General features: G+C 47.1%; 1 protein-coding gene across 2 annotated transcripts; it reads right to left on the bottom strand.

Moving 5' to 3' along the window:
• Nucleotides 1-15,342: 15,342 nt before the first annotated feature.
• Nucleotides 15,343-55,810, bottom strand: SLC22A15 (solute carrier family 22 member 15). 2 transcript variants are annotated; one of them, XM_009898752.2, is made up of 12 exons: nucleotides 55,639-55,810; nucleotides 45,236-45,448; nucleotides 38,838-38,970; nucleotides 37,077-37,241; nucleotides 35,640-35,769; nucleotides 34,398-34,613; nucleotides 33,109-33,249; nucleotides 32,240-32,325; nucleotides 28,904-29,024; nucleotides 26,718-26,790; nucleotides 22,255-22,443; nucleotides 15,343-15,806 (listed from the first exon to the last, which is right to left on the bottom strand). In XM_009898752.2, the coding sequence occupies exons 1-12, from the start codon at nucleotides 55,723-55,725 to the stop codon at nucleotides 15,720-15,722; spliced, it is 1,641 nt and encodes a 546-aa protein (XP_009897054.2). In that variant the 5' UTR covers nucleotides 55,726-55,810; the 3' UTR covers nucleotides 15,343-15,719. The 2 variants fall into 2 exon arrangements, with proteins under 2 accessions (XP_009897054.2, XP_054019168.1); XM_054163193.1 differs by lacking the exons at nucleotides 15,343-15,806; nucleotides 26,718-26,790 and having other exon boundaries at nucleotides 22,262-22,443.
• Between the last annotated feature and the right edge of the window lie 6,078 nt (nucleotides 55,811-61,888).

Raw genomic sequence — 61,888 nt, 5'->3', positions numbered from 1 at the left:
ACAAAGATGTCATCTGAGTGAACTTTTACTCCATCCACTGCTCTCTAACAAGCCAAGCAGGCAAAAAGACCAAATGGCCATGACTGCATTTCAAAATGTTAGAGGAGATAATGGATAATGGGTTTGTTCAGCCAGGTGGTTGTAGCCAGGAAGGGGTTGGTCTCTTCTCTCTAGCAACCAGCCCCAGACAAGGGGACACACTCTCAAGCTGTGCCAGGGGAAGTTTAGGCTGGAGGTGAGGAGAAAGTTCTTCACTGGGAGAGTTGTTCATCATTGGAATGTGCTGCCCAGGGAGGTGGTGGAGTCACCATCCCTGGAGGTGTTCAAGAGGGGATTGGATGTGGCACTTGGTGCCATGGTCTAGTCATGAGGTCTGTGGTGACAGGTTGGACTTGATGATCTTTGAGGTCTCTTCCAACCTTGGTGATGCTGTGGGAAGTCAGCCTTCCCCTTCAACAAGTCCCCATGACACTCCCCATTGTAGTTTTGCCAAGGTACCACATGGATTACACAAAGTGCAGAGAAAGGAACAAAGTCGCCCGCTTTGAGCTGCAGAACAGATTGCAGGACTGTCATATCTTAGCTACCTCTCAGCAGCAGAAGTGTGGAAGGGAAAATCAGATTAAAAGGCAGGTTGCAACTTCTGTGGTGTGTATTACCTCATGCAATCGTCACTGGCCCACTTCTCAAGCCTGTCAAGATCCTTCTGGACAGCGTTCCTTCCCTGAAGTGAGTCCACCACACCACGCAGCTTGGTGTCATCATCAAACTTGCTGAGGGTGTGCTCACCTCCTCCCTCCCCAAGGTGGAGGCATCTTTGTAATCTTTACTAGGAAAGGAAATGGCAAGAATAAATCACTCAGGAGCCACTTTTCCAACTCTGACATTGTATTACCTGCTGTTCCCAAGCCTGATCGATAAGCCGAGGTTCCCCACTGCTCCCCATTCACTGAAGGTGCTCTTAAGGAAGTCATAGATGAGGATTAGAGACCTTTATTCACCAAGACGGAGAGAATTTGACCACAAGTATTTGTCTTGTCTCTGGGTAACCAACAAGATGCAAGACAGAATCATAGAATCAATAAGGTTGGAAAAGGCCTCAGAGATCATCAAGTCCAACCTGTCACCCAACACCTCCTGACTACTAAACCATGGCACCAAGTGCCACGTCCAATCCCCTCTTGAACACCTCCAGGGATGGTGACTCCACCACCTCCCTGGGCAGCACATTCCAATGGCTAACAACTCTCTCTGTAAGGAACTTTCTCCTCACCTCAAGCCTAAGTTGACAATGATGGAAAAGGCAAAGCTGAGTCTTCAGTTTAACTTCTGTTTAACATCTTTATTGATGATCTTGATGAAGACACAGTGTGCCATCAGTGAGTTCACAGATGATACCAAGTTAGGTGGGAGTATTGATCTGCATGAGGGTAGGGAGGCTCTACAGTGGGACTTGGATAGATTGGATTGATGGGCCAGTGTTAATGGGACAAGCTTCAACAAGGCCAAATGCCAGGTCCTGCACTTGGGTCACAACAACCCCAAGCAATGCTACAGGCCTGGGGCAGTGTGGATGGAAAGTTGTCTAGCAGAAAGGGACTAGGGGTTCTAATTGACAAGCAGCTGAACATGAGCAAGCAGGGTGCCCAGGTGGCCAAGAAAGCCAGTGGTATCCTGGCTTGTATCAGAAGTGCTGTGTCCAGCAGAAGCAGGGAGGTGATTTGTCCTCCTTGTACTCAGCTCTGGTGAGGCCACACCTTGACTATTGTGTCCAGTTTTGGGGCACCTCAATACAAGAGAGATGTGGAGGTGCTGGAGCCAGGGCAGAGGAGGGCAATGAAGCCTCTTCTCCAGACTAAGCAACCCCAGCTCCCTCAGCCTCTCCTCACAGGGCTGTGCTCCAAACCCCTCCCCAGCTTTGTTGCCCTTCTCTGGACACCTTCCAGCAACTCAACATCTTTCCTAAACTAAGGGGCCCAGAACTGGACACAGGACTCAAGGTGTGCCCTGACCAGCGCTGAGCACAGGGGCACAGTGACCTCCCTGCTCCTGCTGGCCACACTGTTCCTGATGCAGGCCAGGATGCCATTGGCCTTCTTGGCTACCTGGGCACACTGCTGGCTCATGTTCAGCCTACTATCAACCAGTACCATAAGCTTGCCAGGGAGGTGACTGAATCCCAAGAGATGTTTAAAAGAGGCAGTGAGGTGGTGCTGAGGGATGTGGTTTAGCACCTGCCTTGGTAAAGTTAGATAATGGTTGGAATCTATGTTCTTAAGGGTCTTTCCCAACTGAAATGATTCTGTAATTGCACAAACCAGTCTATTCCAGTAGAAGTCAGGTAACTTTAGTTAGATTGGAGCCTGGTGCACCTTGGAAGAACTGAGTAGCTGCTTGGCAGCTGGCAGGCAACTTCCATCTCAGCACCAGCACTGGCTGCTATTGGCAAGGGACAAGCACATTTCTCCAAAGGCACATCCCACTTTCAGGGGATGGCACTTCAGTGCCACACCTCCCATCTGATGGCTTCCAGGAGGTGTCTTCCCCTTTGTCAGTGTGAAAAGCTACTGACAGCAGAAGCACCACAACAAAGCAAAGGTTAAAACTACACTGATTAAAAAAAAAGGAAGTGTGTCAGTCACATGTAATTTGTGGATTCTTCCTCCATTCTTGGCTTCTGACCCTGATTTGCACCTTGGCCCAACAAGGTGTACAACACAATGGCTTGGTAGTCAAACAGGCTCCAGCTACAGCAAGACACAACCAGTTCTCAGACAAAGCACACACAGGCAAAGCTGTATTTAAGAGCAGCCCAAGTTAAAGGTGCACTGACATAAACCAGCCCTTGGGTATGGCAGATGATACTGCTGCACCTGGTGGCTGCTCACAGAAACACTTCAAGGGAGACCTTCTTGCTGCCTACAACTACCTGAAGGGAGGTTGTAGCCAGGTGGGGGTTGGTCTCTCCTCCCAGGCAATCAGCACAGAACAAGAGGACACAGTCTCAAGCTATGCCAGGGGAAGTTTAGGCTGGAGGTGAGGAGAAAGTTCTTCACAGAGAGAGCTGTTAGCCATTGGAATGTGCTGCCCAGGGAGGTGGTGGAGTCACCGTCCCTGGAGGTGTTTAGGAAGAGACTGGATGGGGCACTTGGTGCCATGGTTTAGTTGATTAGATGGTGTTGGGTGCTAGGTTGGACTCAATGATCTCAAAGGTCTTTCCCACGCTGGTTAATTCTATTCTATCCTGTTGTCCACCAGGAGTCTCAGGTCTGTTTCCCCAGAGCTGCTCTTCAGCAGGTCATTCCCCAACCTGTACTGATACATGGGGTTATTCCTCCTTAGGTGCAGTACTCTACACTTACCCTTGTTGAATTTCATAAGGTCACTCACTGCCCAGCTCTCCAGCCTGTCTAGATCCTGCTGGTTGGTGGCACAACAAAAGATGACCTTTGTCTGGCAACTTGAGCTCAGGAGATGAATATTACAAGTGACTGTGGATACTTCATATATTCCAATTACTCCTTCTAGAATGACTGCTGATGAAAACACTTGGGAATTCAAGAGGCTTCATGAAAACACCTTGTTGAAAGCTTCAGGAGATTCTAGAAAGCAAGTGATATATTAATCAGAAAAGACACTTAGGATGGCTGCATTCTCCTTCTCCAGGAAACAATACAAGAACAAAGGATGACCTTTGCAGTGCTCTGTACCCAGGAGGTGTGAATAGGGAGTCTGGCTGGGCTGTTGTTCTTACCTCCATGCTGAGGAAGAATAAAATCCAACACAAGATCAGAGACTCCTAAGTTAGTGGTTGGAAGGGACATCCAGAGATTGAGTCTGACCACCGTGCCAAAGCAGGATCACCTAAGGCAGCCACACAAGAACACCTCCAGTCGCCATCCCTGGAGGTGCTCAAGGTGGGACTGGATGCCACACCTAAAGCCATGGTTTAGTTAGTCATGAGGTGTTGGCTGACAGGTTGGACTTGATGATCTTTGAGGTCTTTTCCATCCTTATTGATTCTATGTGCAGGTTGGCTTTGAAAGTCTCCAGAGGAGGAGACCCTACAACCTCCCCAGGCAGCCTGTTCCAGTGCTCCACCACCCTCAGTTGAGTGCTCCACCTCTCCTCATGTTGAGGTGGAACTTCCTGTGTTCTGCTAATACTGTCTATCATGTGGACCAGCTACCTTCATTAGTAGGTACACTTCAAAAGTCCACAGTCATTCCTTCCCCCCTCCTCCCCACCCTCATTCAGACAATATTTTCATAGAATCAATTAGGTTGGAAAAGACCTCAGAGATCATCAAGTCCAACCTGTCACCCAGCACCTCATGACTACTAAACCATGGCACCAAGTGCCACATCCAATCCCCTCTTGAACACCTCCAGGGATGGTGACTCCACCACCTCCCTGGGCAGCACATCCCAATGGCCAATTACTCTCTCTGGGAAGAACTTTCTCCTCACCTCCAGCCTAAACTTCCCCTGGTGCAGCTTGAGACTGTGTCCTCTTGTTCTGGGGCTGGTTGCCTGGGAGAAGAGACCAACCCCCTCCTGGCTACAACCTCCCTTCAGCTAGTTGGAGACAGCAATAAGGTCTCCCCTGAGCTTCCTCCAGGCCAAACAACCCCAGCTCCCTCAGCCTCTCCTCACAGGGCTGTGCTCAAGGCCTCTCCCCAGCCTCGTTGCACTTCTCTGGACACATTCAAGTATCTCAATGCCCTTCTTAAACTGAGGGGCCCAGAACTGGACACAGGACTCAAGCTGTGGCCTAACCAGTGCTGAGTACAGGGCACAATGACCTCCCTGCTCCTGCTGGCCACACTGTTCCTGATGCAGGCCAGGATGCCATTGGCCTTCTTGGCCACCTGGGCACACTGCTGGCTCGTGTTCAGCCTACTCTCAACCAGTACCCCCAGGTCCCTTTCTGCCTGGCTGCTCTCCAGCCACTCTGACCCCAGCCTGGACAGGGCACAGGCAGGACAGACAACCTATTTCTTGCCTCATTTCCAGGTGATGAAGACAAACATTCGAATTCTGCCATTCCCTGCCAGGCTGTTTCTGCAGAAGCCTCGAGGACAGGGACTATGTTCTTGTGTATTTGCACAGCACTTTAAAGGGGGGGTGGGGGGTGGGATGGCAAGTGCCAGCTCATGCTGGTGGGAACTCCCTCAGCACAAGTGTTACCAACACCACCGCAGACATTTCGCTGTGCTAAACCCCTCGGAGCGTTTCCAGTCTTTCAACATCAATCAGCACAAGCGAAGCCGGTAGTAAATTGATTCTCACATTCCACTGGTGCTGCTTTTTGTTAGAAATGATTTGTGAGAGGGAGAGGCTGGAATATATTGATTAGTCCTGACAGTCCCAGTTTCCCAGGCGCTTTTGTAGCCCTGCCATTCCAAAATGACCTGCTTTCCACCTTGTCAAATTGGCTTCTGCGGAGCCCCCCCCCCGTCAGAAATTCTCTGTTCTATTCTGAGAGCTTCAGCCCCCTCCAGATAACCCAACAAAAGGGTCAGGCAAGTTAACAAACAGAAAAACAAAAGACCAGATATCAGGCCAATAAAACAGGTTTGCAGTGTTGCAAAAGAGCTCGTTTTTATTGTTGTCAGGGGAAGAACAAGGCACAAAACAAGGTACAAAGACGTTGTAGGAAGTGTAGGAGTCAGAGGCAGTATCAGAGCTGTTACAAATCACCTAAGGGTTGGCTTACTCACACAGGTAAGATCTTACAGAACTCTTAAAACACACAAAAAACCATATTTCAAATGATCAAGAGTATTTCAGAATGTGAAGACCACCAACATAAACTAAGTTCACCCAGGCTTACCACCACCCCCCTCTCTCAGATGTCACTGGAACACAGGCAGCACTACAGAATTACTTGAAAAATCCATTCCCATCTTATACATTAAAGAATCTTTTGTATCATAGTATCAGTCAAGGTTAGAAGGGACCACAAGGATCATCTAGTTCCAACCCCCCTTGCCATGGGCAGGGACACCCCACACTAGATCAGGCTGGCCAGAGCCACATCCAGCCTGGGCTTAAACACCTCCAGGGACGGGGTCCCAACCACCTCCCTGAACAACCCATTCCAGGGCTTCACCACTCTCATGGGGAAGAACTTCCTCCTCACCTCCTGCCTGAATCTCCCCATCTCCAGCTTCATTCCATTCCCCCTAGTCCCATCACTACCTGAGAAGTCCCTCCCCAGTCTTCTTGTAGCCCCCTTCAGATACTGGAAGGCCACAATTAGGTCACCTGGGAGCCTTCTCTTCTCCAGACTGAACAGCCCCAACTCCCTCAGTCTGTCCTCATAGGAGAGGTGCTCCAGCCCTCTGATCATCCTCGTGGCCCTTCTCTGGACACCTTCCAGCACCTCCAGATCCCTCTTGTCACAGGGGCTCCAGAACTGGAGGCAGTACTCCAGGTGGGGTCTCACCAGAGCTGAGTAGAGGGGGAGAATCACCTCCCTTGCCCTGCTGGCCACACTTCTCTTGCTGCAGCCCAGGAGCTGATTGGCTTTCTGGGCTGCAAGTGCACACTGAGAGCTCCTGTTGAGCTTCTCCTCCACCAGCACCCCCAAGTCTCTCTCCTCAGGGCTGCTTTCCAGCCAGTCCCTGCCCAGCCTGGATTTGTGCCTGGGGTTGCCTCAACCCAGATGCAGGACCCTGCCCTTGGTCTTGTTGAAGCTCATGAGGTTGGCTTGTGCCCACCTCTCCAACCTGTCCAGGTCCCTCTGGATGGCATCCCTTCCCTCCAGCTGTCTGCTGCACCACACAGCTTGGTGTCATCAGCAAACTTGCTGAGGCTGCACTCAATGCCACTGTCCATGGCACCCACAAAGATGTTGAACAAGCCTGGTCCCAGGACTGATCCCTGAGGGACTCAGGGATTCTCCAGTGAAGTAGAAGCACATACAGGTAAGGCAGCAAGCAGGAGGAGATACAGGAGGAAAACAGAACAGCTTAAGTGCAATTATTCAGAATAGGTCAACATTTGTTATGGGCCCCTCCCCCCCACCTATGGCAAAGAACATCTTAAAAAGATGGATCCAACAGCTGTTCACAGAACATATGAATATACCACCATAAAAGGTCTACTGCAGAAAAGCTTATGCTGCCTTCAGCTCTGACTTCTCAGATCAAGTGTTCTAAAAGCAGGCTCTTCAGCAAGCACAGCTCCCAAGTTCACAGCAGCACAGGAATACAGCTCCAGAAGAGAAAAGTACTGCAATGTATCAGTCCTCATTTTAACATAGGAAGGCTCAGGACACTCAGGATTCAAGTAATCCAAAGGAAACATTGAAAAAATGCACACACAAATTGCTTTGTTTGAAACAGTGAATCTGTTCTCTCCTCCTTCCCCCTTTCCCACTTGCCTTACTCGACCCTCCTCTGCCAAGGGCTTCTGTTTGTTGCTTCAAATGAAACTGGCACAAGGAAACAATACAAAAGTCTACAGGACACAGAGGCTACACAAAGAGTTGCTTTTTGTGATGAAGGCTTGAGCAGAATTAAAGTAGTTTACCCCTTTGGCTGCTCCTGTGGTCAAGTGGAGATCTAAGTTCTGTCTCCTGAAATCAGCAGGGATGCAAATGTAACCAGACACAGAACTCAGCTGTAAATGTCTGATTATATCCTTAGGAGTTTCATTTACTTGACCCAAGACAACAGTACCACAGAGAAGGAACATGGGACCAACCACCACTAACAACAGCTGTCAGCATGGACTGTAAGGGCTTGATCTGCAAGCAAATCCTGCACAGCTTAACTGGCAGGGTTTTGGTAGTGGGGGGTGCTGTAGGGTGTCTTCTGTGGGAAGAGGCCAGAGACAGCTCTGTGCTGGCCCCAGGCACTTCAGCAACAGGCAGCACAGAAATCACAGAATAGCTGAGGTGGGAATGAACCTCTGGAGGTCATCTGCTCCAATCCCCTGGCTCATAGAATGTTAGAAGTTGGAAGGAACCTCCAGAGATCGAGTCCAACCCCCCTGCCAAAGCAGGATCACCTAGGGTAGTCCACACAGCAATGCATCCAGGTGGGTTTTAAAAGTCTCCAGAGGAGGAGACTCCACCACCTCTCTGGGCAGCCTGCTCCAGGGCTCTGTCACCCTCACTGTAAAGAGGTTTCTCCTGATGTCAAGGTGAAACTGTCTATGTTCAAGTTTATAGCCACTGAAAAGAGATTGGCCCCCTCCACTTTTGTTTGGGTTTGAGCAGGGCCACCTGCTTAGGCTGCCTAAGAGTACATCCAGATAACTCTTCAGTATTTCCACACATGGAGACTCCACAATCCCTACAAGAAACCTGTGCCAGTGCTTGATCACCCTCACAGTAAAAAAAGTGCTTCCTGTTCAGGTGTATTTCACTGTCCACTGCCTCTAGAGCATAGTGTGGGCACTGACCTGCTGCACTCCAACACTACCTGAACTCTCTGGTACCTCTGCAAAAGCATGGTGAAGAAAAGGCAGTAAATGCCAAGAAAAAGAGATTACAGTGCTATAGACTGGGGGTGGGGGGTGGTAAGACCATGCCAGCACAAGAGGAGCTGAGAGACAGCTGAATAGGAGGATGCCAAAGGAAATTCATAGCCCCAGAGTAGACTCAGGAGGAGCTGCAACTCTAAAAGGTGCTGTGGCTGGTGAAGAAACCCACATACGAGCAGCTGAGTAAGAAACAAGGAGAGTGAAACAACAGCAAAACACAACAGAGTGATCCCAATCTCCTGTGCTGCCTTGCTGAAGGGACCAAGCATAACATACAGGCAAGGAAGTGGAGACCACTGTGGGATGGAGAATGGCATGGAGGAGACAAAGGGAAGAAAGAAGCTCTGTTTTCCCTAAGTGTTTTGTTTAGTTCCTTTTCCTACCAAACCCAGTAACTAAAAGCTCTTTAACTGGCAATAAATGAAATGGATTAAAACCTCCCCAACTCAAAACTGGGGAAGTCACCTCCTCAACCCCTCAAGGGCTCCTGGCTCTTCTAAAAGCAAACAGTACATCCAAGAGAACCCATGGTCTGAGTGTGCAATTATTCTCCTCCTTCAAAAGCTTCAGTTCACTAACCTTCAAAGGCTTATAAGAAAAGCTTTATAAAGAAGTGGTCTTTAAGTCCTGGATTCCTCTGTCAACAAAAGGAAACATTGTTCAGTTTCTTAAGAAAAAATAACAATTCAATTTAATACAGAAGTGATAAAAATCTCAACATAAAGAGGCAGCTTGAAAAAAATAATCCAAGTGTTAGACTTGGAGTAGTGCAATAAACATATCCATATGAAGACCATACTTCAAATTCCTAGATGACCCAGCCAAATGTCAACAAGAACTAAATAAAATTTAGAATAGAATAGAATTAGCCAGGTTGGAAAAGACCTCAGAGATCATCAAGTCCAACCTAGCACCCAACACCATCTAATCAACTAAACCATGGCACCAAGTGCCTCAGCCAGTCTCTTCCTAAACACCTCCAGGGATGGTGACTCCACCACCTCCCTGGGCAGCACATTCCAATGGCCAATCTCTCTTTCTGGGAAGAACTCCTTCCTAACATCCAGCCTAAACCTCCCCTGGCACAGCTTGAGCCTGTGTCCTCTTGTTCTGGTGCTGGTTGCCTGGGAGAAGAGACCAACCCCCACCTGGCTACAACCTCCCTTCAGGTAGTTGTAGAGAGCAAGAAGGTCTCTCCTGAGCCTCTTCTCCAGGCTAAGCAACCCCAGCTCCCTCAGCCTCTCCTCACAGGGCTGTGCTCCAAACCCCTCCCCAGCTTTGTTGCCCTTCTCTGGACACCTTCCAGCAACTCAACATCTTTCCTAAACTGAGGGGCCCAGAATTGGACACAGGACTCAAGGTGTGGCCTAACCAGTGCTGAGTACAGGGCAGAATGACCTCCCTGCTCCTGCTGGCCACACTATTCCTGATGCAGGCCAGGATGCCATTGGCCTTCTTGGCCACACTGCTGGCTCAAGTTATCTTTAAGTAAATAGAACTACCAATATTGGCAAAGTTTTTCTTACTGCAATACTTTCTGCCTGCCTCCTGATACAGTAGGTATAAAGAAGCATCACAGAGCTGTTGGTGGGAAGCAGTAACGTGTGCTGAAGACCTGTTTCTGCTACAAACCTTTTGCAAGTGAGGGTAGGAAAATACTTATTTAAACATACTCCATTCTGTGAGGCTGCTGTATGGAAGAGGACCCAGACACTCCAAGTCCCATTTCATTCTCCATGCCTGCATGGAGAAAGATTATTTCTTCTCAGGAGTCCTTTTAAACCATTCTTCTGGGGGCAGCCAGCTCTTGCTGCACAGGCTTTTAGCCACCTGCCTATTTCCCACCAAACAAGCAGCTCTGAGAGCACTGACTTGCAGTGAGCTTTAGCTGCAATGGGGATTTAAACTCTAGACATTGTTATTTAGCAATGCCTCAGACTCTGCATTTCAGAGATACATGCCAGATGCCATGAAGCTGCAAGGCAAGCTGTTGGTAGCAGTGCCAATTTGTAAGGCTGATGAATGAACTGAAATTCCAACAAGGGAGTTTTTAGCCAGGTTTGATCAGTCAGAGTAAGCTTTGGTATCTGCAACTCAGAAGCAAACAAGCCCTTCATAGTATCAGTCAGGGTTGGAAGGGACCACAAGGATCATCTAGTTCCAACCGCCCTGCCATGGGCAGGGACACCCCACACTACATCAGGCTGGTCAGAGCCTCATCCAGCCTGCTCTTAAACACCTCCAGGGGATGGCACCCCAACCACCTCCCTGGACAACCCATTCCAGGGCTTCACCACTCTCATGGGGAAGAACTTCCTCCTCATGTCCAGCCTGAATCTCCCCACCTCCAGCTTCATTCCATTCCCCCTAGTCCTATATCCTGAGAAGTCCCTCCCCAGCCTTCTTGTAGCCCCCTTCAGATACTGGAAGGCCACAATTAGGTCACCTCAGAGCCCTCTCTTCTCCAGACTGAACAGCCCTCCACAATGGCTCCACAGTGTTCTTTCTGTGTGTTCTACAAAACCTGCCCTTCATATTAAACCCCTCCTTTAATTTCTTCAGTTTCTCATGGACAAAGGCTACTTAAGTGAACTGAGCAGTGAAAGACAAGCAAAGGTAACTCTTTCTGCTCCCTAAAGCTCTGGAGATGCTTGTAAATACCAGTTTTAGCAGGTTGCATGGAAGAACTCCAAATGAATGCAGCTAGAACTAGTTTTGGACTACTGCTTTCCAGCAAAAACTGTCTTTGGCACTTACATAACCCAATTTTATGATGGTACTTTACACACACTCCCATATCACACTGACTGAAGACATTAAAAGACTACACTGTCACAAAGAGCAGGCACTTCAAATTAAGACAGAAAAAAAATTGCTCCCCACTGGGCAGCCCAGGAGCTTTCCATTTCCCCCCCCATGGAATGACAGAAACAGCAAGTAGCACCAAAACCAACAGGAGAAATGTCAGCAGACTCAGACTGTCATGGTCAACATTAGACTCAGCTCTGTTAAGACTTAAATGACAGCAGTACCTGGAAAATCTGAAGGTTACAACAGACATGCACAAGGCATGGAAAAAAAGTCTACAAATGCCCAGGGAGGTGGTGGAGTCACCATCCCTGGAGGTGTTCAAGAGGGGATTGGACGTGGCACTTGGTGCCATGGTTTAGCCATGAGGTCTGTGGTGACAGGTTGGGCTGGATGATCTTTGAGGTCTCTTCCAACCTTGGTGATTCTGTGAAATCTGCTCACCCTTCAGTTGTACTTTTAGATCCATCACAGAGGTTTTCTTAGGTAGGTGTCTTTCTTCCACTAAGTACTTCTTGTATCACAATACAAGCAATGAGACTCAACATACAGCTATAACCTAAGTTAGCTATAACCTAAGTTAGCTATAACCTAAGTCTCTTGTTTGGTAAACAGCTGAATATAGACATTTTTGACACAGGCATGAAGTGTGTCAGGCCAGACTCACTTCTACCATCAAATGACAGCACTGCTGTTGGGCTTTTCTGACATCTTTACTGCAAGGCTCACAACTTGCATACACAGATGTCTAGAATGAGCTGTGACAAAGTATGATCAGAGAAGCCTGTCACCCAAGACCTCATGACTACGAAACCATGGCACCAAGTGCCATGTCCAGTCCCCTCTTGAACCCCTCCAGGGATGGGGACTCCACCACCTCCCTGGGCAGCACATTCCAATGGCTAACAACTCTCTCTGGGAAGAACTTTCTCCTCACCTCCAGCCTAAACTTCCCCTGGCACAGCTTGAGACTGTGTGCTCTTGTTCTGGTGCTGTTGCCTGGGAGAAGAGACCAACTCCCTCCTGGCTACAACCTCCCTTCAAGTAGTTGTAGAGAGCAGTAAGGTCTCCCCTGAGCTTCCTCTTCTCCAGGCTAAGCAACCCCAGCTCCCTCAGCCTCTCCTCACAGGGCTGTGCTCCAAACCCCTCCCCAGCTTTGTTGCCCTTCTCTGGACACCTTCCAGTAACTCAACATCTTTCCTAAACTGAGGGGCCCAGAACTGGACACAGGACTCAAGGTGTGACCTAACCACTGCTGGATACCAGGGCAGAATGACCTCCTTGCTCCTGCTGGCCACACTGTTCCAGATACACTGGCTTGTAAGTAAGCAAGTTTTATTTATTTACAAGCCCTCAGCAACAAAAAGTCATTTTTCAGCTGTCCCTAAACACAAAATGAGACTGTCATCCAAAAAAATAAATTACTTGAACAAATAGAGTCAACCTTTCCAAGTACTTCCAAGTGCCTTTTTTGGGAGCAATTTTCTTGCATACAAAGAGCCTAATAAAGCAGAAAGCCTGTCCACCTGGGTTTAAAGGTGTCCTGCCATATCTACAACTGTTCAACAGTTTGGGAAAAAAACAAAGCCAAGACTGCAGGCTGGAATTCTTCCAGTCAAGATCACAACACAGGCAAAACCACAGCCCTGGCACACGGTCCACAGGGACTGAAGTTCCCAACTTCGCTCTCAGCCAGTGTCTGGATCACGTCCAGGCCAAGTGGGAGCACTGCTTGGGTAAACCCACAAAGTCTGAGCTGCCCTCAGCACCAAGCAGGGCAGCTGTACTTTGCTCAGTGTTAGAGTTCCCAGTGAACAAAGTTGAAGCAGCTAAGCTGCAAAATTAAGAGGCTCTCTAATTTCACTTCCATTCAGTGTAAGAGAATAGACTGGACTAAACCAGGTTGGAAGAGACCTTTGAGATCATCATGTCCAACACCACCTAATCAACTAAACCATGCAACCAAGCACCCTATCAAGTCTCCTCCTAAATACCTCCAGTGATGGTGACTCCACCACCTCCCTGGGCAGCACATCCCCATAGCAAATCTCTCTGTGTAGAATCTCTTCCTAACCTCCAGCCTAAACCTCCCCTGGCACAGCTTGAGACTGTGTCCTCTTGTTCTGGTGCTGGTTGCCTGGGAGAAGAAGCCAAACCCCTCCTGGCTACAACCTCCCTTCAGGTAGTTGTAGAGAGCAAGAAGGTCTCCCCTGAGCTTCCTCTTCTCCAGGCTAAGCAACCCCAGCTCCCTCAGCCTCTCCTCATAGGGCTTGTGTTCCAAGCCCCTCACCAACTTTGTTGCCCTTCTCTGAACACCTTCCAGCAACTCAACATCCTTCCTAACCTGAGAGGCCCAGAACTGGACACAGGACTCGAGGTGTGGCCTAACCAGTGCAGTGTACAAGGTCAGATGACCTCCCTGCTCCTGCTTTCTAATTTAACCAGAAAATATTTTGTAGTCAGCATTTTGATTTCTTGAAATGCCTTTTTTAACTCCCAGTCTAATATCCACATTGGCCACTGGAATGTGCTGCCCAGGGAGGTGGTGGAGTCACCATCCCTGGATGTGTTCAAGAGAGAGTTGGATGTGGCACTTGAAGCCATGGTTTAGTCAGTCATGAGGTGTTGGGTGACAGGTTGGACTTGATGATCTCTGAGGTCTTTTCCAACCTAATTGATTCCATGTCTCTACTGAATGAAAAACTTTACTGTTGCTTACAGATGGAGTATTAAGCTACTTTTACAAAGCTCACTTACCAGTCAACTCCAGCCTTGCTTGGTTAAGCAAGTATGAGTGTTTAAGCTAGTGGTCTGGTCCAGAAAGCACTGAGAAAGTTACAGACATCACTCAGTAAAAAACATATCAGCAGTACTATGGTGATCCTCCTTAGTGGCGAGAGGGCTGTCTTTTCCAGCCTTATTGATCCTGTGACTCTAAAAAATGGCTAGCAAGCCTGACAGTGTTGTGTGGCACCTTGCTCTGAACTCCAAGTATAAAGCCTAGCAAAAGTTTCATGGAAATCAATCTTAATACAGAAAGCCACAGCTCAGAGGATGGAGGTGAGAGTGTAATGAAGAAAACTGAATCCTTGCCAGGCCTCATATCTTTGGAGCTGGAACATTTCATATGTTCATGTTTCTTATTGCAAGATTCCATACCCTTCTAATGAAGCACTTACACAAAGTTCAGTGTAAACAGGAGACTGAAATTGTCTTCCTTAAGGTCAAGTAACTAAGTGCTTGAGCAAGCAGCTGTTTAAGAAGCATCAAGTAACTAAAACCAAAGAGGTTTGGCACCACCCTCTTTTTCCCCCTCCTTTAATAAATAAGAACATTATCTACACACAGGATTCAAAAATAAATACTAGCAGCTTCCTGGCAATAATCCTCAAAATGTAACAGCAACTCCTGGTTCCTCTTGCCCCTTGAGAGTTCAGTCTCTTCCAGAAGTAAGACAGGTCCACAAAAAATGAGCCATATTTTCTAACACATACCTCAGACACACAGTACGTGGTAAATACCTCCTTTATGTCCCACCCCTGAAATGATATCCCTTCACAGAATTCTTTCCTTCATAGAGGAGCTGCTGATCTTTGACATTTATGGCCAAGTGAAGACAAGGAAAAAGCAGGCAAAGCTATGAACAGCAGTGCTGAGATGTGGGGAGCACGGGGCAAAGACAGCCCAAGAAAACACTTGGGTGGTGGCTCAAAAGTAGTAAGAAAAAGAAGTCACTAATTTCTTTTACATCTGCAGGCTTCATGGTTGCTCTTATCTGCAGTTTTTTTTCTCTTGGCCTTCCATTACCATTATGTTAGTCCCCAGCTCATGACTAACCAGCTGCACCCTGTAACACTCTACCAGGTGTCTGTGTGCAGAGGCAGAAGCCTTCTGTTCGCAGTGGCCCCTACCCTATTCAATATGCAGAAGGCATTTTAGCATACAACGGAGCAGCACACAGCAGCACATCCTGTGACCACTTCCAGTCTACAGAAAACAAGCAGTGGAGTTTTTTTCCAACCCCCCCCCCCCTCAAGTTTATCAATTTATACTGAATCAAAATTGAGCACCTGGAAAACAAGATACAAACACGTGCATTGATGAGCTGTCCACGTCTGCCTAAGTCTAAGTGATGTCCTAGGATTCAGAACCACATCATTCCACCCTTGCTGCCTCACCTGCTTCCATGCATGGTCACTCTGCACCACAAGAATTTGAACAGTTGTCTTGTATGGAGAGCATCAGTGGTGTAATCAGTCCAAACAGTATTCAAACCCCTCTCCCCTAGTCAGGAAAACCACAGGCACTTGCCCAACTACATTCCCTGACATGTGAAGTCCACAGTGCTCATCTTACAGCTGGACTGGCTGGACAAGTAATAAAAGGCATAGAATAGGCCAGTTTTTCTTCTTTTCATTACTTGATCATATGAGTCTCTTCATCAGCATCATAAAACTCTTCATCTTCACTTCCACTCCCTGCAGAACTGTCTTTGTCTCCAGCCTGGAAACAAAAGTCAAACTGGTCAGTGCAGAAGCCACTAGAGCAATCCCAAAATACATCAGCATGAACATCTCATACAAAGGTGGGGTGGGGGTGGGAAAGAGAGACAGGCTGAGTGACTGTATTAAAACTCTGAGAGAGACATTAATCACAGATTCATGGATTGCTCAGGTTGGAAGGGACCCTCAAAGGTCATCTTGTCCAACCTGCCCTGCAGTAAGCAGGGACACCTCCAATTAGATCAGGCTGCCCAGGGCCACACCGAGCCTGATTTTAAAGGTCTCCAGGGATGGGGCCTCAACTTCATCCCTAGGTAACCTGTTCCAGGATTTTGCCAGTCTCATTGTGAAGAGCTTCTTCCTTATGTCCAACCTAAATCTACCCTGCTCCAGTTTCCAACCATTGCCCCTCATCCTATCACTACAAGCCCTCCAGAATAGCCCTTCCCCAGCCTTCCTGCAGGTCCCCTTCAGATACTGGGATGTAGTTGTAAGGTCTCCCCAGAGTTTGATACATCAATCAGGCACAAAGAGTCTGACTTGATGTGGGGATTTCTGTGGTTCTTTTGAGGAGTGATTTGCACGTGTGTCTCCTTGGTTCATCTATGTCTCTTTAAAATGGATGGGCTTTCTCTGCTTCATCAATACAGTATATGTGCAGGAGGGAGACTGGCTAGAATGGTTCTGAAGGGATAACCTACACAGACTTCTTAAGTCTGAGGTCCCTGCTCTGTGTTGAGGTACTAGAAACAGAAACTTAGAACACACAGATTAGGCAAGAACTTTTCCATCCCCAATTATTGCTTTAATTGAACTTGTGTAGGAAAATGCCCATGCTGCACATTAAGAAGTGTCCCCTACACTATTAACTGAAGGTCTCATGGAAAAGGGAAAAAGCATTAGCACTTCATGCATTCTGAAGGAAAATTCCAGCCACAGTCCTTTCAAGAACAGAATAGGTTGGAAAAGACCTTTAAGATCATCATCCAAGAGTCTCAATGTCCTTCTTAAATAGAGGGGCCCAGAGCTGGACACAGGACTCAAGGTATGGCCTAACCAGTGCTGAGTACAGGGCACAATGAGTTCCCTGCCCCTGCTGGCCACACTATTCCTGATGCAGGCCAGGATGCCATTGGTCTTCTTGGCCACCTGGGCACACTGCTGGCTCATGTTCAGCCTACTATCAACCAGTACCCCCAGGTCCCTTTCTGCCTGGCTGCTCTCCAGCCACGCCAACCCCAGCCTGTAGCACTGCATGGGTTTGCTGTGGCCAATGTGCAGTACCCAGCACTTGGACTTGTTGAATGCCATCATGTTGGACTCTGCCCATTTGTCCAGGTCCCTCTGCAGAGCCCTTCTACCCCCTAACAGATCAACTCCTGCCCCCAGCTTGGTGTCATCTACAAATGAACTGATGATTGACTCAATGCCCTCATCCAGATCATCAGTGAAGATATTAAAGAGGATGGGACCCAGCACTGTTCCCTGGGGCACACCACTAGTGCCTGGCTGCTAGCTGGATGTGGCACCATTCACCACCACTCTCTGGGCTCAGCCCTCCAGCCAGTTCCTAACCCAGCTCAGAGTGCTGCTGTCCAAGCCAGGGGCTGACAGCTTGGCCAGCAGTTTGCTGTGGGGAACAGTGTGAAAGGCCTTGCTGAAGTCCATGTAGAGCACATTCACAGCCTGCCCCACATCCACCAGGCTGTCACCTGATCATAGAAGGAGATCAGGTTGGTCAGGCAGAAAGTAGTACTTCTATCACATACCCAAACTAAACTCAGCTGTTACAGCAAACTGATTTTTGTCTGGCCAGTGCAGCATTTTTCCACAGAAGTGATACAAATGATATCAGTTACAAAAAGATTCCCTTGCTAGTATAAACTCCACCTAGTTAAAAGATTCAGAATTCCCCCCCCCTCCCCCAGTATGCATGAAGGCACCCTAAGACTTCTGCCTGCCTAGTCATATGCAATGAAGGGTGAGAGAGAGGGTGAAGAGGAGAAACGAAAATCATGATCCTGACTGGCAGTACCATGCAAGAAAAATCTGTAGCTTTAGATCTGTCTCTTCAGAGCAGTTTTGCTACAGCAGTGTGCGTTAACTGCAAAGGAATTGCAAGCAGTTTGAGCACCCAGACCTGTCAGAAGCTATAAAGGGAATCATGTGAAGCCTTTTTTTTTCCCCCTAGATTTCTGAAGTTATTTGAGGGAAGTCAGGCTAGCATTGGATGCTGTCCAACTTGAATATCATGTTCTTGTATGTTAACAGGGACAAAACCTCCATTCTGGGCAACCAGAACACATGCTATCTCCAAAGAGGTACAAAAGGACAATGGATTTCACAGGTGGAATTCAGGCTATGCCACATAAATTTTATGTCTCCCTTGCAGAAGCTTCGTAAGACCTCCCCATGGCCTTGTCAAATAGGGGAAATGTTTATCAGCTTCCTGTTTTATCAGTGCTTTCTTTGTGAGCTATAGAAGAAACCCACAACTTGTCACAGACATTTGGGATACAACCTCACTGAAGTTACATGATTACCTCAGGCTTGAACAAACAACTGTGTCCAGTTCTGGGCCCCTCAGGTTAAGAAGGACATTGAGACACTTGAACGTGTCCAGAGAAGGGCAATGAGGCTGGGGAGAGGCCTTGAGCACAGCCCTGTGAGGAGAGGCTGAGGGAGCTGGGGTTGCTTAGCCTGGAGAAGAGGAGGCTCAGGGGTGACCTCATTGCTCTCTACAACTACCCGAAGGGAGGTTGTAGCCAGGTGGGGGTTGGTCTCTTCTCCCAGGCAGCCAGCACCAGAACAAGAGGACACAGTCTCAAGCTGCACCAGGGGAGGTTTAGGCTGGAGGTGAGGTGAAAGTTCATCCCAGAAAGAGTAATTGGCCATTGGAATGTGCTGCCCAGGGAGGTGGTGGAGTCACCATCCCTGGAGGTGTTCAAGAGGGGATTGGATGTGGCACTTGAGCCATGGTTTAGTTAGTCCTGAGGTGTTGGGTGATAGGTTGGACTTGATGATCTCTGAGGTCTTTTCCAATCTTATTGATTCTATGATTTATTTTAATCCATCTGGGACAAAGTGTTCCTGAAGAAGGTTCTCTAATTCATCTTTTAATTACTTTTAACTCTTTTTCTTTTTGTGGATCCATTTCAGGTGAGGACTTTAAGGAAACCTGCAGAAATGCAAGGTGTTCAAGAGGGGATTGGACATGGCACTTGGTGCCATGGTTTAGTAGTCGTGGGTGACAGGTTGGACTTGATGATCTCTGAGGTCTTTTCCAATCTTATCAATTCTATGATTCTGTGTTTTAAAACCTGGGTAGACTGCTTGAAGCAAATGAACCAAGTTATGAAGATACTCTGGCCACGGCAACCCCATGCAGAGCTACAGGCTGGGGTCAGAGTGGCTGGAGAGCTGCCAAACAGAGAGGGACCTGGGGGTGATGATTGACAGCTGCCTAAACATGAGCCAGCAGTGTGCCCAGGTGGCCAAGAGGGCCAATGGCATCCTGGCCTGTATTAGGAATAGTGTGGCCAGCAGGAGCAGGGAGGTCATTGTGCCCCTGTACTCTGCATTGGTTAGGCCACACCTTGAGTCCTGTGTCCAGTTCTGGGCCCCTCAGTTTAAGAAGGCCATTGAGACACTTGAACGTGTCCAGAGAAGGGCAACAAGGCTGGGGAGAGGCCTTGAGCACAGCCCTGTGAGGAGAGGCTGAGGGAGCTGGGGTTGCTTAGCCTGGAGAAGAGAAGGATCAGGGGTAACCTCATTGCTCTCTACAAACAACTACCTGAAAGGTGGTTGTAGACAGGAAGGGGTTGGTCTCTTGTCCCAGGCAACCAGCACCAGAACAAGGGGACACAGTCTCAAGCTGTGCCAGGGGAGGTTTAGACTCGAGGTGAGGAAAAAGTTCTCACTGAGCGAGTCGTTCGTCATTGGGATGTGCTGCCCAGGGAGGTGGTGGAGTCACCGTCCCTGGAGGTGTTCAAGGGGAGACTGGACGTGGCACTTGGTGCCATGGTCTAGTTGTGGGGTCTGTTGGGACAGGTTGGACTTGATGATCCTTGGGGTCTCTTCCAACCTTAGTTATACTGTGATACTGATGGACAGATAATACTCATCACCCCAATGGGCAACATCGGTCTTACCTGGGTTAGACAGGAAAATGAGAATGTGGCTTTCCCCCCTTCAAGCTGTACCACCTGCACTGTTTGCTAGAATTGGCTTTTGTCAGTAAGCCATCTGCACAGTTAGAATGCAATAATGTTGTAATTATCAAAATAACAGCTGGCATAAACTTGAAGTATATGATGGAAGTGTGCAACAGAAGGTACGTGGTGCCGTAACGTGTTACCCAGCACGGTTAAAAACGTTTGTAAAGCCTGCATGTAACACAGCTAAAGCACAGAGCTGTGGCAGGGCTGCCTCTTTCAAGCTTTCTTCAAGGGTGCTTTTGTCACCTGTGCTGCCTTGTCAAGAATTCTTACAGCTAAAATGGGTAGACAAGGAAATATGCTCAGGCCTTTGAAAGAAAGCAACTGTTCTCACCGCAGCCATGAACATTACCCTGCCTCCTGACTGCTGCACACCTCAGTTTGACTACCTGTGAATCTCAGGCTGCTGGACCAAAACTTAGCCAAATTAAAGAGGAGGCTCAGGGGAGACCTTCTTGCTGTCTACAACTCCCTGAAGGGAGGTTGTAGCCAGGTGGGGGATGGTCTCTTCTCCCAGGCAACCAGCACCAGAACAAGAGGACACAGTCTCAAGCAGTGCCAGGGGAGGTTTAGGCTGGATGTTAGGAGGAAGTTCTTCCCAGAAAGAGAGATTGCTCATTGGAATGTGCTGCCCAGGGAGGTGGTGGAGTCACCATCACTGGAGGTGTTTAGGAAGAGACTGGATGGGGTGCTTGGTGCCATGGTTTAGTTGAACAGCTATTGTTGGGTGATAGGTTGGACTGGATGATCAGAACAAGAGGACACAGTCTCAAGCTGTGCCAGGGGAAGTTTAGGCTCAAGGTGAGGAGAAAGTTCTTCCCAGAGAGAGCTGTTAGTCATTGGAATGTGCTGCCCAGGGAGGTGGTGGAGTCACCATCCCTGGAGGTGTTCAAGAGGGGACTGGACGTGGCGCTCGGTGCCATGGTTTAGTAGTCATGAGGTCTTGGGTGATAGATTGGACTTGATGATCTTTGAGGTCTTTTCCAACCTTATTGATCCTATGATTGTATTCTATGAAAGTAAAAACAGGATCCCATCTCATCTCAGCCCAATGGGACAACTAGCACTTTGTTATGAGCAGCCCTCCAAGTCTTCTGATCATTTACTCAATTTTTATTAGTCCATCAATAACTTCAAGTGTGGGGCTTCAAATGTAACACCAAACGTCACACACTCTCCTCCAGCTCATTTGCTTCTCTCTAATCCCTCCCTGCTCACAGAGGAGCAGACAAAAAACCCCCACCCACAGTTTGGAAGAGACCTCAAGAGGTGTTCACTAGGTTGGCAAAATGAAGTGAAAACTGGCTGTTTAGTCTTGAGAAGACTGAGAGGGGATCTAATCAATGTGTATAAATATCTGAGGGGTGGGTATCAGGTGGAGGGGACCAAGCTGTTTTCAGTGGTGCACAGTAATGAGACAAGGAACAATGGGTTCAAACTTTAACATAGAAGGTTTCACCTCAACGTGAGGAGAAACTTCTTTACAGTGAGGGTGATGGAGCACTGGAGCAGGCTGCCCAGGGAGGTTGTGGAGTCTCCTTCTCTGGAGACTTTCAACACCCACCTGGATGCATTCCTGTGTAGATTACCCTAAGTGATCCTGCTTTGGCAGGGGGGGTGGGCCCAATGATCTCTTGAGGTCCCTTCCAACCTCTAAGATACTGTGAAAAACCTCCTGCCACTGCATTTATGGCTATGCCTGGGAATTTTGTGGTTCCAATGTTTCCAACAAATCTCATTTCACAGAATCAGGGGGACAGATCCCAGAGGTTGGTCTAGCTTTAACCCATTTAAAGACTGAGATAGACTTGACATTGCAGGACAGACAGTGCAGGAGCACAGTGCCTTTGAGAACAGCCCTTCACAAAGAGCCTTCTGTTTTCTTTCGCATCTAAGGCTTCTCAGACTCTGCTTTGCATCAAGCATGCTGTGGCAATCTGTCTCACAGATGACAGAGGCACAGACACCATCAAGTCCTCAATCCCAAAGGAAAAAACTGCAAGCTTTTGGCCTTGAAGGGATGAATTAACCTAGCTCTATTTCAGCCTGCATTTTGAGACAACGTTTCAGACATGATGGTAAGGTTACTAAATTATCTTCTGTATCTCCTTAGGGCCTACCCTCCACAAGCCAAGAATCACTATCCTGATCTGCTTAGAGTGGCATATTTAAGCTGACAGCTGAAATAAACACAACAGAAGAGTACTAGTGAAAAAAAGAAAAAGAATATACCTGTGAGCCATCTAGGGCTTGCAGTGACATGGCTTCATCACCCAGCCTCCAGTAAGAGCATACCTGCAGGTCTGAAATGGTTTCTAGCAAAGGGCTGTTTAAGGTCTCTGGTAACAACAAACTTAAGAGGCCAGACAGAAGACCTGTTGCTCCAAACACAATGTAAGGCAGAGACCACTGTACAGCTTTCTAGAGGAAAAAAACAAAGAACAGAGAGAGTTAGGTTAAACTGGTTTCCTCTAGCTCATACTGCAGATTAAAACACTTAAACCTTCCCAACCATTCTCACCTGGCAAGGGTTTGTGTTCATATTCAGCATAAAAGTTACCAATCCTGCTGTTTGGAGGAGTTTTTTGGTAGCCAACATGGTCAATTGTGTCTCATCAATACTGTTCTACCCACACAAATTTTAGTATGGACTTTAAAAGAATGTATTACTGCTGAATTTATACTCTGTTCTTGTCCATGGCATCTGTACTTGTTGGTAAACAGCACTCTGTAGTAAGGAAGAGATCAGAGAATCCCAGACATTGTGGTTGGAAGGGATCTCTTAGGGCCATCTAGGCCAACCACCTACTCTAAGCATGACTACAGCCAGCATTAGACCAGGTCAAGAATAGCTTTGTGTAACCAAGCACTGAAAAAACACCTAAGGATGTAGATTCTTCCTCTAACTTGACTGTCCCAGAGCTGCATTAAAGCCTCCCAGATCTTTCAGAATCTTTAGTTAACCCCCATCCCACTTGCAGCCGTTGAGCCCCTGCTGAAATGTTCCATGCTGCAGGGAAGATCAAAGGTGCAATATTCACACAAGCTGTCATCCCAAGCTGGGTGTTGTAGGCTCCTGACCATCTTGGTTACCCTCTAATAGACTCTTCCCATATTTTTCAACATCCCTTTGGAACTGGGAGGGAACTTCATCTGCAGGCCACATACTGAATTGAGACTGATGTAGCTCAGTGCGACCTTTGCCTGTTTGTGACAAGAGAGCATCGCTAGGGCCCTTTTGATTTGTCATCCATTGTTGTACCCAGGGATTTTCCAGCAAGGTTGCTCCTCAGCCAGTTGGTTCCCAGCCTGACCACACCAGAATTTATATTTTCCCTGATAGCCTTCTTCAGATTTTTATTGGCTCAAAAGGTTTCACTGGACTCAAGAGCTACGACTTCCTATGGCAGTCACTCCTTATTTGGCATCCTCTAAAAGCAAGAGGATGCATTCTGTCTTATCTTCCACTTGTCACCAGCCACCAAATACCAAGCCTGTCACTATCTTGGTGGTACATGCAGCATTCAAGCCTAATATTCCTTTCACCCAGAACTCAGCTTCCAAACACAAATGCTGAGGGACAGTGTCAAAAGCCATATAAAACCCTTCCTTGCCTTCCTCCCTTTCTTCATCCATGTTGCCTTCTGTGATGAAATGACCAATAATCACACTGGCTGAGAATGAATTGTCCTTAGCAAAGCCAAGTTCAGTGACCTTGATTACCCTCTTGGCCTCCACAGACTCTAAGAGGTAATGCCCCTGACTTTCCCAGAGACTGAGTTCACAGTATCACAGAGGTTGGAAGAGACCTAAAGATCATCAAGTCCAACCTGTCACCACAGACCTCATGACTAGACCATGGCACCAAGTGCCACATCTAATCCCCTCTTGAACACCTCCAGGGATGGTGACTCCACCACCTCCCTGGGCAGCACATTCCAATGGCTAACAGCTCTCTCTGGGAAGAACTTCCTCCACACCTCCAGCCTAAACTGCCCCTGGCGCAGCTTGAGACTGTGTCCTCTTCTTCTGGTGCTGGTTGCTAGAGAGAAGAGATCAACCCTTTCCTGGCTACAACTACCCTACAGGTAGTTGTAGAGAGCAATGAGGTGTCCTCTGAGCCTCCTCCTCTCCAGGCTAAACAACCCCAGCTCCCTCAGCCTCTCCTCACAGGGCTGTGCTCAAGGCCTCTCCCCAGCCTCATTGCCCTTCTCTGGACACATTCAAGAGTCTCAATGTCCTTCTTAAACTGAGGGGCCCAGAACTGGACACAGGACTCAAGGTGTGGCCTAACCAATGCAGACTACAGGGGCATGACGACTTCCCTGCTCAGGCTGGCCACACAAGAGGCTGAGTTTGAGATACTCAGCCTCTAACTGGATCCCTGGATCCATTTTCTGATCTTAAAGATGCACACAGCATGAACTTTTTTCTTTTTTCACCCCCACTGTTATCAGCAACCTTTCTTTACAGCAATGGTTTACCACAGATGATGGACACTTGCCTCACTATCACAGCCAGGTCTTTCACCACCTCTTAGGGACTCTCACCCCATGGAATGGAAAGCTTTCAACCTGAACCTGTTGTTCCTCCACTGTTTGCTGGCCCTCCGCTTCCTCAAGTGTGCTGATATGCACAGAGTCTTGGGGTCAGGCTTTGCCTACGAAGACTAAAGCAAAAGTAACACAAATTTCATCTCATTTCATCTCATTCACCAACAGGATGTCCATCCCAATCAACAACAGGCTAAACATTTCCCTCTAAATTTCTTTATCTGGTGGAATTCCTATTTATGCTACTTGCCCTGTACTCCTCCTTTGATACTGTCTCCTCTTCTCACAAGCCACACTACACTGGGGAAAGGTGTGTGCAAAAATGAGCAGAGAAGTAGGCTCATTAAAAGGAAAAAAAGGCATGAGTTTGGCTGTTTGCTTCAAAACATCACTTTGCACAGCAAAGAGCAATTCTAAATTGAGAAAAATAAAAGGCTGTGACCAAATACAAGAGCAACATTTCATCCCTTATCTCAGCAATGAACTTCTTCCATCCACCTCTTTTTTGTAAGATCCCCAGGCAAAAAGAACACTGAAAATGCACTGAAATGGGCAAGGCAATTTCAAACCACAAAATCCCTTAATTTGTTCCTCAACCCAGCATCACTTGTTACTTAAAGAGAGCTATTTTCACTTCCATGGGACTCCTTCAAACTTGATTATCCAAGATTTGTCTCCTGCAGTGGCAAATCTCTGCTAGACAGACTGCAGTGGATGTCCCAGCTGTTAGCTAAAAGCTGCCTGTTAAATCTACCTGGGAGACCTGCACCAGTCTTGGCTTTGCTTGCTGCACCCTAGAGATGCTCAAGCTCTCACTACCCAGTGTTTCATTCTGCAGAGTGAAAGGCTGGCTGTGCTTATCTGCCCTTCTGCTAGCCTTCTGCCTGAGATAACAAGATGGCAAGTGGCAGAGAGGGGAGGTTATTCCAGATGAAATCTGTCACATTAAAGACATTGTCACTTGAACTCAGCAAGCAGTTTGTGTGGAAAAACTGGCACGCTCCTTTACCTGCATACACAGAAGACTATGAGCACAGAAGAAAAATCACTATCAGCCTCACATTTTGTTCTTCAGAATTTTTCTCTGCTCTGACATACTGCTGTGAAGTGTGTGCTTAAAAACCTTGCCAGTATATCAGGCCTCTGTGCCCAGGCAGCCAAGAGGGCCAATGGCATCCTGGCCTGCATCAGGAACAGTGTGGCCAGCAGGAGCAGGGAAGTCATTCTGCCCCTGTACACTGCACTGGTTAGGCCACACCTTGAGTCCTGTGTCCAGTTCTGGGCCCCTCAGTTTAGGAAAGATGTTGAGCTGCTGGAAGGTGTCCAGAGAAGGGCAACAAAGCTGGGGAGGGGTTTGGAATACAAGCCCTAGGAGGAGAGGCTGAGGGAGCTGGGGTTGCTTAGCCTGGAGAAGAGGAGGCTCAGGGGAGACCTTCTTGCTGTCTACAACTCCCTGAAGGGAGGTTGTAGCCAGGTGGGGGTTGGTCTCTTCTCCCAGGCAACCAGCACCAGAACAAGAGGACACAGTCTCAAGCTGCACCAGGGGAGTTTAGGCTGGATGTTAGGAAGAAGTTCTTCCCAGAATGAGAGATTGGCCATTGGAATGTGCTGCCCAGGGAGGTGGTGGAGTCACCATCACTGGAGGTGTTTAGGAAGAGAGTGGATGGGGTGCTTGGTGCCATGGTTTAGTTGATTAGATAGTGTTGGATGATAGGTTGGACTCGACCTGAAAGGTCTTTTCCAACTTGGTTAATTCTATTGGTGGCTGTCTGGAAGAGACCAACCTGGCTACAACCTCCCTTCAGGTAGTTGTAGATGGCAAAAATGTTTACTTAGGGTTTGAAATGCAGTATTCCCCATCTTGGTATTCTGAAATCAGTATATTGCTGAAGTCCACTAGCTAGATCTTAAAGTTCTCACGGGGCTAAGACATTTTCTGAACTAAATAACCTTGAGGGTTTGTCTCATCACACCGACTGTATCACAAGGCTTTTTGCTTACCCAATACTGCTAAAGACATGCAACCTACACATCTCAGTTAGTACACATCATTTATCCAAAATATTCCCACCTCCCTAAGCCTCTGATACGTCAGAGTCACACAAACAAAAATATACATAACAGTGAGAAGTTCAGACAAACCAACGAGGGGACGAAAGGAGCAATGATTCCACCAACACGGGAAAACATGGAGCAGGCACCCATTCCAACATTTCTACAAAGAAAACAAAAGCCATTCATCAGTGACATTTGCATAGGAGAAATTATGACTTCTGAGAAGTGCCATAGAAGGAGGAAAAACAGCCTCAGCCGTGACTCTAACAAAGAAAAGTGTAACTGAATGCATCCCGAGATAGAGATTAGAACATGCTCTGTGCTTAAGAGGAGCTAAAGTCCCCTGCATGTTCAGCACATATATAGAGGGGAGAGGCAAAAAGAATAGTGTGACTTTGCTTAATGCATCTTGTTACTGCCCTAAACTTTAGCTAAATTCCTTTATCCAAATGTTCTTTTACCAGCAGACTTTTCCCATCCATGAAAAACACCACAGTACAGTTCCACTGGTGGATGACCATCAATAACAACACCTGGTTAAAATACCCATGAAAAATTGCATCAGTATGAGAGATGCTTTTGTCTGCTCTGTCAGCACAAACACAGGGTACTTCTGCCAGCAGTACTTGGGTACTTCAGCCAGCAGTGTGCACAGGTGGCCAAGAAGGCCAGTGGCATCCTGGCCTGTATCAGGAACAGTGTGGCCAGAAGGAGCAGGGAGGTCATTCTGCCCCTGTACTCAGCACTGGTTAGGCCACACCTTGAGTCCTGTGTCCAGTTCTGGGCCCCTCAGTTTAGAAAAGATGTGGAGTTGCTGGAAGGTGTCCAGAGAAGGGCAACAAAGCTGGGGAGGGGTTTGGAGCACAGCCCTGTGAGGAGAGGCTGAGGGAGCTGGGGTTGCTTAGCCTGGAGAAGAGGAGGCTCAGGGGAGACCTTATTGCTCTCTGCAACTCCCTGAAGAGAGGTTGTAGCCAGGTGGGGGTTGGTCTCTTCTCCCAGGCAACCAGCACCAGAACAAGAGGACACAGTCTTAAGTTGTGCCAGGGGAAGTTTAGGCTCAAGGAGAAAGTTCTCCATAGAGAGTAATTGGCCATTGGAATGTGCTACCCAGGGAGGTGGTGCAGTCACCATCCCTGGAAGTGTTCAAAAAGGGACTGGACATGGCACTTGGTGCCATGGTTTTGTTAGTCCTGAGGTGTTGGGTGGTAGGTTGGACTTGATAATCTGGAGTCTTTTCCAACCTTATTGATTCTATGTCTCTACTGAGTGAAACACTTTTCTGTTGCTTACAGATGGAGCATTAAGTTACTTTGACAAAGCTCACTGACCCATCAACTTCAGTCTTGCTGGTTAAGCAAGTATGAATGTTTAAGAGAGTTGTCTGGACCATAAAGCACTGAAGAAGTTACAGACATCACTCAGTAAAAAAATACCAGCAGTACTATTGTGATCCTCATTAGTGGAGAGAGGGCTGTGGCCACAACAAGCAGCTATTTGACTTCTTACATAGATAATATGGTTAGTCTAAAGTGACCACTGCAAATTTCAGGGAAGAAGTAGTGAAAAGGGGACAACAGAACAAATTTAGCATATAAAGCTAGAAACAATCACTGTATGCAACTGAAAATCTCAATCAAGAAGGTACAGTTAATAGAAAAAAAAAGTTATAGAGAAATAAAAAGTGATCAGGTGTGGTGGTTTAAGCCTTAACTGGGAGTTATGAGCTCAGATGGGGGCAAGGCTGAGAATCCCTCCCCTGCTGCCCCCTCCTCCCTCCCAACAGAGAGGAAAGAGAAAGGGAAGGAGCAAATCCACCAAGAACTAATTTGGAGTTAGCTTAGAAGTAGAGAGGTAAAGGGTTTTCTTTAAACTGTGTAACACAATAACAGGTAAGGTTCACAAGGGCAAAGAACAAGGATGAATGAGAGTCAAAAAAAACCCCAGAATACAAACCCAGCCTCTCTGAAGAGGTGCAGAGGCAGCAGGGATAAGGATCAGGCCTGACCATGTGGCAGAAAAAGCAGGAAGGCAGCTGCACTAGCTTTCATCCAGCAAAGGCAGGAGCCAAGAAGCAGCTAATGACTGCAGTGTCCTCCCTTTTATACCCTAGCTGGGCAGGGAGGGGGAGTGGAACAGACTCAGTTTCCCAGAGGGAAAACGCCCTGCAGGGAGGGCAAAGCACTTGCAAGCCCTCCCCGCCTGCTTCCAGGATGGGCATTAACCCATCACATCAGAACCAGGAAAATGAAGAGCTTAACATTAACTTGTGTTACCTGATGACTGTGGGGTACAGCTCTGATGTGTAGATGTAGACAATGTTAAAGGCAGCACTGATTGTCAGTTTCCCCAGCAGAGACAGCGAGCGACTGTTCACCACCGCAAACACTCCAGTATCTGACAGAGAAAACATGACCCTTGTAAGGCTTTGGAGCACTCAAATCCATCTCTGCAAATCAGTTCAATCCCAATCCAGTATGGAGAGAAAACAATAAATAAATAAGTATAAAAATCAATCTACTGAAGAATTTGCTATGACAGCCAAGTGTTTTTCTGTCACAGGAAACAATATGTACCTGCAGGAGAGCTCTCAAAACTCAAGAGACTTAAAGGAGCTTTCTTTTAGGCAGCCAGGGCATAAATCATCCAACTTAATCGATATCTTTTTGTGTACACACTTACTAACTTCACCTGTGTAATGACATTTGTTCAAGGAGGTAAACTCTCCATTCCTATCAATGCTGAGAAAAATAACTGGGGGGGGGGGGGGGGGGTAGGGATTTAAAATTTGTGGCAGACTTGCTACTAGCCCCAAATCATTTCTGTTCTATTAAATAAAAGCCAATATTAGAAGACTGGATTACATGACTGAAGAGCCCCAAAGATTACAGAATGGAAAGATGTTGAGTTGCTGGAAGGTGGCCAGAGAAGGGCAACAAAGCTGGGGAGGGGTTTGGAGCACAAGCCCTAGGAGGAGAGGCTGAGGGAGCTGGGGTTGCTTAGCCTGGAGAAGAGGAGGTACAGAGACCTTCTTGCTGTCTACAACTCCCTGAAGGGAGGTTGTAGCCAGGTCAGGATTGGTCTCTTCTCCCAGGCAACCAGCACCAGAACAAGAGAACACAGTCTCAAGCTGTGCCAGGGGAGGTTTAGGCTGGATGTTAGGAAGAAATTCTTCATAGAGAGAGTGATTGCCCATTGGAATGTGCTGCCCAGGGAGGTGGAGTCACCATCACTGGAGGTGTTTAGGAAGAGACTGGATGGGCTGCTTGGCACCATGGTTTAGTTGATTAGATGGTGTTGGGTGATAGGTTGGACTCGATGATCTCAAAGGTCTCTTCCAACCTGGTTAATTCTATTCTATTCTACCACTCAGTAACTGAAAAAAAGGGAATCAGAGTTTTCCTCTCCTTGTCCTCTGTGTTAGAATAGGTGACATATTTAGAGCACTGCAATCCTGCATCAAGGCTCTACTAGAACACCACATTTCACAAGTGTAAGGTAAAAATCCTACAAACATAGGAAAAGCAGAAACTAACACTCAACACTTTGAGTCTACCACTCATGAAGTGCTAATGTTACTCTGACAGTAAGGTGAAGAAAAGAACAATGGATACATTTTTCAAAAGGGAGCAAGATTTTTAGTAACACAAGTCCTGTTTAGTGCCAATTCCATAGCATAATAATATGCTTCTAACCTTATCACTCTGTAAGAAAAACAGAAGACAGGAAGATCATGAAACTGTTTGGGTTGGAAGGGACCTTAAAGATCACCTTGTTCCAACCACCCTGACATGGGCAGGGACACCTTCCACTAGTCCAGCTTGTTCAAGGCCTTGTCCCATCTGTCCTTGAACACCTCCAGGAAGGGGCATCCACAACCTCCCTGGGCAACCTGTTCCAGAGTCTCACCACCCTCACTTTAAAGAATTTCTTTCCAATATCCAGTCTAAATCTCCCCTCTTCAAGGTTCAATCCATTCCCTCTCATCCTATCACAACAAGCCCTTGTAAAAAGTCCCTTCCCAGCTTTCTTGTAGGCCTCCTTCAGGTACTAGAAAGCCACTATGATGCCTTTCCAGAACCTTCTCCAGGCTGAACACCCCAACTCTTGCAGCCTGTCCCTATAGAGAAAGTGCTCCAGTGCTCCGATCATACTTGTGGCCCTCCTCTGGACCCACTCCAGCAGTTGGATGTCCTACTTGTGCCATCAGGTATCAGAACTAGATGCAGCACTCCATGTGGGGGTCTCACAAGACCAGAGTAGAAGGGGAGAGTCACTTCAGTGATTCTGCTGGTCATGCTTCTTTTGATCCAGCCCAGGACACTGCTACCTGGTGGGCTGCAAGCACACATTTCCAGCTCATGTTGAGTTTTTTGCCAATGGAAACCCCCCCAAATCCTTCTCCTCAAGGCTGCTCTCAAGCCACTCCTTGCCCTATATTTGTGCTTGAGATTGCCCTGACCCAGGTGTAGGACCTTGCACTTGGCCTTGTTGAACTTCATGAGGCTGGCTTGGGCCCACCTCTCAAGCCTGTTCAAGTCCCTCTGGACAGCATCCCTTCCCCACAGCATGTCAGCCAGACCACACAGCTTGGTGCCACCTGCAAACTTACTGAGGGTGCACTCAATTCCACTATAAAGAACCACACCATATAACAGTATCACAGTATCACCAAGGTTGGAAGAGACCTCAAAGATCATCAAGTCCAACCTGTCACCACAGACCTCATGACTAGACCATGGCACCAAGTGCCACGTCCAATCTCCTCTTGAACACCTCCAGGGATGGGGACTCACCACCTCCCTGGGCAGCACATTCCAATGGCTAACAACTCTCTCTGTGAAGAACTTTCTCCACACCTCCAGCCTAAACTTCCCCTGGCACACTTGAGACTGTGTCCTCTTGTTCTGGTGCTGGCTGCTTGAGAGAAGACACCAACTCCCTCCTGGCTACAACCACCCTTCGGGTAGTTGTAGAGAGCAATGAGGTCTCCCCTGAGCCTCCTCCTCTCCAGGCTAAGCAACCCCAGCTCCCTCAGCCTCTCCTCACAGGGCTGTGCTCAAGGCCTCTCCCCAGCCTCATTGCCCTTCTCTGGACATGTTCAAGAGTCTCGATGTCCTTCTCAAACTTAGGGGCCCAGCTTGATTCTGTCAGAACAGCCACAGCTCATTAGCTTAGACCAAGCACATCAGAACACGCCTACATGCCTACTAAGGAAGTCTACAGCATAAGGCAGATCGAGCTCAGTAGAGACAGGTGCTTGCTTCTGGCCAGTTCCATACTTTGGTAGTTCAGCGCAGAGCTGATTTCCCAGGGCTTTGCAGTTCTACCCTCTGAAAAAAAATATCTCTTTTCACATATTATACTTGGACTGACATACAAAACCCAACTGATGACTGGTACCAGCTTAAGTGAGTATCCAGACCCTAGCCATCTGCAACACTTCTGGAAACTTGAGTTGGGGGGGAGGAGGAAAAAGTGCTCTACTACTAGATTCATTGCCATCTAGAGCTACTTATGCACCCTCTCAGCACGTTCAATCTTTCTGAATCGTGCTTCAAATGCTTGAAGCATTTTGTCTCCTTACTACAGAGGGAAAAGGAAATATTTACCTTTCTTTTTAGGAAGAAACATGACAATGAGACAAGCCAGTCCTCCCAGGAACAGAAACGCACTCAGCGTTCGCTTCCGACCAAACCTGAGGCACAAGGATAACAAAGCTTTATTCTGCATTAGATCTGTAGCTCAGAGCAATGAGTCCTCCACAGTTAGGTTTTTTTCCTATATGCAGCTGGAAATTCTGAATGTCATCTCCCACAAACACTTCCTCTCACACTGGTTTTTTGAACAAGCTTCTGCTAGGCTCCTAACAAAAGGAGCACCAAGAAGGCTTTGTGCAGTGGCTGACAGTTTCTGAGACCTATGGCTTCCCCCTGCCTGTGCATGTTTGTAAAGCTCCTCAGGAGATGAGCAGAGAAGAAATTTGAGAGGTGAATTCCACAAAAAGAGAGAGAGATTGCACAGAGTATTTTGACTAGGAAAAGGCTAAACATCTAAATCAACGGCACTGCTCACATGCTAAGGCACACAGCAGCTCCGACACCAAACGCCACGTCAGCTTCGGCTGAGTTCAGTTGCAATGGCTTTGGCATAAGAGAGTTAAGACGACGACAGAGGTGGGATGACTGCCATCTCGTGTTAGCACACAGTCAGCACACCTCGGTTCGACCGCGCTAGGGCATCGGCCTCACCTCCAAGCCAAACACACAGCTCATTAAGACGTCAGCTAGAGAGCGCTGGTCAAACTTACTAGAAACACAGCTGCATCAACAGCACTTGCAAAATGAAACGAGAATCCCCACAGAGCAGATATAAGCTAGGAGATGCAATGCACATGCAATCTATCTTTAAGGAAAATTGTAACCAAAACCCCCTGGAATGGGGTGAATAATCACAGAATCACCAATAATGTCATACTTACCATTTTTGGTTAATCAAGTAAATACAGATTGGGTATGCTGGGATTTCTATCAACCCTGAAAGGGCTAAATTGGCATAAATACTTCCACCTAAGTCACCCACATTAAGGGTAAGACCATAGTAAACCAAGCTGCACACAAACCTGCAAAAGACAGAACAAGTAAAATCAGAACTGTCACTTTGCCTGCCAATTCAAAGCACTGGTCTAGCACAAAACACTGTAAACTCTATGTAGGGGTTTAGCAGGTAGCTCTAAAATGTTTCTCTATAAATGTTTGATGCTTTTCAGATAAAGAAAACATTGTGTCTGCACAATTCTTAACTTCTAGAATAGAATTAACCAGGTTGGAAAAGAACTTTGAGATCGAGTCCAACCTATCACCCAACACCATCTAATCGACTAAACCCTGGCACCCCCCATCCAGTCTCTTCCTAAACCTCAACCTCCAGCAATGGTGACTCCACCACCTCCCTGGGCAGCACATTCCAATGGCCAATCTCTCTGTCTATGAAGAACTTCTTCCTAACATCCAGCCTAAACCTTCTCTGGCACAGCTTGAGACTGTGTCCTCTTGTTCTGGTGCTGATTGCCTGGGAGAAGAGACCAACCCTCACCCGTTTACAGCCACCCTTCAGGTACTTGTAGAGAGCAATGAGGTCTCCCCTGAGCCTCCTCTTCTCCAGGCTAAATGTGATGGGTTGAGGCAGACCCCCTCCCCACCACAAGTAAAAATAATGACTCAGACAAACGGATTGCAAAAGTGATGGAAAGTTTAAATGGAAAGTGGTGAATGTTTACAGAGAGCCAGAAGCACAGTGACAAAAGAAATCCCAAAGCACACCCAGGAACATCCCATCCCCACCTGAGGGTACACCCAAGACCCCTAGGGCTCCTTCTTCCCCTCCCCCCACCCCCCATTCCACTGCTAGGCTAGTCTCAGCTGGCCCATCCTCCAAGGCCAGGAGACATCTCCCCCCAGTCACTGGGTGGCAGTGAGGGAAGAAAGAGAAAGTGCCAGACCCCACACGAGATCTTATAGTGGCACAGGGAATTCAGTATGAAATACCTGGTTTCCTGTGTACACCCACTGGGCTGGACCTTTGGACACAGGAAATACCCCTCGTATGAACACAGCAGAGGGCACCCAGCCCAAACTGCTCCACTCAACAATCCCAGCTCCCTCAGCCTCTCCCCCTAGGGCTTGTGCTCCGGGCCTCTCAGCAGTGTGCTCTCTCAAAGACCTGAAGACACAACAGGAGCCCATCCAGCGTACAAAGGATTTCGAGTACCAGGTAAACATCATGATCAAGGTGCGTCCCAGGAGAATCCTGTATCGGAACAGATCCAAGAAGCTGCCAGCCTCTCTGCAGCTCCTCTCTGCTGGGAGCTTTAAGGAAAAAGTGCACTTCTGCTTGCGGTTCCTCTTGGCGATGAGGTAGAGAGCATCTTCGGCCTCGTTCAGCCGGCCTTGCGAATAGAGCCAGCGGGGAGACTCTGGAATGAATCTGAAACACACACACACAGCTTTAGGGCTTTTCTTTTCTACAAGGCTTGACCTGTCTATAGAAATAAGGCTGAAGTACATTTCAGTATAATAACGAATTCTTCTAACAACCCTGAAGGTATAAACCCCACCATTTGGAACAGAGACAAAGCATGGGGTAGCACCCGGCTACAACCTCCCTTCAGGTAGTTGTAGAGCGCAAGGTGGTCTCCCCTGAGCCTCCTCTTCTGCAAGTTAAACAACCCCAGCTCCCTCAGCCTCTCCTCACAGGGCTTGTGCTTGAGGCCTCTCCCCAGCCTCGTTGCCCTTCTCTGGACACATTCAAGTGTCTCAATGTCCTTCTTAAATTGAGGGGCCCAGAAATGGACACAGGACTCAAGGTGTGGCCTAACCAGTGCTGAGTACAGGGCACAATGACTTCCCTGCTCCTGCTGGCCACACTATTCCTGATCCAGGTCAGGATGCCATTGGCCTTCTTGGCCGCCTGGGCACACTGCTGGCTGATGTTCAGCCTACTGTCAACCAGTACCCCCAGGTCCCTCTCTGCCTGACTGCTCTCCAGCCACTCTGACCCCAGCCTGTAGCACTGCATGGGGTTGTTGTGGCCAAAGTGCAGCACCTGGCACTTGGACTTGTTGAATGCCATCCTGTTGGACTCTGCCCATCTGCCCAGCCTGTCAAGGTGCCTCTGCAGAACCCTTCTGCCCTCTAACAGATCAACATCTGCCCCCAACTTGGTATTCTCTGCAAATTTACTGATGATGGACTCAATCCCCTCGTCCAGATCATCAATACAGATATTGAATAGGATGGGGCCCAGCACTAATCCCTGGGGGGACACCACTAGTGCCTGGCTGCCAGCTGGATGTGGCACCATACTTCACATTATCCTAGAAAGGAACCTTGACTTAATTGTTTGCTTTGTTTTTTGGGTTTGAATGTTGGCTTTTCTGTTGTTGGAGGGTTTTTGGTTGCTGTTATTTTTTGACATCTTTCCTGATGAATATCAGTTTGCAAAATAACTTACAGAGAGAGGAGAAAGACAACTGTTCCTTCCAGGTTAACCACAACAGCCAGAGTCCTCCAGGAACGAATGAAGTACCCTAACAAAGCATACTGGGCAATTCCCACAGCAAAGAACAAGCCACCAATAGATCCTAATACACAATTAAAAAGACAAAACAAAACATTATGACTCCCTTAAAGGAACATCAACAACTCTCAACACACAGGACCAGACAGAAGCTAACATTTCATTACAATAAACTCACTCAGCAATGCAGGCAAAGCCACAGCTATTTAACTGATGAACAGTTTCATCCTTCACACGTGTAGAAGTATGACATCTAATTGCAAAGACAAATACAAGTACAAAAAGCACTCTTCTACATCCTCCTCATCCAACAAACTCCCAGAAGTAACTAAGTCTTGTAACAACCAATGTTTCCTCTATCCATGTGTAGAAATAAGTACTGCAAACCACTGAAAGGCTGGTCTCTTGGGGAATGCATAGCATTCATTTGTAGCTCTCATGATTTGTTAAGGCAGCCTGTTTTAGAACAGTCTCATCATGGCACTTCTTTGGCACTTGTCACAGACTAGGTCAGGCTCCAGAGCTGTAATGGTACAATTTGTACACATCATATCTGAAGGACAACTTCAACAGAAGACAGTAAAGGGTCTCTGTATCTTGTGCTAAGTTCCAAAGCTGGTTGTCACACAGGACAACACTTGTTTTTTTAACATATGAAGAGCTGTCTCAACTTCCCATTATACAAAACATACTTCTGATTTCATTTTGAGAACTGCCAGGAATGAAATAATTGATCTTTGGAAGTCCTTTTTGGAAGATCTTTTGAAGCTAGAGGTGGAGAGATTCAGGCTGGACGTGAGGAGGAAGTTCTTCACCATGAGAATGGTGAAGCCCTGGAATGGGTTGTCCAGGGAGGTGGTTGAGGCCCTGTCCCTGGGGGTGTTTAAGAGCAGGCTGGATGAGGCTCTGGCCAGGTTGATCTAGTGTGGGGTGTCCCTGCCCATGGCAGGGGGGTTGGAACTAGATGATCCTTGTGGTCCCTTCCAACCCTGACTGATATTATGATACTATGATCTTTAGCATATTGAGCACATAAACACTAAGCTCATTTTGGCAGAGTCCAGGATTATGAGGGATTGAGCTCAGCTCTCATGAACACTGGATGCACATTCAGCTGTGTAACATTCACAGGGGATGCTTCAGCTGGACCTTTGCCAGCTTCAGCAAAGCAGAAATCTGAATGGCCCCAAGTCATCTGCTGTGCTTGTCTGAGGGTTGTAGTATTAGACAAAGCAGGGCACAGGACTGTGGTCACACAGATGCTCAAGTGGAGCTAAATTTGCCACTGCTATGATGTTAGCATTTCAAACGGTGTGCACGACTGGAAGCTGTAAGCTGTACCAAATAAAGACATTGGCACTCCAACTGTACCTGCTAATGCCCAGTAGGCAGTACCCACACACTCATTCAGCAGAACAAAGGCCACCAGCGACATCCCACCATTCATCATTCCTACCAAGAAGCGAGAGGTGGCAAAGAATTCATACGAGGGTGAGAACCCATTTGCAATGGCAAACAAGATGTCAAGAGCAAAACCTGGAAGAGAAGGGAAAAGGTTTAATTTCAGAAGAGTACCTGAAGCAAAACAGAAGCACTCATCAGCATCTTTTCTTGATGTTCAGTGGTATCTGTCCCAAGCAATCAGTCAACAATAGCACCATTATAGGTAGAAATTTAAGTACCTAAGGTCACCATCGTGAAAGGAGGGAAAGACAGGAGGAGGTAGTTTCTGATACAAAAATCAGTATCATAAAAGGAGGGGAGAATGGGACAAAAAGCAGTGGTTCCTGATGCATAATGTGCACCACTAAACCTTCATGGCAATTTTTTCCATACACTCAGAACTACTTCCCAGCTCCAGTTAAGATAGGTTGACATTTATCCCATAGAGAACCCACAGACTGAATACATGATCAAAGATCTCCCCTCATCCTTGGAAAGTAGCACTCACAAACTAGAGAAGGGAAATGTTACTATGGGACAATATGTGGGGAGTTTGCAGTGGATAGCAGGTTGACCTTTATTTACTTGGAGTGAAGTTATAGAATAGAATAAACCAGGTTGGAAGAGACCTTCAAGATCATCGTGTCCAACCTATCATCCAACACCACCTAATCAACTAAACCATGGCACCAAGCACCCCATCCAGTCTCCTCCTAAACACCTCTAATGATGGTGACTCCACCACCTTCCTGGGCAGCACATTACAATGGTCAGTCTCTCTCTCTATAAAGAATTTTTTCCTAACATCCAGTCTAAACCTCCCCTGGCACAGCTTGAGACTGTGTCCTCTTGTTCTGGTGCTGGTTGCCTGGGAGAAGAGAACAACCCCACCTGGCTACAACCTCCCTTCAGGTAGTTGTAGAGAGCAAGGTGGTCTCCCCTGAGCCTCCTCTTCTCCAGGTTAAACAACACCAGCTCCCTCAGCCTCTCCTCACAGGGCTGTGCTCAAGGCCTTCCCCCAGCCTCACTGCCCTTCTCTGGACATGTTCAAGTGTCTCAATGTCCTTCTTAAATTGAGAGGCCCAGAAATGGACACAGGACTCAAGGTGTGGCCTAACCAGTGCTGAGTACAGGGGCACAATGACCTCCCTGCCCCTGCTGGCCACACTATTTCTGATCCAGGTCAGGACGACATTAGCCTTCTTGGCCACCTGGGCACACTGCTGCCTCATGTTCAGCCTACTGTCAGCCAGTACCCCCAGGTCCCTTTCTGCCTCTGCCTGGCAGCTCTCCAGCCACTCTGACCCCAGCGTGCAGTACTCCATGGGGTTGTTGTGGCCAAAGTGCAGCACCTGGCACTTGGACTTGTTGAATGCCATCCTGTTGGACTCTGCCCATCTGCCCAGCCCGTCGCGGTCCCACTTGAGATCCCTTCTACTCTCTAACAGATGAACACCTGCTTCCCACTAGGTGTCATCTGCAAATTTACTGGTGACTGACTCAATCCCCTCAATCCCCCTTCATCAATGAAGATACTGAACAGGCTGGTGGGACTTGATGATTTAAAAGTCTCTTCCAACCGAAATGATTCTAGGAAATCAAGCTCTCAGCAGAAGCTGAGCTCTTGTCACCAACCTTCAGAAACACAAGCCCTCCACTCCATCCATTTTGCTAGGTGGCAGTGGTTACCTGTGAGATAAACTTTCTTCCTCCCAAAGCGATCTGAGAATTGGCCGAAGGAGATTGCTCCAACAAACACGCCGCTGAAGTAGAAAGAACTGGCAGCGCTGACTTTGTACGACGTGTTACCAATTAAAAACCACTGGATGGAGGAGGAGAGATAAAGAACAACAACATGCAAATGAACCAGAAGGCAAGTAATTCAGCAGTCCAGTAAAAGCTAACAGCTGAGAGAAGGGTGGCACGTAATTTATGGCAGATCAAACTGCATCACATTCAGTGCGTTATCAGTCGCCACAAGACAAGCGCTACCTACCAGACTCACCGGGTGGAACTAACCAGTTGCATGGTTCCCCCAAATCACATGCAGTGCTTGATTCTGAAATCCAAGGACAGATCCCTCAGAACATTGTAATTTTTGTTAACCTCCTCCCACTCTCCCTTTTCATTGTGTTTTCTCACAGAAATCTATTAACTTCAGCAGACTTATGAGGAGCCCTATGAGGAGAGGCTGAGGGAGCTGGGGTTGCTTAGCCTGGAGAAGAGGAGGCTCAGGGGAGACCTTATTGCTCTCTACAACTACCTGAAGGGAGGTTGTAGCCAGGAGGGAGTTGGTCTCTTCTCCCAGGCAACCAGCACCAGAAGAGGAGGACACAGTCTCAAGCTGCACCAGGGGAAGTTTAGGCTCAAGGTGAGGAGAAAGTTTTTCACTGAGAGAGTCATTTGCCATTGGAATGTGCTGCCCAGGGAGGTGGTGGAGTCACTGTCCCTGGAGAGGTTCAAGAGAGGATTGGATGTGGCACTTGGTGCCATGGTCTAGTCATGAGGTCTGTGGTGACAGGTTGGACTTGATGATCTTCGAGGTCTCTTCCAACCTTGGTGATTCTGTGACTTAGACCTACCTCTTGACCTAAGCTACTGCAGCCTGCAGGCACACTATGCTGTGACAGTTTTAGGCTGTGCCTTTAAGAAAAAGACAGCTACAGAACACTCTAGCTGAATGTTTTGGTGTGAAGAGGAAAACAAAGACAATTCTAAACGAATTTCATTGGTAGATCAGTATGAATGTAACTTTAAGGTTTTACTCTGAGCTCAGTCTGTTATAGAATAGAATAGACCAGACCAGGTTGGAAGAGACCTTCGAGATCATCATGTCCAACCTACCAACTAATCCAACACCACCTAATCAACTAAACCATGGCACCAAGCACCCTATCAAGTCTCCTCCTGAACACCTCCAATGATGGTGACTCCACCACCTCCCCAGGCAGCCCATTCCAATGGGCAATCACTCTGTGTAGAACTTCTTCCTAACCTCCAGCCTAAACCTCTCCTGGTGCAGCCTGAGACTGTGTCCTCTTCTTCTGGTACTGACTGCCTGGGAGAAGAGACCAACCTCCTCTTCTCCAGGCTAAGCAACCCCAGCTCCCTCAGCCTCTCCTCACAGGGCTGTGTTCCAAACCCCTCCCCAGCTTTGTTGCCCTTCTCTGGACACCTTCCAGCAACTCAACATCCTTCCTAAACTGAGGAGCCCAGAACTGGACACAGGACTCAAGGTGTGGCCTAACCAATGCTGAGTACAGGGGCAGAATGACCTCCCTGCTCCTGCTGGACACACTGTTCCTGATGCAGGCCAGGATGCCATTGGCCCTCTTGGCTGCCTGGGCACACTGCAGGCTCATGTTCAGCCTACCATCAACCATGTTCAGTCAGTCTGGACAGCTGTCTTCTTTCTGTTCTGTTCCACTGACCTTGGACTAATGAGATAAGAAAACTAGCTTTCTTGCTTTCTTTCCCCCTTAACAGCTGCTTTGAACTAACAGAATCTCCCTTTATATCCATTTTCTCTCTAATCCTTTTTTGGGGAAAAAAAGAGGAAGGGGGAAGAGGGATTTTGGGGGGAACCCTCCTCCATCAGGAGGGAGTTTTCTGTGTTACATTCTTTCCTGTGTATTTTTGCATATACTGTAAACACTGTATATTGTGTATATATATTCATTGCATCTCATTTTGCTTGTAAAAATACAGCCTTTCCATTTGCTTCTCCAACTGAGTTAGCTGTGGTTTGTGTGTGGGGGGGGGAGAACTGAACTTTTCTCACTACCACATATGCAACAACAAACCCCATGGTTTCTGTCTAGAGAGAAATCCTGCATAAGCCCCTCCTTATGAATAGCCTTGTCACTGAGAAACACTTTTGACAGGTTGTCTGGTATTAAAAGCACCTTTTCCCAGTGTGTCATTTACTTTGTGTCATTTCCAGTTCTTCTCACTTCCAAATGCAAACCAAATCTTCCTATGGCTGATTCTTGCAGACCTAATGTCTCAGGTTAAACTTGAGAGGAAAGTCTTTCTCCCACAAAACTGAGGATGAAACTATGCCACGCTCTTGTTGCCTAGAAGTCATTTCCTTTTGTATTCTAAAAACTCTGCAGATTGTGTTCTTTTCTTTTCCTATTCCTCTTGCATTTGAGCTAATGTTTCCTTTTAGTGCCACCCAACTTTTCTTCCTGTGGTGGTAAGCTGGTGATTATGTCATTATCCCTGCAATAACACACTAATCTCCTCCTCATAATCTTCTTCCTCTACCAGAATCCCATTAGATATCCTTTCTAGCACAGCTTATATTATTTCAAAGCTCAGTTATAAACTAGCTCACCAGGAGAACACAGCCATACAATTAAACCGCACCAAGATTAGGGAGCTAACAAAACAAAGTCATTCAGAAGCCCCAAGAAAATAACTTCCTTTCTCCCAATACATGCTTCACTTTGAACTGTCACTTTAATGATGAGGTGCTCACTGATAGGACAGGTAATGTGCCCTTGAAGCAGCAAGGCTGGCAAAACTCAGTTATAAAAATCACCATGTGACCACAATCCAGCTTTTGAAGCCTCTTTAGACTTTCTAAAGAAAACACCAGCAAATTACATTTGTATAATAACAGCACATGAGATTAATTCTATATGGAAACAACATGGTCAGTTTGTTTTGGAAGAGCTACAGAAATGATAGAATGATAGGGGTTGGAAGGGACACCTGGAGATCCAACCCCGCTGCCAGAGCAGGATCACCTAGGGCAGGTCACGCCAGAAAGCATCCAGATGGGTCTTTGAAGTCCCTAGAGAACATGACAACTCCACAACCTCCCTGGGCAGCCCGTTCTGGTGCTCTGGCACCCTCACAGGTGCAGAGCAGAACTTTCTGTGCTCCAGTTTGCAGCCATTGCTGCTTGTCCTATCACTGAGCACCACTGAAAAGACACTGGCACCACTTTCTTGATGCCCATCCTTCAGATACTCCAAGCAGTAAGAAAATCTCCTCTCAGGCTTCTCTTTTCCAGACTAAAAAGGTCCCAGTCTCTCTCTCAGCCTTCCCTCATAAGAGAGATGCTCAAACAGAATACAACCAGCACCAGAATAAGAGGACACAATCTCAAGCTGTGCCAGGGGACGTTTGGGCTCGAGGTGAGGAGAAAGTTCTTCCCAGAGAGAGTTGTTAGCCATTGGAATGTGCTGCCCAGGGAGGTGGTGGAGTCACTGTCCCTGGAGGTGTTCAAGAGGGGATTGGACTTGGTGCCATGGTTTAGTTAGTTATGAGGTGCTGGGTGACAGGTTGGACTTGGTGATCTCTGAGGTCTTTTCCAACCTTATTGATTCTATGAATTGTCCTTGTATCCCTCCTTTGCACACTCCTCAGTACCTACCTGTCCCTCTTGAACTGGGAAGCCTGGAACTGGACACCATCATGCCATAATTACTGGTATACATCATAATTAAAAAAATAAATCATTCCCTAGCTTGTGGTATAAAAATTTTAAGAGCTGGCTGCACTGCAACTCAGTGACATTAAATGCTTTCTGAATCACTCAGGGAGGAAGGGATAATTTGGTTGCAAAGCAAAACTTGTTTTGCAACTTAATCCCAAAAGCTAAGAAGCCCTTTAAAGGGCTCAAGGACTCTCTCTTTTATGCATGTGTGCCTGGAATTTACACACCAAGCTTTTTACACCAGAATATTTTTGGTATATTTGCTGTGGTCATGTTATTAGTAAGAGATGCTAGGAGATTAGCATGAAAAACATGCATCTCAAATGGAGGAAAAAGCTTCTTCATACATCAGTAATGAAACTAGACAACCCCCAAATAAGTGTGTTGAAACTAAAACCTCTGGATTTAGTACATTGCTCAACGTCCAAATAGAAAATCATAGAATCAATTAGGTTGGAAAAGACCTCAAAGATCATCAAGTCCAACCTGTCACCACAGACCTCAGGACTACTAAACCATGGCACCAAGTGCCACGTCCAATCCCCCCTTGAACACCTCCAGGGATGGTGACTCCACCACCTCCCTGGGCAGCACATTCCAAAGGCTACCAACTCTCTCTGGGAAGAACTTTCTCCTCACCTCCAGCCTAAACCTCCCCTGGTGCAGCTTGAGACTGTGTCCTCTTGTTCTGGTGCCATGGTTTAGTTGATTAGATGGTGTTGGGTGATAGGCTGGACTCCATGACCTCAAAGGTCTTTTCCAACCTGCTAAATTTTATTCTACTCTGCAAGAGATTCCCATATCAACTTAAAATAATGAAAGAAAAAAAAAGCCACCATCCTTTAGGATTTTAATTTAGATAGTGGCATAAGTATTCATATTCTCTTTATTACCAGAGAAAGAAGCAATGCCTGTTGTACACAAGTGCTTGGTATTATTCCAAAGCTGGCAGTTTTAATTAACATGCTCATATCCAATAAAGTTAAGTGTTTTACAGGACTAATTCAGATAGCATTAGTGCCTCTGGACAACAGCCATGAATTATCAAGTGATACTATACTTGACTCAGCTGTGCAGCTCTAAAAGCAGGTCTTGTAAAAGATGCACTCAGGTAGGGTTTTCATAGAATCAATAAGGTTGGAAAAAGACCTCAAAGATCATCAAGTCCAACCTGTCACCTAATACCTCATGACTACTAAACCATGGCACCAATTGCCATGACCAATCGCCTCCTGAACGCCTTCAGGGATGGTGACTCCACCAGCTCCCTGGGCAGCACATTCCAATGGCTAACAATTCTCTCTGTGAAGAACTTTCTCCTTACCTCCAGCCTGAACTTCCCCTGGCACAGCTTGAGACTGTGTCCTCTTGTTCTGGTGCTGCTTGCCTGGGAGAAGAGACCAACCCCCTCCTGGCTACAACCTCCCTTCAGCTGGTTGTAGAGAGCAATAAGGTCTCCCCTGAGCCTCCTCTTCTCCAGGCTAAGCAACCCCAGCTCCCTCAGCCTCTCCTCACAGGGCTTGTGTTTTTGCACAGAGGATTTTGACATTAACAGATACTGAAGTCCCCAGGAAGGATGGAGTGTTGCACATGTCAGTGCAGAGTCTGGAATAATTGGTGTAAGACTGCAGCTAGATCATGAAAAAATACACTCAGAAAACACAGAGGCCACATCAATAAAGCTAATGATTGTTTTGGGATAGAGTGGGAGGGAGTTGCATTGTTCACTGGACTTCTCACTGCCCACTTCTTCCCTCCTATTTGGAGCTACAAAAACTGCAGAAGCCACTTCCTCTCCAGTTCTTTCCCTGCTTGCTAACTGCATCAGGCACACACTGAACGCATTTGACCTTACGGGAATCACATGAGGTATCCAGAAAGAGCTCAGGGTCCATGACTGATTACGAGCATGCTAGTAAAACAAGTGGCCTAATTCCATCTCAATTGTAGAACCAGGTTACATGATCCAATAAATAGATTCCACATGGAAAAATAGGGAAGTTTCTGAGCAAGTTTTTGGTCAAGATAGAATAGAATAAACCAGGTTGGAAGAGACCTTCAAGATCATCGTGTCCAACCTATCATCCAACACCACCTAATCAACTAAACCATGGCACCAAGCACCCCATCAAGTCTCCTCCTAAACACTCCCAGTGATGGTGACTCCACCACCTCCCTGGGTAGCACACTCCAATGGGCAATACACTCTATGAAGAACTTCTTTCTAATACCCAGCCTAAACCTCCCCTGGTGCAGCTTCAGACTGTGTCCTCTTGTTCTGGTGCTGGTTGCCTGGGAGAAGAGACCAACCCCCACCTGGCTACAACCTCCCTTCAGGGAGTTGTAGACAGCAAGAAGGTCTCCCCTGAGCCTCCTCCTCTCCAGGCTAAGCAACCCCAGCTCCTTCAGCCTCTCCTCATAGGGCTTGTGCTCCAAACCCTCACCAGCAGTAAAAGAAAGCTAGTTTTACTTGCCAGTAAAGATGCAAGTAGATTGCCTGTTCTCTACCTGGGGGTAGTGCTTGTTTCATTTGCTAATCAAAACATGCATTAGTAAGGAAGAGAGATGCTGCCCCCCACAACTGACCCACTAAGCTTTACCACTCACACAAAGGCAGCAAAACACGTTTCAGTCTTACCTCAGAGACGATTGATGTGAAACTGCTGCTGAAGTGTACGTGCTTGTGCACCTCGCTGCCATTGGCAGTGAGAAGCCATTCCCCAAAAGCCCTCTGTTCACTCACTGACTGGTTGCTATGGCTCTGATTAGCTGAGAGCTCTTGGAGATCCCAGTGGTAGGGAGGAGTTGCACCCACCAGTGCGATGAGGATGGCTTCAGTGGCTACATAGAGCTGCCATGAAAGACAAAAACAACATCATCAAAGATGCTAAACTTATCCAAGCAATGTTTCTTCTGCAGCCGAATCAAATCATGATAAAAACAACATTCCTACTTTATATTCTCCTTCTACCACTCTAAGATGCCATGTACAGCCCCTCTCTGCTAAATATCATGGGCTAAATCACAACTCCAACAGAGTGGTTCTTGCACTTTGTCAATTACTTGTCAGAAAAGGATTTCCTCTCCTGACACTCTTCCCTTAGTCAGAGGAACTCCAACTCCCACATACAACATACACCTCCTGGATGCAGGAAACATTAGTAGTACCAAGGAATCACAGAATCACCAAGGTTGGAAGAGATCATCAAGTCCAACCTGTCACCCATCACCTCATGACTAAACCATGGCACCAAGTGCCACATCCAATCCCCTCTTGAACACCTCCAGCAATGGTGATTCCATCACCTCCCTGGGCAGCACATTCCAATGACAAATGACGCTCTCTGGGAAGAACTTTCTTCTCACCTCCAGCCTAAACTTCCCTTGGTGCAGCTTGAGACCATGTCCTCTTGTTCTGGTGCTGGCTGCCTGGGAGGACAGACCAACCCCCACCTGGCTACAACCTCCCTTCAGGTTGTTGTAGAGAGCATTAAGGTCTCCCCTGAGCCTCCTCTTCTCCAGGCTAAACAACCTCAGCTCCCTCAGCCTCTCCTCACAGGGCTGTGCTCAAGGCTTCTCCCCAGCCTCATTGCCGTTCTCTGGACACATTCAAGAGTCTCAATGTCCTTCTTAAACTGAAGGGCCCAGTACTGGACACAGGACTCAAGGTGTGGCCTAACCAGTGCAGAGTCCAGGGGCACAATGACTTCCCTGCTCCTGCTGGCCACACTATTTGTGATGCAGGCCAGAATGCCATAATAAAACTATTCTTTGATGCAAGTATATTACTCTATATTACCCTCTCCTTCCACCTGTGCTGTCCATTCCTCTAATTTGGTATTTGGAACATCTCTCCTTCTCATATCTGTTTTTCAACAGCTTGGCCAAGTTCTTCCCTATTTTTATATCTTTTGTGAACCTCTTTTACTGTCTGAACACACACAAGCATCTGTGTCGTATCTACACAGGCACACAAGTTCCAAGTACACTGGTTAACAGCTGGCTTTGATCAGGGAAGAATAAACCCACTGGAAACTCAGGTATTTCAAGCCTAGCCTAGAGCTGGCTCACTGCTGCTTGCTCAGAACACTGATGACAATAGGCTGCATTGCAGTTCTATCTTAAAAGCCACTGTTATTTGACCTGTTTAAACACAGAAGTGGCTCGATTCTGCAACAGAAGACAAATGATAACATCTTCTGAGAGACAAAAACGATGACACTGGTAACAACATGAAGACCTTCCCTGTAAAACTGCCTCATTTCAAGTCCCCACTGAGAAACAGTACCTCAGCACAGTTGCTCCTAACGTTAAATAAAAAAGAAAGGTACATTCTGTTGCTTCTCCTGCCTACTACACCCATAAAACCCCTCAGCCATGCCACTCCATTCCTCAGACTCCATTTCAGCCACCTCCTGAATACAGTTCTTGCTCTGCTCCCAGCATCTCTTTCGGCCTCTTCTCCCAGGCAACCAGCACCAGAACAAGAAGACACAGTCTCAAGCTGCACCAGGGGAGGTTGAAGCTCAAGGTGAGGAGAAAGTTCTTCCCAGAGAGAGTTGTGAGCTGTTGGAATGTGCTGCCCAGGGAGGTGGCGGAGTCGCCATCCCTGGAGGTGTTCAAGAGGGGATTGGACGTGGCACTTGGTGCCATGGTTTAGTAGTCATGAGGTGTTGGGTGACAGGTTGGACTTGATGATCCTTGAGGTCTTTTCCAACCTTATTGATTCTATGATTATAGGGTGAAAGAGATGTTAAAGAGCTGAGCAGCCAGGTTGCTAGGGATGTGGGTACAGGAATCTCAAGAATAGTTGGAAATTCCTGAGAAATGAGAACTGCAGGCTGGGACAGTTTTAGGCTGTGCCAATAATAATAAACCAGGTTGGAAGAAACCTTCAAGATCATCATGTCCAACCCCTCAACCAATCCATCCCACCTAAACAACTAAACCATGGCACCAAGCACCCCATCAAGTCTCCTCCTGAACACCTCCAATGATGGTGACTCCACCATGTCCCCGGGCAGCCCATTCCAATGGGCAATCACTCTCTCTGTGTAGAACTTAAGAAAGGGACAGCTACAGAATTCTCTAGCTGAAATGCTTAGGTGTAAGAAAGGAAAAGATAATTCTAAATGAATTTCATTGGTAGATCAGTAGAAACGTGGCTTTAAGAACTTAGTCTGTGTTCAGTCTGCCTTTCTCTTCTGTTTGTGGCCAGAGTGCATGCTGCTGACCTTGGACTGATGCTTGTGAGAGAGGAAAACTAACTTCTCTTCCAACTGTGTGGCACTAACAAAATTTCCCTTAACATCCATTTCTCTTATAATCCTTTTTCTGTCCAATTAGCCTTGGACAAGAAAGGGGGGGGGAAGAGAGAGGGGGTTTGAGGGAAGCCGGGGGGAGATTCTCCTTAGGAGGGGGTTTCTGTGTCATGTTCTTCCCTGTATCTTTTTGTATCTACTGTAAATACTGCACATATTGTATATATTCATTGCATTCCATCCTGCTTGTAAAATACAGCTTTTCATTTGCTTCTCTGACTGGGTCTAGCTGTGCTTTATGCGGTGGGAGGATTAAACTTTCACACTACCACACAGGGCCAAGACCTGGGGTACACCTCTGTGCTGTGACGTACACAGCTCCACGTCAGGACAAAGTGACAACATCCTCACTTTTGTCTTGTGCAATAAACATATTTTCAAGGAGGTCAGAAAAGGAAATTTGGTTTAGAGAGAAAAAGCAAAGCCTTTTCAATTTCTTGCTCTAGGAGGAACTACAGGAAACCAAATTGAAAACTCAATGATTGCAGGCACATAAAAGCAGCACTACAGATCTCTTCACAGGAAGAAAAATAAAATGATATATATATATATATAGATAAATTCAGCTTTAATCATCCCAGTGGCTGCAGCAAGCCAGGATAGAAAATGTGTATCAACATAAACACTCCCAATTGATCTGTTGAATCAGGAAAGTGTATGAAAACTGAAGCATTCTGTTGTTATCACATAGGATTGCTTTGCATTTAAGTTTGCTGTAGTCACTGCTGAGGCAAGACTGTTTGTCCATCTGTCTTGTTCTTTGGTTTACAGGTATGGTAAATCCTCCTCATTTAGTTGCAACAAAACAAAACCAAAACAGAATGCAAACACACCCACACCAAAACCCATTTGTGATTCTGGAGCCCAGAAACCTCTTTCTAGAAGTGCTCTTAAGTTATGACAAAGCAAACTCACAAGCTCTATGAGGAGAGGCTGAGGGAGCTGGGGTTGCTTAGCCTGGAGAAGAGGAGGCTCAGGGGAGACCTTCTTGCTCTCTACAACTACCTGTAAGGAGGTTGTAGCCAGGTGGGGGTTGGTCTCTTCTCCCAGGCAACCAGCACCAGAACAAGAGGACACAGTCTCAAGCTGTGCCAGGGGAGGTTTAGGCTGGATGTTAGGAAGAAGTTCTTCACAGAAAGAGAGACTGGCCATTGGAATGTGTCCAACCTATCACCCAACACCATCTAATCAACTAAACCATGGCACCAAGCACCCCATCCAGTCTCTTCTTAAACACCTCCAGTGATGGTGACTCCACCACCTCCCTGGGCAGCACATTCCAACAGCTAACAACTCTCTCTGTGAAGATCTTTCTCCTTACCTCCAGCCTAAATTTCCCCTGGCACAGCTTGAAACTGTGTCTTCTTGTTCTGGTGCTGCTTGGCTGGGAGAAGAAACCAACCCCCTCCTGGCTACAGCCCCCCTTCAGGTAGTTGTAGAGAGCAATAAGGTCTCCCCCGAGCCTCCTCTTCTCCAGGCTAAGCAACCCCAGCTCCTTCAGCCTCTCCCTTCAGCTTTCCTTACCCAAGGACCATAAAAGCTTCATTGCAAAAAGGTAATTAAGAAACACAAAGTTGTCAGTAGTCTTAAATTTACTGTACAAGGATTGAACATCTTCAGTGGGAAGTCTGTAGAGGATCTGCAAACTGAAAGAGACTGAAGAGCGCTGGTCTTTTTCTGGATATTTAAGACAGTAAGTGAACAGCATACCATCACAACTGGGACAAGCAACACACAACTCCCTTCAGCTTTGCATATATGAGGACCATAAAAGCTGGTCACAACCACACTTTCCAAGGCAAATTCTTAACACCCTTTTCCCCCCAAGCTCACCAGCATTAGGAATTTGATCACATATATAATGTTTAACCAGGTTAAGGTCCACCCCTTTATTCAGACATCATATTGTAAACACAAGACTGAGAAAACAGATGCTGCTGTTCCAGAAGGACTCCAGTCCCACGGGGCTGGTTTTGCAGAAAGCAAGCAGAGGCTTTGCCTAATGCAAACACCACACATGAAAGCACTACATTAGCTATAAATAGAAGTAATTGTATTAACTACTCCCACTTAAAAAAAGGCATTTGAGAGCACAAAACTTGATTTGGGTCAGAAAGAAAGAGCAACAGTGATGTGCAGGTTGGAAACAATTATTCAGAATTAAATTACACATCTACTAGTTCTTTTACCCTAGAGAAAAGCAGAGGTCCTGAACATGGAAGAAGTGACAGCAAGGAGAGCCTTGATCATGTGGCTCACCAGTGGAAAAATACTGGCAATTTACTGCCTGCAACACAGGAGAAGTTAGGCTGTGTGTACACACATGGGCAGGGAAGAATGGAGGCAATGTGTCAGAAAACAAATATTTGTAATCCATAGTCTCTGGAATACAGTAGATTTATGCCTGTAACCTCCCAGGGTCACCTGGGAGCAACAAAGCTGGTGAGAGGTCTCAGAGCACAAGCCCTATGAGGAGAGGCTGAGGGAGCTGGGGTTGCTTAGCCTGGAGAAGAGGAGGCTCAGGGGAGACTTTATTGCTGTCTACAACTACCTGAAGGGAGGTTGTAGCCAGGTGGGGGTTGGTCTCTTCTCCCAGGCAACCAGCACCAGAACAAGAGGACACAGTCTTAAGCTGCACCAGGGGAGGTTTAGGCTGGATGTTAGGAAGAAATTCTTCCCAGAAAGAGAGATTGGCCATCGGAATGTGCTGCCCAGGGAGGTGGTGGAGTCACCGTCACTGGAGGTGTTTAGGAGGAGACCGGATGAAGCACTTGGTGCCATGGTTTAGTTGATTAGATGGTGTTGGGTGATAGGTTGGACTTGATGATCTCCAAGGTCTTTTCCAACCTGCTTAACTCTATTCTATTCTATTTTTCTGTTGTTGCTTTGCTTGGGCTAGGGGTTTCTGTTGGGCTGTGGTTTAATATGGTTGGGTTTTTTTTGTTGGTGGTTTGAGAGGGAAGGGGTTGTGGGGATTTGTTTGTAGTTTTTAAATAGGCAGAACAATCTGCTTCTCTCTGGTGCTAGGCCTTCAGCATATTTACTCCTCAGTGCTTCTCTCAAAACTCGTGCTTCTTGCTATGCATAACAGCAATAATTCTGATCAGGTCTTTACAAGAGCACACCAAATAGGTATCTTCTAGGACTGAGCTGCACAGAAGCTGAAGCCACCCTTTGAAGTTTAACTGCAGAAACTAGAGAGATGTGTTTATATGGTCACACAGAACATGTGGCTTCAGTGTCTGTGAACATGGTCATCATTAGAAGAGCAAGACCTGGTAGTGGTGAAGGCCACTTAAAACTACCTAAATGTGAGCTCAATTACATGGAAGATCTTAAAGATGCAGCAGATGTTTCTTCCCTACCTGAAGTTTGCTCTGACTGTAGTTTTCCCTTGCATACAAACTTCTGCACTGTATCTGAGTTCAGGACCCCACTGCTACTGAAGAGTGTCACACCTCACAACTGTCATTTCAGGTTTTCTGCAGAACATAGCCCAGTATCTCCACCATCTGCATTCATGTTGTTAAGATTGTAGTATCAGAAAAGGTTAAGTGGCACTTGGTGCCATGGTTTAGTCGTGGGGTCTGTAGTGACAGGTTGGACTTGATGATCTTTGAGGTCTCTTCCAACCTTGGTGATTCTGTGATTGTTTCTTTTAAGGAACAGTTAAGAATCTGAAAGAAGTTAACCACAGAAAGACAGCCCACACTGACTGCATTCCTGACTCTGGCAGCTATTTTTTATCTACAGAAGGGCACTAAAGGACCAAGAACTCTTGGCTAACATCTAAATCACTGAAATGAAACGTAACGTGACCAAAGACAGTTCTCCCCCATCCAATGGGAGCAACTGATAGGACTGGTGTTAGAATTGCCACCAACTTTCAGTGAGAAGTATTTTCCACTAAATGAGCAGCAGCATATCTTTCTGTGTGATTAGTTTACATACTCCCACCCACCCAGTTAATTTCTCTTCCCACGCAGGAATAAGCTGTATCATAACAAGGAATTATGTTCAGTGATTCAACTACTCTAAAAGCCTTCATCACTTCAAGGAAAGCAAAACTATCCCTTAGATTAAGTGTGTTCTGAGCAAGATACAATGCACAAAAATGATGTGGGAAATAAAACCTTGGGCCTCTACACTGTAGGTTTGTGTTCACCTCTGCAAACACAACTTCCCTTTTAAACTCTAGCATGTTGTAAAAGGCCTTTTAATTGAGATATAATAGGAACACACTTCCAATATCAGATTTCTGCAGGTTCAGTTTGGGCTTGGGCAATCCTGTAGCTCATGTTCACTGGCAAGGACAAAACTCTTTCAACCATGTATGTTGAGTCACAAGAGACCAAAAAACCCTTCTCATTTTTTGTCTAAACGCCATTCTTTATTAATGCTTCCATATAATGTCTTCCAAAGACAATGAGCACCTTTAGCAACCAGTAAGTGTCAAGCAATTACTTTTAGTTCAAAGTCTTAAGTATTTTAAGAATTATCAGCTCCCTTTAAGTTCTTTACTATGAGGGTGGCAAGACAAAGGTTGCCCTGAAGTGTTTAAGACCAGACTGGATGAGGCTTTGAGCAGCCTGGACACAGGACTCAAGGTGTGGCCTAACCAGTGTTGTGTACAGGGCCACAATGACCTCCCTGCTCCTGCTGGCCACACTGTTCCTGATGTAGGCCAGGATGCCACTGGCCCTCCTGGCTGCCTGGGCACACTGCAGGCTCATGTTCAGCTTACCATCAACCAGTACCCCCAGGTCTCTCTCTGCCTGACTGCTCTCCAGCCACTCTGACCCCAGCCTGTAGCACTGCATGGGGTTGTTGTGGCCAATGTGCAGAACCTGGCACTTGGATGTGTTCAATCTCATGCCCTTGGACTCTGCCCATCTGCCCAGCCTGTCAAGGTCCCTCTGCAGAGCCTCTCTACCCTCCAGCAGATCAACTCCGGCGCCCAGCTTGGTGTCGTCTGCAGATTTACTGATGAGGGACTCAATGCCCTCATCCAGATCATCAATAAAGATGTCAAAGAGCATGAGGCCCAGCACTGATCCCTGGGGGACACCACTAGTGCCTGGCTGCTAGCTGGATGTGGCACCATTCACCACCACTCTCTGGGCTCGGCCCTCCAGCCAGTTCCTAATCCAACGCAGTGTGCTCTTGTCCAAACCATGGGCTGACAGCTTGGCCAGGAGTTTGCTGTGGGGGACAGTGTAGAAATATGCATGAGAAGAAAAATACTAAGATGAGGGGAAAACACCTACAAAGCATGGAACTCAAGAGATTAGAAACATGCAGAGATTAAAAAGCACAAAAGCCTGTAAGCAAAGGAAGAACATCTGCTAAGAATCTTCTGGGGCAGGGAAAGCAGAGAGTTTAAGCACAGCATAAGACACAAAGGCACTTAACACAGACAAAAATAGTTTTCATCCACATGGTATTCTCAAGAACTTGAACATATTTTTTATGCCAATAGGTCCATGTGAAAATACAAGTCAACTGAGGGAGCATGTGGGAAGCAACAATGAAACAAGCAACAAAATGGAATAATCAGTCCATACCAAAGCTGGTGCCACAGACTAGCAGGGGTTCTCATTCTGTAGCCAGATGCTGCACATAATTGACTAAAGGAACCCATGAATACCTAAACCTACTTCACACATACCAGATACATTACTTACCTCTGGATCCTTCCTCCTAAGAGTGACAATAAACCAAACAAAAGATTAACACTGGTCATGGAACCTGCCTTCAGTCTTGCTCTTGCATCCCAGTGACACATTATGTAACTTGGCACCAATAAAGGAACACAGAAAGCAATCAACCACCCAAGCAGGAACCAGTTGTCTAAGTCCAAATCTATTCATGGACTGAAAGCCAACAAGCTTCACCTCTAAATCCCTTACAAACTCCTGCATCCAGCACAATCTGAAGCACAGAAAACCCATCAGTCAGGGGATGATCCTCAATGGTCAAGTTCAAGAATGAAAGATAACACAAGAAGAAAAACAAAACCACCCAGGAACAGACCTACAAAACTGCTACCTTTTTTTCCCCCCCTCTTTAGTTATTCTGAATTAGTTCCAGGATTTGCAAAGATCTCCCTGTTTCCTTCTCCCATGAGAAATGCAAGTTAATCCATTAAAAAGCAAGAGAAACAAGAGCATTACAGAACAGCTGACCCAGACTTCTCAAAACTCAGGGAATACAGAGCACTTGCTGTGGCCACAGTTCATTCCAGAACGTGACTAGAACTGGTAAGAAAAGTAACTATTGCTTTCTTAATCCCTAACCTTTAGTGAATGTCCACATTTTCTAGCCATCAGCTGGCAGAACAAGCTATAAACAACAGCTAGTTTTAAAGGATTAATCAGATAAATCAGTTTTCAATAAAAAGAGAGCAACGGTGCAAGAAAACAAACATACAAAGCCTTTGCTGCTCATGATGATCGCTTTGCAACTAAGAAAAGCTGACAAGACTGAGTACCTGAATATTCTCTGCTCATCTCAAAGCTTCTTAACATTTCTCAGTCCCCTAGCTGCCAAGAGAAGGCATCTTCACACTCACAGTCCATGACTGGAAGTTCTTGATTACTACAAAGTACTGGGCAGCAGAGGTGGGATAACACTTTATTTCCTTTCTTCCCTCCTGTATCTGGCAAGAGATCACAATGGCAGTAACCCACCACGTGTCAACCTAGCTGAATTCACTATAATTAGGTTTTTGAAGAGTTAACACAGCGTAAACCAAAATTCCATCAGATTTAAACTACACTTTATGCCTAGGCCTGACTGTGAAGGAGCACAAACTGTCCTTATCTACCCTCCCCACCACCACTGGAATGAGCACAAAGATGATGCAGAGGGGGAAGTAATGACAAATCTGGTTGCAGAGCACATCAGTTGGCCATGCAGTCTCTGAATGACATTACAGCACTCCACTGTTACTTTGGACTCCACTTGTATTACAAACCTTAAGAGGCTTCCAGTTTTTTATTTCACACTTGATTTACCCAAAATGCAGAGCCTCATGCAAACACCTAATGCAGTCACTGCATCTACATTCTAAGAGTCAAGGCAAGGCAAGTCAAAGCACTGTAAATGGTCACAGCCTATCAGCTGGTGAGGTAAGAGCTTCTGCACACAGAAATATTAGTGACCACCACTCAAACATTTCCACCACAAACAACCCATGTGCAATGTAGAAATCACTACCCTAGCCCATTAACAGCAGGGTTCCCAGCACAGTCTCCAACAGAAGTTGCTGTCTTCCAGTCCAGCTCCTGGAAATGTTTGATTTCACTTCACCAGCCCTTCACCTGGCAAACAGCATGCTCTCAATCTGCTCCCCGAGTGACCCGAGGTATAACTCCCAGGCAAGGCAGCACAGGCAGCACCAGCCATGTGCCCCAAATTGATTCTGTAGCAGCCTACTGCCTTTGGACAGGGGTCACTTTTGCACCAGGTGCACAGCAAGTTACTGCTGCTAAACCTAAAGCAAAAAGCCACTTACTGCCACCACAAACCTTCGCAGACCTCCGACGCCAACCTTCACACCCCACTGTGCTCACCACAGGCAAATCCACCCAAGCGCTTGAGAGGACAGCTACCCACAGCGCCCACCCTGGGGGCGTGGGGCCATCCCCCGCTCAGCTCAGCCTCCCCCGCGGGCGCTCCCACCCTCGGGAGAGGGGCTGGAGGGGAGGCGGCCTCTCACCTGGAGGAACACAGCCAGCAGCACGCAGAGGTACACCTGGTAGGGCCCCATCTGCCCCACCAGCGGGAACGCCTCCTCCACCTCCATCCCGCGCCCCGCCAGCCACGCAGCTCCTACGAGCGGCCGCCGAGCAGCGCATCCCCGAGCCCGGGGCGGAGCGGGAGCGACGGCGGAGCCCTCGCCGAGGAGGAGGAGGTGGAAGAGGAGGAGGAAAGGGCGGGAGATGCGAGGCGGCTGTCATGCGCAGCGCCGGGGAAAGCAGCCGGCGAGCGACCCGCCCGGGGAAGCGGAAACGCCGCGGCTCCCGTATCCCTGGTGGAGGCATGAGCGCAGGCGCACCTTCCTCATTTAAATAGGAAAAGGGGGGAACGGGGCGGGGAAAGGCGTGTGAGAGGTGTGGGAGGGGTCTGCGCCGGGGTGTGCGACGGCATTGTGGGGGGGGTCTGGAGGGGGGACAGGAGGTGGAATGTGAGAGACTTGGTGGCTGTGTGTGAGGAGTGTGGGGACGCGAGGGTCGCGAGTGGGTTTGTGAGGGCTGTAAAAGGTCTGCAATGGCTATGAGAGAGGTATGAAGGGGTATAGGATGTGGGGTGAGAAGCCTCAGCAGTGTGTGAGGGTGGGAGGGGTGTGAGAGGACTTGGGGTTTCTGAAGGAAGGCAGTAGGGCAGCGCAGAGATGGCTTGAGCAACTGGGTTGCTGCTGCAAATGGGTCCAATGCTGCAGAGGTGAGTGCTGGCCGTGGTGTTCCTCATGCAGCAGCTCTGGTCGTAGGTGTTTAGAAGGAGAGGGGGAAAGAGGCTTTACCCCTGGACCCTTGGTCAGACCAACGGAGCATGCTGGCCCTGTAAGCTTGGCAAGAAGGCTGCTCTGTGGCCATGCTAGTGAGGTGGCAGCATAGCTCTGGTTCCATTTCATCACAAAAGAGCAGCTAAGTTATAGAATCATAGAATCAATAAGGTCGGAAAAGACCTCAAGTCCAATCTCTCACCCAAGACCTCATGACTACTAAACCATGGCACCAAGTGCCACATCCAATCCCTTCTTGAACACCTCCAGGGATGGTGACTCCACCACCTCCCCGGGCAGCACATTCCAATGGCTAACAACTCCGTCTGTGAGGAACTTTCTCCTCACCTCGAGCCTAAACTTCCCCTGGTGCTGTCTGAGACTCTGTCCTCTTGTTCTGGTGCTGATTGCCTGGGACACGCTGTGGGTTTGCACCTATATTGAAGAGTGTTAGCCCACTGTATTGAAGCTGTACCTGCATAGTGCACACTGAATAAGTTTTGTAAAGCCCTAAATATTAACATACTTCAACTGTGTGATCTTCTGTAATTATACTCTGTAGAGCACCTGCTTGTAGTTGAGAAAGAAACAAACTTGGTGTGAGGCTGTTACGTAGGTGCCACTAGAATTCAGTTCTGGACTCGCACAAATCTTGCTGTTGTTGATTCCATGCCTAGTGAGGACATGCCTCTCTCTTACAGCAGTCTTCATGTATTGTAAGGTATTTTATGAAAAGCATTTGCTCTTTCTTTGGAGAGCCTTCATTGTGAGCGTGGGGTGCAATTCTCACTTAGAAGTAATGGGGCTGGTTTGTGAAAGAATGTGAACTCTACTGCGAGTAGGAAGGGAGATAGATACACACGTGAAATTGTGACAGTTTTAGGCTGTGCCTTTAAGAAGGGTCAGCTACTGAAACACTCTGGCTGCATGTTTTGGTGTTAAAAGTTAAAACAAAGATAATTCTAAAGTAATTTCATTGGTAGATTGGTAGCAATGTTAACTTTAAGGATCTCTAGTTTTAGTTCAGTTTGTGTCTCAGTCTGTTTCAGTCTGCCTGGACAGCTGTTTCTGTGCTTGGCATTGACCTCTCTCACCACCACAGAAATAATCATGTGAAATGGCAATGAGTTTTTCCCTCTCTTATTTTCATTCCACCTTTACAATAAAGCTCCAAGACTGTGAAACAACTTACACTGCTGAGATGTTTTATTATGATTATTATTTTTGCCTTGGTGGTACCAAAAAGCTGCAGCACCTTTGTGCTCGTGGCTTTTACAACTGGAGAGAAAGGAAGAGAATTGGGTCACAAGATGTGACCTTTAGGACCATGCCAGGAGCCTGGGAAATACTAGCATTTCCTTGCTGTAAAAATGTTGGCAAATTGACAAGCATCAGAGCAATTTACTCTTAATATGAAATTCACCTTTGCCCTAAGCACTTCTTTTCACATTTGAGGCTTAGTACAGATTGATTAAAGGCAAAACAGCAAAGGATTTCTGAAATGTCAGGACCTTTCTGGTGCTCACCCAACTGCACTTGTCTCATTTTATTACTCAGCTAAGATGCAGAGGTGGTGTCCCGCTGCTCAGGACACTCCATGTTCCTCTCCCCTCTATCGTTCCCACTCTTCCAGTCAGTTCAGTCACTCCCTGTAGCAACCACAGCTTCCTTCCAGCTTTTCCAGCATTAGGGTGGGCTGTTGGATTTGTCATCAGCTCTCAGATGAGTGTTGATACCTTCTCCAAGTAACAAATGATAGGACACAAGGAAATGGCTTCAAGTTGCACTAGGGGAGGTTTAGATCGGACATGGGGAAAAATTTCTTCACCAAAAGGGTTGTCAAGTGTTGGAACAGACTGTCCAGGGAAGTGGGGTTGGATTCAATGATCTTAATGGGGTTTTGCCAACCTAAATGATTCCAATGGCTCTGCAATCAAGGTAAGCAGAGTTAGGGTAAGGTCATGGTGCTTTGCCCCTTGTCAGGAGGGTACTGCCTCACAAACTATGGTTCCCATTTCAACCCCTAAAGCTCTTCTCTTAACATGGGACTCCAGCTTGGGAATTTTCCTGCCTATTATTCCCTGCTTCCTCACAGCCACCAATGCTGCAAACTGCCAGCTGCATGGGAAGCAATTAGAACTGGCAGCTTTCTGCTGTACTCACCTCTGTGTGATGTTGCCTTCCTGACCGTGCCCTTGCTCTTCTCCTGCCATGGCTCCACTGAGATAATGCCTCTGACTTGCTCAACCTCCAGTCCTGACTACCAAAGTTACCAGGTTGGGTTTAGGTATGTCCACACCACACAGCAATGCCCTATGCCTGCTCATCTTCTGCAGGTAGTCTCCAAAACAGAGGTCCATAAAGATGATAAAGGGACTGGAGCATTGACAGGATGCCATGACTGGTCAGCCTGGAGAAAAGAAGGCTCAGGGAAGAGCCTCCCAGTGCAAATAAATACCTGTTGGGTGGGAAGGAAGAGGAGGAGCACAGGCTGTTTTCAGTGGTTCCTGGTAACAGGACAAGAGGCAATAGGCACAAGTTAAAAAACAAACATAAAATGCACACAAACATAAAAAACACACAAAGAACCCACAAAACACCAAGACAACAACCAAGAAAGTCCACCTGAATACGATAAACTTATCTATCTATTACTGTGGAAGAGGCCAAACACTGGAATACATTGCTTAGACATGTTATGGAGTGTCAATCTAACTCAGTGTGGTCCTGGTCAACCTGCTCTAGTTGAAATTAAGTAGAGATGTGGACTAGATCTCAAGAGGTCCCTTCCAAACTCAACTATCTTATGATTCTGTAGTTTGCACATCTCCTCTACGACTGAGAATAGAATAGAATAGAATAGAATAGAATAGAATAGAATAGAATAGAATAGAATAGAATAGAATTTACCAGGTTGGAAAAGACCTTTGAGATCATCAAGTCCAACCTATCACCCAACACCATCTAATCAACTAAACCATGGCACCAAGCACCCCATACAGTCTCTTAAACACCTCCAGTGATGGTGACTCCACCACCTCCCTGGGCAGCACATTCCAATGGCCAATCTCTCTTTATGGGAAGAATTTCTTCCTAACATCCGGCCTACACTTCCCCTGGCACAGCTTGAGACTGTGTCCTCTTGTTCTGTTGGTGATTGCCTGGGAGAAGAGACCAACCCCCTTCTGGCTACAACCTCCCTTCAGGTAGTTGTAGACAGCAATAAGGTCTCCCCTGAGCCTCCTCTTCTCCAGGCTAAGCAGCCCCAGCTCCCTCATTGCCTTCTCCCAGGCAACCAGCACCAGAACAAGAGGACACAGTCTCAAGCTGTGCCAGGGGAAGTTTAGGCTGGAGGTGAGGAGAAAGTTCTTCCCAGAGAGAGTTGTTAGCCATTGGAACGGGCTGCCCAGGGAGGTGGTGGAGTCACCATCCCTGGAGGTGTTCAAGAGGGGATTGGACTTGGTGCCATGGTTCAGTAGTCATGAGGTGTTGGGTGACAGGTTGGGCTTGATGATCCTTGAGGTCTTTTCCAACCTTATTGGTTCTATGATTCTATGACATTGACCAGAGGCACTGAAGCAAGGAACAGAAGTGGAGGTAGGGGAGGGAGAGGAAGAGCTGGGTGGATGAAATAAACTACCCATTAACCCTAAACTCCAAACATACCAGTGGGTGACCTCATGTTACCTTCTATAATGACCATATGGGGATTTTAGAGGAAAACAGGCTTTTTCATCTTCCTCACTGTCACTGACAGCAAAAGGGGTCTACCAAATGAAGCTGGTGGAAAGGACTAGATGCAGTGTTCGAGGACTTCACTGTTCTGTTGACATAATGGTACAGCACTGCATTACATTTGATCAATGAGCTCTGCATACCAGAACCCTCAGATCTTCCCAGAGAGTTATTGTCTTTGAAGTTCATTAATGTGCAATTTGTTCCCTCCTCCTCCTCCTCATTAATAACCGTGTCAAATAAGAATAGTCTTAACAATCCTGTCTGTGGGGGATTTTTCTTTTAATGAGAGTGATTCAGGCTTCTCACTCAGTCATAAATATGGTATTCCCTAGGTTTTCCCACATGGTTCCCACCTCCCACTCTGTCACTGCTGCTTCCTGGTTTTGTTGCTCTTTAGAGGCTTGCAAGTCCAATTGACGTGGGCACCCCAAAACTGAGGCAGCTGCATGGCTTCATTTTCAGCTTCTCTGACATAATAATTCCTTAGATGTTCAGCCCTTTTTTGCCCATATCTAATGATGAACCTAGAGCATTCAAAGCACAAGATATGTGTAAATGCAAAAGGATAACCTTAAGCTAAGTTTTAATCTTTCCCTCTCAAAATCAGTTATCTTAGAGCTACAAATTCATTCTGGTGTTTCTGGCTTTTTGGCATTCATTTGTAGTAGATCCTGACAAGGCTGTTAATTTTGCCTTGGAAGCAGCCAATAACAGTTTGAAAAGAGACCTTCAAAGAATTATTCATGTCCCCACCTTCCCCACCTTCTAGGTGGGAATTTCCCACACTTGGCACAGCTGAGATCTAAAGAAGTCCTGTTCCTGGCGGAGGAAGTTTCAGCTTGTCCCATCAGTGGATGTGGTGACTAAGACATGAAACTCCTTAGCCCCACAGGCTGCCATGGATGCCAGAAGATTAAGTGCATTCAAGAGAAGGCTTAACAAGTGCACAGAAGGAAAGTCCACTGAGGTTTATCTAATGCAAAAAAAAAAAAGAAACATCTCTGGATCTGGAAAGTCCCCAAGAGTCAAATTGTTTAAGGCTGGTATCTGGAGGAATTGCTTGCTTACTCTCTCTTTTACTCCTGCCTAGGCATCAGCTTTTGGCCACAGCAGGAGATGGGATTTGGAGCAAAAAGGACATTTTCTCTCTTGCTGCACAGCCACTTTTGTGATCTCACACTTCATCAGGTTCTCATCCCCTCCTGACCTCCATCCCCTTAACTCACAGGAGGTTTCCAACACATCAGCTGAGCTGAATGTCTGAGCTCTGACTGAGGCAATGAGAACGGCAGCTGCAGGAAGGGGTGGTGGAAACCTCTTCCATAAGAACATGAAAGGTACTGTTCATGAAAACAAGTACTATTAAGCAAGCCTAGCCAGGACAAAAGTAAAGCAGAGGTTCTCTTGCTCTCTAAGCTCCATCAGATCCACTCAAGGTGACAGGAGCAGTCAGAGGGGTTGATGGTACCTGCCAGAATGCTGCTTTTGCTGGCCTCCTGTTATGGAGAAAGATTTTTCCAAGCAGACTCATCAGCTGCACGTTGCAGCTGGCTTACTCCATAATACTATGCAGAACTAGCATATGGCTCATTACAATGTACCCTGACTGAGTGTTCAGCCAAACAATCCACCAAGGCATTCCTGCTCCTCTGAAGTGCCGTTTGCACTTTTTGCAAACAAAGCAACAAACAATTCCTTTGGAAGCACTTTTCCATTTTAGATGAGG

The sequence above is a fragment of the Dryobates pubescens genome, chromosome 8 (genome assembly GCF_014839835.1).
Source record: "Dryobates pubescens isolate bDryPub1 chromosome 8, bDryPub1.pri, whole genome shotgun sequence".
Classification (NCBI taxonomy): domain Eukaryota; kingdom Metazoa; phylum Chordata; class Aves; order Piciformes; family Picidae; genus Dryobates; species Dryobates pubescens.
This window is presented reverse-complemented; position numbering and strand designations above follow the sequence as displayed.

Bases quoted from the DNA above. Each gene is read 5' to 3' on its own strand.
- SLC22A15 (XM_009898752.2), bottom strand. From the start codon at position 55,725: ATGGAGGTGGAGGAGGCGTTCCCGCTGGTGGGGCAGATGGGGCCCTAC. The intron at 35,770-37,076 runs GTACAGTTGGAG...ATTGTGTATTAG, and splicing joins TGCCTACTGGGCATTAGCAG to GATCTATTGGTGGCTTGTTC. The intron at 33,250-34,397 runs GTACTCGAAATC...TGTCTTTTGCAG, and splicing joins TTGATCATGATGTTTACCTG to GTTTGTGTGCAGCTTGGTTT.